Raw genomic sequence first — 72,089 nt, 5'->3', positions numbered from 1 at the left:
TACATGCTTTGGAAAGAGAATCAACTTTCTTTGGGGCCCTTTATATCTATGTTTATTGGCAATTTTGGATTGTAAGTTTCTCCAGCACAATGTCCAGGATATATAAGAGGAAAACAAAACCCAACAGGATGCTCTCCTGTGTTGCTCAAGTCCCAAGGTCTCCAGGCTCTCTCTTTTCTTCTTTTCACTTTTCAGAGTTTTCTTATGCTTTATTTTTAGTTGTATGAGGAAGAACTTGAGAGTAAGAGGCAATTCCATCTTGGCCAGAGATAGAAATTCTCCCATTATATATTTTAGAGTAAAATATAGAAATATCTTAAACATTTTATTTTTAAAAATTTATTTATTTAAATTCAAGTTAGTTAACATACAGTGTAGTATTGGTTATAGGAGTAGAACCCAGTGATTCATCACTTACATATAACAAGTGCTCATCCCAACGAGTGCCCTCCTTAATACCCATCACCTAGTTAGCCCATTACCCCACCCACCTCCCCTCCAACAACCCTCAATTTGTTCTCTGAATTTAAGAGACTCTCATGGTTTGCTTCCCTCTCTGTTTTTATCTTACTTTATAATAAGGTAATGGATTAAGTTTCTCCTGTATTCTCAGTGGAATTTTGTACAGCCATTCAAATCACATTAGCAAATAATACTTACTGACATGAGAAAAATACCATGGTAAAGAGTATCAGAATGCAAAATTCTATGTACGTACAATTATACCAATTACATAAGAGGGGTGTGTGTGTGTGTGTGTGTGTGTGTGTGTGTGTGTGTGTGAAAGTATTCCCATGTTTGTGTATGCAAGTAGATGAAAGAAATAAGGCTGAAATTTTTACAAAAATGGTAGCAGTGGATACCTTTGCGGATTGGGATTATGCGTAATTTTTATTTCCTGCTTTATACCTTTCTGTTTCCAAATGTTCTACAATGGACATGTCTTACTTTCATAATCAGGGGAAAAAATAAAATACTGATTAAATTAGATGCTCCATTCTTGACAAAACCATTTTGGTTCTATCAAGGAAAACCTGTTGCCAGTGACAGAACTAAGAAGTGAGTTTAACCCAATTAACAATGTTTAAATCTATAGAATTTCAGCAAAGAGGTGTGTAGAAAAAGGTAAGCTACAGAGGGAATTTGGTAATAGCTTCCTAAATCTTGAACTGGAAGAGTATAAGTGCTTTTGAGATGTAAAAATGTTTTAGGCAGCTACCACCAAGACATTTTAAGAAAATTATTTGAATTCTCCTAGGCCATTTTCTCCTAATATTTTCGATATATTTCCTTAAGAATTTACTAATTCAGTATCATTACATGGAAATGCTAGAACACATCATGGGAAAACCTTAGACCCTGAGAGATCCTTTGTTTTATGCCCTTTCCTGCTTCCTTTTACCAGATAAGTCAAAGACCTCTAAGGCCAACCAGATATAAACTGTTTTGACTGAAGTCTCCAGAATCTTAGTTACATGAAAACCTGAAGCTCAGTTTATTCTCATAATTAGAGATAAATTATTTGATCAGCCCTAATTTCAAGTCAGCAGTAGAAAGCTCAGTTCTAGATCAACAGAAAAGATGCAGTCCAGTCCCACCCACTCCAGTTACTTTAGGTTTAAAGATTCTTTTTGGTACATAGTTCCATAAAATTTGGGTTTTATTATTAGTTCCTTGTTGCAAATCTGTCTTAGAAGTAGAAAAAATTTTACCCCTTGGGTAGATGTGTGTGGAGCTGCTAGTTCTTGATTGTGATAAAGAGGGACATGTGCTGTTCATTATCTCTCCCCCACTCTTTTCTTCCTCTCTTCTGTACCTTCTCCACCTGATCAAGGGGTTGGTATTTGAGAAGGGAGGCAACTGTAAAATCGAGGCTCCACATGCTAATGGTACTAAATTTGCTTCTTCTTTTGTTATAGTTCTTGTTGCTTCTCTTTGAGATGCTGTACAGACAGACAGACAAAATTATAGACTGTGTGTTTTCTTTGTGATGTGTACATGCTGAATGATGGTGACTTCTTTTAGGATGTTCTGGGAATAAGCAATATGTGCGCCTAAGACTGTGTTATGCTTTAGTTCTAGGGCACAAAAGACCCTGAGGGGTGGCATTTTATTTTCACTTGGTGCCACTATCAGTGATATTGAAAATATTCCCTTGTGCTGCCTGCCCCCTTATTCAAATGGCTTGCTTTCTGATCCACATCTCCCTTTTAACTTCCCAGATTCCCCTTCATATTATCTTGAAGCCTGTGATTTTGGGTTTAGTATTTATATGCATATGTGGCAGGGAGTTATGAGGGATGACTTCCATTTTCTCTTCACCTAGATACCCTGTACCATAAATCTTCTTATCAGCCCCATATGATAGTTTTGTGAATCTCTGGGTGAGAAGTAAACCTTTTTATATCTCAAAAATCATGGGAAATTCTGTGGGGGGGGGAACACAAATTTTGGGAAGGAAAAAGCCAAATCCTTCCCACTCACCTTGAGGACAGTGATGAAAAGTATAGCAACTTCTCATTAGCTCTGTTCTCTCCAAGTAGGTCACCTCAAAAAGGAGTGGCATGATATAGTCAAAGGGCTGAAAAGGAAAAAAAAAAAACATACAATCTAGAACAGTCTACCCAGCAAGATTATCATTCAGAATTAGAGGAGAGATAAACAGTTTCCCAGACCAAAAAAAAAAAAAAAAAAAAAAAAAACTTTAAAGGAGAATTTCACCATTATACCAGGCTTACAAGAAATGTTAAAGGGATTTCTTTAAGTGGAAAAGAACAGGCCATAATTAGAAATAAGAAAGTTATGAATAAAAATATGTAAAATATGACAACATATGCATAAAACATGGAGGAGTGAGTAAAAAAAAATCTTTTAGAACATATTTGAAATTAAATGACTTCTAACTTAATACAGACTGCTATATACTCAAGATCTTATGTGTGAACCTCATGATAATCACAAACTCACAACCTGTAACAGATAAACAAAAAATAAAGAGAAACAAAGCCAAGCATAACACTACAAAGTCATCAATCACAAGGAAAGAGAAGAAAAGAAGAAAAAGGAAACAGAGAACTAAAAAAACCCCAAAAACCAAAAAACAAAAACAAACAAACAAAAACAGAAAATAATGAAGAAATGTCAACAAGTACATAATTATCAGTAATTCTTTAAATGTAAATAGTCGAAATGTTCCAATAAAAAGGCATAGGGTTGCAGAAATGGGTTACAAAAAAATAACACAGGACTTATCTATATGCTGTTTGGAAGAGACTCGCTTCAGACCCTAAAGACAGAGAACCTGAAATTGAAGGGATGGAAAAAGATATTCTATGAAAATGGGAATGAAAAGAAAGCCAGAGTAGTAATACTTATATCAGACAAAAGACACTTTCATTTTTTTCTCTTCCAAAGTTTCATTTATTCTTTTTTTCAAAATTTCATTTGAATTCAAGTTAATTAACACGTAGTATAGTATTGATTTCAGGAGTAGAATTTAGTGATTCATCACTTATATATAACACCCAGTGCTCATCCCAACAAATACCCTCCTTAATGCCCATCATCCATTTAGCCCATCCTCCCCACCTCCCTTCCAGAAACCCTCAGTTTGTTCTCTACAGTTAAGAGTCTCTTATGGTTTGCCTCTCTCTCTGTTTTTATCTTATTTTTCCTTCCCTTCCTCTATGTTCATCTGGTTTGTTTCCTAAATTTCACATATGAGTGAAATCATATGGTATCTGTCTTTCTCTGGAGACAAAAGAGACATTTAAAATAATATTGTAACAAAGATAAAGAGGACATTACATAAGGTTAAGGGGGCCAATCTAAGAAGAGAATATAACAATTGTAAATACCTATACATTCAACATCAGAGCATCAAAATACATAAAACAAATAAAAACAGACATAAAAACAGAAATTGATAGTAATTCAATAATAGCAGGGGACATTGGTATGCCACTTCTATCAATGGATGGATCATCCAAGCAAAAAGTAAATAGGAAACAATGTCTTTAAATGACACATTAGACCAGACAGCCTTGACAGATACGTATAGAACATTTCATCCAAAACAACAGAATATACGTTCTTTTCAAGTGCATGTGAAAAATTCTTTAAGATGCAATAAAACAAGTCTCATTAAATTTAAGAAGATTGAAATGATATCATGCATCTTTTCTGACCACAATGGTATGAAACTAGAAATCAATTACAATTTTAAAAAGTGGAAAAAAAAGAAAACCATTTGGAGACTAAACAATAAACAGAAACAGAAGCCAAAAAGGACATAAAAATAAATGGAGACAAATGAAAATGAAAACACAATGGTCCAAAATCTTTATGATGCATAAAAAAAAAAATCTAAGTTGGAAAATTATAGCAATGAAGGTCTACCTCAAGAAACAAACAAAAAATTTCAAATAAACTATCTAAACTTATACCTAAAGGAATGAAAAAAGAACAAATGAAAACACAAGTTTAATAGAAGGAAGAAAATAATAAAGACAGCAAATATAATGAAGTAGAGGCTGAAACAAAATCGAAAAAATTGATGAAACGAAGATCTAGTTCTTTGAAAAGATCTACAAAACTGATAGTGCTTAACTGATAGCTAAATTCATCAGGAAAAATGGAGAGAGAATATAAATAAATAAAATCAGAGATGAAAGAGAAGTAAACCCAACACCACAGAAACACAAAAGCTTATAACAGAACACTATGAAAAATTATATGTTAGAATAATGGACAACATAAGAGACTTAGGTGAATTCCTATTACATGAAACCTTCCAAAATTTAATCAGGAAGGATGGAAAATCTGATCAAATTACCAGTAAAGAAATTGAATTGGTAGAGAGGGGGTAGGCCAACATGGCAGAGAAGTAGGGGGATCCCTACTTCCCGTGTCTCTCAAACAAAGAAGTGCTGAAGCCAAAGAATTTTGGCTTCCTCCTAAGAGTCTGGGAGGAAAAGAGACTAAATCTACCAGGAAGAAAATGGGACAACTTGTGAAATGATATGTGGGTGATTGCAAATTGGGGGTGATAGGTATGGAGGGGAGGGATCCCCTTCTATGGAGAGACAAAGGGAAGAGAAAGAGCAGCTGGGGAAGTGTAGCACTGTATCTGGACAAGAGAAAAACCTCAGACTGGGACTGAGAGGGATCCTATCTCTAACTGTGGGGCTTTCTTCAGACTGGGGCTGCCTCCTTGTTTGCACACCTGGGGAGGAGGGGAGCCAGCCCTGGGTTCAGTGTTAGAACAGGGGTGCAGTCTGCAACAGGAAAAAGCAGTCCTCTCCCTGGAGGGCTGTGTGATAACAAAGCCTGCCTGCATCTGCCACCCCTGGGCTCAGTGGCTGGGTGGAGGGTGCAGTCCACAGTAGGAGAAAGCACCCCGCCCCCCACGAGTGCTGTGGGAAAAGACAAAGCCTGCCTGCTTTGGCCACCCCAGTGCTTGGCAGTGAGGTCAGTGGCTCAGTCCACAGCAGGAAAAGGTGGTCCTCCCAGAAGTGCAGGGGCACAGACAAAGCCAGTCAGGACCACATATCGAGCCATGCAGAGAGGCGCTTGCCCAGTGCCAGAGTGCACAGAGCAGGACTTTGAATCCTGGACGAGCGCTGGGCCAGGGGAGTTGGTGGAGCGAGAAGGTCCGCCCCATCTGCACCCGCGACACAATGAGGACGACTCAAAAGGAGTCCACCAGGTCATGGAGAAAAGACTGGGGGATTGCCATTTCCCACCTCCACCACCACCACCAAGGCAGGACCTCAGGGATCAGTCCTGGGGCCCCTAGTGGAGGTGGGACCAGACTACACCAAACCACGGCCCTCCGTGCCAGGTAACTGCATATCTGCTGGAGCCAGATAGATGCTGTGCAACCAGACAGCTCCATCATCCAGACCAGTGATGCTGCATAGCCTGGATTAATTCCAAGACAATTCTTGTTATTTAGATATAGTCTCCCTTCCTATCTCTTCCCTACTCTAGGCTGGTACTCTGGTTGTTGATTTGTTTAAGCAGACATATTTAATCCATTCCCTTGATACATGTTTTACATCTCCTTCTGTACTGTCTTTTCTCTCTCTCTGGAATAATCAAGGCATATAGTTTCTCCATCTGGGTAACTTTATCTTTTTTTTTTTCCCCCCCCAGCCACCTTCTTTATTTTCCTTTCTCTATCTCTGGATTAAGACATTTAGTCTCTCTGCCTGGTCAATGTTTATTTTCTTTTTGTCCCTGCCCCTGTTATTTCTCTCTGTGTATGTGCTCTTCCATCAGCACCACTTCCACTCTGTTCTTTACTTTGTAGCTGGTGTTTCTGTTTTTTTGCTTTTGGACTGTGTGTGTGTGTGTGTGTGTGTGTGTGTGTGTGTTGTTTGTTTGTTTTATTTCTATGTGTGTTTGCATGTCTTTGTTTCCTGTTTGTTTTCCTACATCAAAGAACAAGTGAAAGCACACCTTGTGGAGGGTACAAAACATCACTATGAGTAGAGAAATAAAATAAACAAAGTCACAACAACAGAGAGCAAGTAATATTCTCCAAAAAACACGTCCTGAAGGGCCAGATCCTGGACAGTGTATGAGGCCCTTTAATATAGCAGTGCTTGCAGGTGCAGAGCACATAACAAACTTTTTAAACTCATAAGTGACAGAAAACTAGCCAAAATGATGAAATGGAAGAATTCCCCTCAAAAGAAATTCCAGAAAGAAGTGACAGCTAAAGAATTGACCAAAAGACATATAAGCAATAGAACTGAACAAGAATTTAGGATAATAGTCATAACATTAATTGCTGGGCTTGAAAAAGGCATAGAAGACAGCAGAGAATCTATTACTGCAGAGATCAAGGAACTAAAAAAATAGTCATGATGAATTTAAAAATGCTATAAATGAGGTTCAAAATAAAATGGAGGTGCCACAATGCAGATTGAAGAGGCAGATGGGAGAATAGGTGAAGTGGAAGATAAAATTATGGAAAACGAGGAAGCTGAGAAAAAGAGAGAAAAAAAAAATCCAGGAGTATGAGGGGAGAATTGGAGAACTAAGTGATGCAATCAAGCGGAACGGTATCTGTATCATATAAATTGCAGAAGAAGAGAGAGAGAAAGGGGCAGAAGGTACACTTGAACAAATCATAGCTGAGAACGTACCCAATCTGGGGCAGGAAAACAGACATTGAAACCAAAAGGCACAGAGAACTCCCTTAGGACGTAACGTGAATCAATCTTCTGCACAACATACCACAGTGAAACTGGCAAAATACAAGGATAAAGAGAGAATTCTGAAAGCAGCTAGGGATAAACGGGCCCTAACATACAAATGTAGACACAAAAGGGTGGTAGCAGACAGATCTACTGAAACTTGGCAGGCCAGAAAGGAAAGGCAGGAAATCTTCAATGTGATGAACAGGAAAAAAAAATGCAGCCAAGGATCCTTTAGCCAGCAAGTCTGTCATTCAGAATAGAAGGAGAGAGAAAGGTTTTCCCAAACAAAGAAAAACTGAAGGAATTCATCACCACTAAACCAGCCCAACAAGAGATCCTAAGGGGGATTCTATGAGAGAAATGTTGCAAGGGCCATAAAGTACCAGAGACATCACTACAAGCATGAAACCTAAAGACAACACAATGACTCTAAACCCATATCTTTCAATAATAACACTGAATGTAAATGGAGTAAATGCTCCAACCAAAAGACATAGGGTATCAGAATGGATAAAAAAAACAAGACCCATCTATTTGCTCTCCACAGGAGACTCATTTCGTACCTGAGGACACTTTCAGACTGAAAGTGAGAGGATGCAGAACTATCTATCATGCTACTGGAAGTCAAAAGAAAGCTGGAGTAGCCATACTTATATCAGACAAATTAGACATTAAGTTTTTTTAACTTTTATTTATTATTGAGAGACAGAGAGACACAGAGCGTGAGCAGGGGAGGGGTATAGAGAGAGGGAGACACACAATCTGAGGCAGGCTCCAGGCTCTGAGGTGTCAGCCCAGAGCCCGACATGGGGCTCAAACTCACAAACTACAAAATCATGACCTTAGATGAAGTAGGTCACCTAACCTACTGAACGACCCAGGCACCCCTAGACAAACTAGACTTTAAATTAAAGGCTGTAACAAGAGATGAAGAAGGGCATTATGTAATAATTACAGGGTCTATCCATCAGGAAGAGCTAATAATTATAAATGTCTATGTACCGACTACAGGAGCACCCAAATTTTTAAAACAATTAATCACAAACATAAGCAATCTTAACAATAAGAATGTGGTAATTGCAAGGGATTTTAATACTCCACCTATAGCAATGGCCAGATCATCTAGTCACAGAATCAGTAAAGAAACAATGGCCCTGAATGATACCTTGGGCCAGATGGACTTGACAGATATATTTAGAACTCTACATCCCAAAGTAGCAGAATATACTTTCTTCTCGAGGGCACATGGAACATTCTCCAAGATAGACCACATACTGGGTCACAAAACAGCCCTTAATAAGTATAAAATAACTGAGATCACACCATGCACACTTTCCAACCACGATGTGATGAAACTTGAAGTCAACCACAGGAAAAATCTGGAAAACCTCCAAAAGCATGGAGGTTAAAGAACACCCTACCAAAGAACGAATGGGTCAACCAGGCAATTATAGAATAAATTAAAAGATATATGAAAAAAATTTAAATGAAAATACAACAATCCAAACACTTCGGGATGCAGCAAAGGTAGTCCTAAAAGGAAAATACATTCCCATCCAGGCCTATCTGAAGAAACAAAGAAAATCCCAAATACAAAATCTAACAGCACACCTAAAGGAAATAGAAGCAGAACAGCAAAGACACCCCAAACCCAGCAGAAGAAGAGAAATAATAAATATTAGAGCAGAAATAAACAATATAGAATCTAAAAAATTGTAGAGTAGATCAATGAATCCCAGAGTTGGTTTTTTGAAAAAATAAACAAACTTGATAAACCTCTAGCCAGGCTTCTCAAAAAGAAAAGGGAGAGGACCCAAACAGATAAAATCATGAATGAAAATGGAATTATTACAACCAATCCCTCAGAAATACAAGCAATTATCAGGGGATACTAGGCAAAATTATATGCCAACAAACTGGACAACCTGGAATAAATGGACAAATTCCTAAGCACCCACACACTTCCAAAACTCAAACAGGAAGAAATAGAAACTTGAACAGACCCATAACCAGCGAAGACATTGAATCAGTTCTCAGAAATCTCCCAACAAATAAGAGTCCTAGACCAGATGGCTTCCCAGGGGAATTCTACCAGACATGTACAGCAGAGATAATACCTATCCTTCTCAAGCTGTTCCAAAAAATAGAAAGGGAAGGAAAACTTCCATACTCATTCTATGAAGCCAGCATTACTTGGATTCCCAAACCAGACAGAGACCCAGGAAAAAAAGAGAACCACAGGTCAATATCCCTGATGAATGTGGATGCAAAAATTCTCAACAAGATACTTGCAAATCGAATTCAACAGCATATAAAAAGAATTATTCACCATGATCAAGTGGGATTCATTTCTGGGCTGCAGGACTGGTTCAATATTCACGAATCAATCAATGTGATACATCACATTAACAAAAGACATGATAGGAACCCTATGATCCTGTCAATAGACGCAGAAAAAGCATTTGACAAAATACAACAAACTTTCTTTAAAAAAAAACAAAAAAAACCTCGAGACAGTCAGGACGGAAGGAACATACTTAAACCTCATAGAAGCCATTTATGAAACGCCCACAGCTAATATCATCCTCAATGGGGAAAAACTGAGAGCTTTCCCCCTGAGATCAGGAACACGACAGGGATGTCCACCCTCACCACTGTTTATTTAACATTGTCTTGGAAGTCCTAGCATCAGCAATCCGGCAACAAAAGGAAATCAAAGGCATCAAAATGGGCACAGATGAAGTAAAACGTTCACTTTTCAAAGACTACATGATACTCTACATGGAAAACCCAACAGATTCAACCAACAGTCTGCTAGCACTGATGCATGAATTTAGCAAAGACGCAGGGTACAAAATTAACGTACAGAAATCGGTTGCATTTTTATACACCAATAATGAAGCGACAAAAGAGAAATAAAGAAACTAATCCCATTCACAACTGCACCAACAACCATAAAATACCTAGGAATAAACCTAACCAAAGATGCAAAAATCTGTTTGCTGAAAAGTATAGAAAGCTTTTGAAGGAAATAAAGAAGATACAAAGAAATGGAAAAAACATTCCATGCTCACGGGTTGGAACAATATATATTGTTAAAATGTCAATACTACCCAAAGCAATCTACACATTCAATGCAGTCCCAATCAAAATTGCACCAGCATTATTCTCAAAGCTAGAACGAACGATCCTAAAATTTGTATGGAACCACAAAACACCCCAAAAAGCCAAAGTAATATCGAAGGAGAAGACCAAAGCAGGAGACATCACAATCCCAGACTTTCGCCTCTACTACAAAACTGTAGTCATCAAGACAGTATGGTATTGGCACAAAAACAGACACATAGACCAATGGAATAGAATAGAGACCCCAGAATTTGACCCACAAAAGTATGGCCAACAAATCTTTGACAAAGCAGGAAAGAATATCCAATGGGAAAAAAAAAAAACAGTCTCTTTAACAAATGGTGCTGGGAGAACTGGACAGCAACATGCAGAAGAATGAAACTAGACCACTTTCTTACACCATACACAAAAATAAACTCAAAATGCATGAAGGACCCGAATGTGAGACAGGAAACCATCAAAACCCTAGAGGAGAAGGCAGGAGAAAAACCTCTCTGACCTCAGCCGCAGCAATTTCTTACTCGACACATCTTCAAAGGCAAGGGAATTGAAAGCAAAAATGAACTATTGAGACCTCATCAAGACAAAAAGCTTCTGCACTGAAAGGAAACAATCAACAAAACTAAAAGGCAACCGACGGGATGGGAAAAGATATTTGCAAATGACGTATCAGATAAAGGGCTAGTGTCCAAAATCTATAAAGAACTCACCAAACTCCACACCTGAAAAACAAATAATCCAGTGAAGAAATGGGCAGAAAACATGAATAGACACTTTTGCAAAGAAGACATCCAGACGGCCAACAGGCACATGAAAAGATGCTCAATGTCACTCATCATCAGGGAATACAAATAAAACTACAATGAGATACCTTCTCATGTTGGTCAGAGTGGCTAAAATGAACACATCAGGAGACAATAGATTCTGGCGAGGATATGGAGAAACAGGAACCCTCTTGCACTGCTGGTGGGGATGCAAACTGGTGCAGCCACTCTGGAAAACAGTGTGGCGGTTCCTGAAAAAATTAAAAATCGATCTATCCTATGACCCAGCAATAGCACTGCTAGGAATCTACCCAAGAGATACAGGAGTGTTGATGCATAGGGTCACTTGTACCCCAATGTTTATAGCAGCACTTTCAACAATAGCCAAATAATGGAAAGAGCCTAAATGCCCATCAACTGATGAATGGATAAAAAGTTGTGGTTTATATATACAATGGAATACTACTTGGCAATGAGAAAGAATGAAATCCTGACTTTTGCAGCAATGTGGATGGAACTGGAGGGTATTATGCTGAGTGAAATAAGCCGGGCAGAGAAAAACAGATACCATATATTTTCACTCATATGTGGATCTGAGAAATGTAATAAAAGACCATGGGGGAAGGGGAAGAAATAAAAGTTACAGAGACGGAGGGAGGCAAAGCCATAAGAGACTCTCAAGGCCTGAGAACAAACTAAGTGTAGATGGGAGGTGGGGGAGAGGGGAAAGTGGGTGATGGGCAGGGAGGAGGGCACTTGTTGGGATGAGCACTGGGTGTTTTATGGATACCAATTTGACAACAAATTATAATTTTTTTTAAAAAAGAAATTGAATTGGTAATCAAAAACAAACTAAAACAAAAACAGAAGTCAACGGCCACATGCATGCACAAGTGAATTCTACCAAACATTTAAGGAAGAGTTAATACCTCTTTTCCTAAAACTATAGTTAATGCATATTCTTCTAAAAATAGGAGAAGAAAGAAAGCATCCAAATACATTCTATAAGGCTAGCATTACCCTGATATCACAACCAGACAAAGACACTAAAAGAAAAGAAAACAAACAAAACAAAACAAAACTCTACAGGCTAATATCCCTGATAAACATACATGTAAGATCCTCAAGAAAATATTAGCAAACCACATTTAATAACACATTAAGAGGATCACTCACCAAAACCAAGTGGGATTTAATCTGGAGATGCAAGGATGGTTCAATATTCACAAATCAATTAACATACACCACATCAACAAAACAAAGGATTAAAACATATAATCATTTCAATAGATACAGAACAAGCATTTGAAAAAACTCAGCATCTGTTCATGATAAACCTAACAACAAAGTGGGTTTAGAGGGAACATACTTAACATAATAAAGGCTACATATGAAAAATCCACAGTTAACACGATACTCAATTGTGAAAAACTGAGTTTCCCCTCTAAGTCAGGAAAAATACAAGGATTTATATATGTATATGTATGTATATGTATATATCTCTCACACACACATATATATATACATATCTCACATATATGTATATATGTGAGTGATGGTTTCCAGAGGAGTGAGGTTGGGAGAATGGCAAAATGGATGAAAGGAAGTGGGAGATACAGGCTTCTAGTAATGGAAAGAGTAAGTCATGGCAATAAAAGGTAAAGCATAGGGAATATAGTCAATGGTATTGTAATAGTGTTGTATGCTGACTGATGGTAGTTACGTTTGTGGTTAATATAACATAATGTATAGACTTGTTGAATTGTTGTTCTACATTTGAAACTAAGGAAATATTGTGTTTCAGCTATATTTCCATAAAAGATTAATTAATTAAAAATTTTTAACAGCCAGGTGAGGAAGGAAGTCAAGCATTCCAGGAAGAAAGCTTATGTAATGATAATAAAAGAGACCATGAGACTTTCTGAGGCATCAATTTTATTTAACTTTTATTGATAACCCAGCAAAATTATATACCATTATTTCTCTTCATACGGGGAAGTTGAGCTCCATCACAGCATAGATTTTCAAACAGTCTGAATGCAGCATACTGATGTGCAAAGAAAAATAAATCCCTTCAACCTCTGGGGTGATCAGGAGAGATGTGGAAAAACTGCAGTCTCCAAATCTATAGCCATGTGCAGCCATTGTGGTACCATTTCCTTATACTTTACCCTACTATGTTGCACAAACATCATTATTTTTTATGTGTTCACAATGTAAAAAAAAAGATTGGTAATCCTTGGCTTAAAAACTTAAGTGTTTTGAGTAATAGGTATAGCCAAAATTACAATTCAGGAGTTCTGGCTCTGTAACTAGGACTTTCTCCCTACTAATATACTGTTTATTTGGGAATATTTTTGCTCAGGACTCTAGAACTTCCTATTCCTTCCAAGTGAGTATATTTTCTTCTCACTATTTGACAGTATGGAAGACATGAGAACTGCAAGAAAATTTAGAGGTCACATAGTCTCATCTTTTCCTGAGCATGTCATAAAAGAGGCCCAGAAATTACCTTTTAATAATTATTTTATGAAGTTTATTGATTTTTTAGAAACATAAAGAAGTTCAGCAAAGAAACCTGATGATAAATATTACTGAAAAAACTGTTTTAAGACCTTTTAAAATTGCAGTTTTATATTTACAATTTTTATTCAATTGTTATATTCACATCTTAGAAGATGTGATGTTTCTCTAGTTTCCTTAAAAAATTAAGTCAACCACTGTTGACTGTAAAGGGAAGTTAAATCAGCATAGTCAACGTTTATTATAAAGCTGATCTGTTTAACTTTCCTTACATTAGAGAATCTTGGAGCCTACTTGGCCTACTATTAAGGAAACACTAAATTTGTTTTAGAATAATATAAAGGATTCATTAATTTGTAAGAAGACCAATTTTGTTTTCAGATTACCCAGAATATGTGGACCCACCAGAAATACTACAAAGGAAAGTTATTTTCATCCACTATTACTACTTGGAAAGTAATAACAAAAATTATATGAGGAAAATTTCCATACCATGTATCTTGAAAGTTCACAGAACCATGAAATTTTCTCAGGAGGCCACAATCCTGATATAACTTTTTGAGTGATTGTTTTGTGTTGTTGAAGAAGATTAATACTCGTTTTACTCACATGCCAAACTGGGCTATGTATTATTAATCAAATGTTGACTGTGCTTTCCTGCCTCAGGCCATACTGCCACCATTCTCTCAGCCCCAAAATAAGACTCTTTCTTCATCTCTATCCATACAAAGATATTTATCTATCCTTTAAGATTTATGTCCACATTCCTTATCATGAATGCTTTCTTAACCACATGCATAAAGATTAAAGACCATTACCTCCAATAAATGCCTGCCACATTTTATATCTTTTATTAAACACATTATATTTTTAACAAATATTTTATTTGGTATTTTCTGAAAACATGGCCTTATTTTATCAGTATGTTTCATTTCTCCCTTATTAGATAGTTATTTGTGTACCAGATCATCTACACTCTACCCTCAACAGCACAGCCTACCCCATGCCTACTTCTAGGACAAAGTAAGTGTTCAATAAATTTTTGTTAAATTTAGGTTGAACTAGATTTCCACATGATAGAGTTGCTTTCATTGTCAAGACCAGATCCAGAACACTCTAGATCTTGAAGATTTTTCTCAAGTTTATCAGTATGATAGGAACTTGAAAGCAATGTTCCAAATTGGTTATCATTGTAGAGGGATATTTACCTTTTAAATATACTCTGTAATATAATCTTGAAAACTCTACTTTTTTTTTTCTACACCTTCAGTCAAGAAGTAAACATTCCCCTGTCACTCTATTTATCTAGGTACTATTAATCAATAAATTATTAAGTGAAAAAAGTGCCTTAGACATCAAATGAATTGGAGTTTGTGCAATAAGGTAAAAGGAGCACTAAGCTTGGACTCAAAAGGCCTCAGAGTGTCACTCTACTGATAATTCACTTGCCTAATTCAATATGGATTTTGGGGGTGCAATTTATTTCTATGTTAAAAAAACATAATTCTTACAATCTGTACCTTGTAGACTACTGAAACTACATTGATTTATTCATTCATGTATAAAATACTTATTAAGTGTTTGTTTTGTGTCAGCACTTGTAAGAACAGGGAAAATTAAGCAGTGAGTATGACCAAAGAAGCCCCTGTTCTCATGGACTTTACATTCTAATTTGGGAAAAAGATAATAAACCAGAAAACAATAAGCAAGAAAATATAAGATGGCAATGAATTATATCAATGAAATAAATTAATATCATGAAAGGGAAAGTGACCAGGGGTTAACATTAATTAAGACTGATTGCCCAGAAAATTCCTAACTGAAGGGGCATTTGAACTGAGACATGATTGGAAAGAAGGAGCAAGTAATGCAAAGAGCTGACATCAGAATGTTTCAGAGAGAAGGAAAAGAACATGCCAAGAGCATTAGGTGAGAATAAGTTTGGCAAATTTTAGGTACAAAATTATGGTCCTTCTACCTGGAGCAGAGTAACAGAGACAGTGGTAGAAAATGAGGACAGAGAGATAAGAATAATCCAGATTACTTAAGGCCTTGTATGCCAAAAGTAAATAGCTTTAAATTATTCTAGGTATCATGGGACGTGAATAGAGGGTGTTAAGCTGGGGACTGATGAAATATTATTTATATTTTTCAAGATTACCTTGACTGTGGAGAAAGAATTAATTGTAACTGGCAGCACATTGTCCTAAGTAGATGATAACTAGCAATAAGGTATTCACTTGTCACTCTGAAAAACATGTTTAATCAATACAGTTTTATCAAACAAAAATTTTAAGATATAGATGAGCTAAAGAGAAAAGCAAGGAAATCCTCAAATGTCAGAAATAAATAAGGATCTCAAAACCATAGTGGTAAATACATACTATGAGTTATTGTAATAGCCTAGGAGGTTAAGGTCTAGGTGCCAAAATGGCCTTGAATTTCAAATATTTCAATTTGAAACAATTGAATATTTCAATTTGAAATATTTCAATTTCAAACAATTGAAACTAAAGTTATTTGCATAATACTGGGACACTGAAAAACTGCTATCTTTATGAAAAGCAGACTGGAAAACCCCATCGACACTGGTCAAGGAATCAACCAGGAAGCTATCATCTGGTCACTACTGCGAAAGCCAAACAAAAGCTCCTGTAAGAAATAACCACCACCATCCCACCCCCCGTGCTATGATTGTATAAAAGATCAATATTTAAATTACTTTTATGGCTTTGGAAAGCCAAGAAAGGAGTTACTATGAAAACTGACCTACGACCAGAGAAATCACTGGGACCATGGCAGAAACAAACATAGAATAATTCTGTTTGGACTCTTTAACAATCCAAGGCTCCCTGGATATGCATAGTAAATAAGTAAGTAAGTAAGTAAGTAAATAAGTAAATAAATAAGCAAGCATGAACAATGTAGCTCACATTTAAAATATTAAAATTCCATAAACTATCAACAATGAGAATGAATACACACACACACACACACACACACACACACACACACAAATTAATGACGAACATTTGAGATAATAGATATTCTGAAAGGAACTCTGAAATAAGTATTTTTAATGTTTATTTTATTTTTGAGAGAGAGGGAGTGTGTAGAGGAGGGGCAGAGACAGATAGAGATACAGAATCCAAAGCAGCTCTGAGCAGTCTGCACAGAGCCCAACGCAGGGCTCAAACTCACGAGCTGTGAGATCATGACTTGAGCCGAAGTCAGACGCTTAACTAACTGAGCCACCCAGGTTCCCCAATGAGTATCTTTTAATTGGATTTTTGGAGTACAATCTCAGCCTTACCATTCTTTTTTTTTTTCTGGGAAAATGCTTTTTTTTTTTTTAAATTTCAGGTTTTTCCTTAAATTCCAGTTAGTTAACATATAGTGTAATATTAGTTTCAGGAGTAGAATTTAGTGAATCATTACTTAAAAATAACACCCAGTGCTAAGTATGTTTAAAATTATAAAAGGATTCAAGAGGGAATGTTCTCCATAATGAAATAGGATACTATGGAAAAAAAGAAGAATAGTTCAAAAAGAAGAAAATAGAAATTTTAGCAATGGCACTCAATAAAATTAAATTTAATAGAGTTCTCTTCAAGATGGTTACATAGGAAGAACCTGAACTCACCTCCTCCATAGACACATCAATTCTACACCTATTTATAGAGCAATTCTCCCTGAAGAACTGAGGGCTGCCTGAACAACTTCTACACAGCAAAAGATAGAGATGCCACATAAAAAAGGCAAGAGAGAGAGAGGCATGGTAATGAAAGTCACCCCCATCCCTGATACTAAAAATGTGTGAGCAGATTTGTCTTCCCTGGAGCACAGGAAAAAAGCTGATGTTTAAACTAGCAATCACTATGTAAGGGAACCAGCCCTAGAAACTTTCCAAGTGGTGGGGGAACTAATAAAACTCTCTGCAACTCAGAGGGCCCAGTGAACACCATGACTTATGCTTACGTTCCACTTTGATAGTGCAAACAGCACCAGGATGTGAGTTCCCTAGCTAGCTTAGTGCCTCAGTGATCCCTAGGCCCCTAGCCCATACCACCCTCACCCATCCCAGCAAGGTGGCCCCAGTGCAGCACACCTGGACACCCCTGGGCAATGCTCACTATAGCTCCAGGCATTGCACCAAAGTGACACAGCCATAATGTAACTCAAAACACTCCAGGTCTGTTCCACTTCAGATTCAGATGGTTTTCTATGGCACTCCTGGCAGAGATTATTCCAGGACCTCCTGGTTCACGGCTGCTTTGTTTCTAACCACTGCTACCTGTCCCTTGTGTGGAGTGCCCCAGGACACCCTGGTTTGCATCCGTATCAACTTCACTTCCCCACGTAGGGAACCTCCTACATGGAGAACCTCAGGACACAATATCCTGAGACCCACATTGGTTCCAGTCACACTACCATGGTGCCTATAGAGAGCCCTGGAACATCCCACCTTGCATCCATTTCAACTTCAGCTATCCTGCCAGGATGCCATCTGTATGGAGGGCCCAGAGAATGCTTGGCTTGCACCCATTTCAGCTTTAGCTGTACTACCATTGTTCTCTCAGTGTAGAGAGACTAATGACCATGCCCAGCCTGAATCCACTTCAGCTTCAGCTGTCCCACAAGGGCAGCCTCTACACAGAGAACCTCAGGACCACACAGCCCACATGTAATTCAGTTCCACCATACCAGACCCAATACAGAGTTCCCTGAAATCTCCAGCCAACACAAGCCACTTCTCTGGTTAGCCAGCCAAAGTCACCAGGCACACATAGTCTAAACAGCAGATGACCATACACAACATCAGTCCTTCAAGTTTAGGAGAAATTCAGCCTAATTAATAGAAACAAACAAAAAAAAAATCAAGAAGACTAAGACAGAAGATGCTCCAAACAAAAGAAAAAGACAAAACCTAAGAAAAATAAGTAAATGGAGATAAGAAAAAGGCCTGATAAAGTGTTTGAAGTATGATTGTAAAGATGCTTAATGAACTGGAGAGAAGAGAGAAAGAACTGAGTGAGAATTTCAACAAAAATATATACGGGGCACCTGGGTGGTTCAGTCGGTTAAGTGTCTGACTTCCGCTCGGGTAATGATCTCACAGTTCGTGGTTCAAGCCCCGCGTCAGGTTCTGTGTTGACAGCTCAGAGCCTGGAGCCTGCTTTGGATTCTGTCTCCCTCTTTCTCTCTGCCCCTCCTCCACTCATGTTCTGTTTCTCTGTCTCTCAGCAATGAATAAACATTAAAAAAAAACTTAAAAATATATAATACACAAAAATCAGAGTTGAAGAATACAATAACTAAAATGAAAAATACACTAAAGGGAATCAACAGTAGATTAGTAGATGTAGTAGAACAGATAAGTGATCTGGAAAATAGAGTAATGGAAAGCATCCAAGCAAAACAGCAAAAAAGAAAAAGAATTTAATACAATGAAGATAGGTTAAGAGATCTGAGGGACAACATCAAGCCAAAAAACATTTGCATTATAGCAGTCCCAGAAGGAAAAGAGAAAAAGAAAGATACAGAAAAGTTATCTGAAGACATAATAGTTGAAAACTTACATAACCTGTGGAAAGAAACAGATATCCAGATTCAGGAATTATAGGGAGTTTCAAATAAGACGAACCAAAAGAGGTCCATATCACAACAGATAATAATTCAAATGTAAAAGGTAAAAGATAAAAGAAGAATTTTAAAAAGCAGCAAGGGAGAATCAAATACAAAGGAGACCCCGTAAGTCTAATAGCCAATTGTTTAGCAGAAATTATTCAGGCCAGAAGGGAGTGTCATGATCTATTCAAAGGGCTGAAAGGAGAACACCAACAATGAAGAACACTCTACGTAGTAAGATTATTTATAATAGAAGGAACGATAAAGAGTATTTCAGACAAACAAAAGTTTATAAGGTCATCACCACAAGACAAGCCTTACAGAAAATGCTAAAAGGGGCCATTTAAGTGGAAAGGAAAAAGCAATAATTAGAAATAAAAAATATGAATAAAGATGTAAAAGATAACATATACATAAAATGTGGAGGGGGGAGTAAATAAAAAGTTCTTATAGAATATATTTGAATTTAGTAGCCATCAACATAATATAGACTGCCATATACTTAAGGTGTTATATATGAACCTCGTGGTAACCACAAACCCAAAAGCTATAATAGATACACAAAAAAAAAAAAAAAAAAAAATAAGGAGAAAGCCAAGAATAACACTACAGAATGTCATTAATCACATGGAAAAACAGCAAGCAAAGAAGAAAGAAACAGAGAAGAACTACAAAAGCAACACTTACACAAAATAAAATTGACTTTAAAAGAAAGATTGTAACAAAAGATACAGATTAATGATAAAGGGGTCAATCCTACAGGAGGATATAAAAATTGTAAATATGCATCCAACATTGGAGGAGCTAAATAGATAAATAAAAAATTAACATACATTAGGGAGAAATTGACAGTAATAAATAGTATGTGACTCTTACACCCCATTTGCATAAGTGGATAAATCATCCAGCCTGAAAATCAACAAGGAAACAGTGACTGTGATTGACACATTATATCTGATGAATTTAGCAGATATATACAGAATATTTCATCCAAAAACAACAGAATACACGGTCTCATTAGTATACATGAAAAATTCTCCAAGATAGATTGTTAGGCCACAAAAGGAGTTTCAATAAATTTAAGAGGTTTTAAATTATATCATCCACTTTTACTGACCACAAGAGTATAAAACTTAAAATCAATCCTAAGAAAAACATTGAAAAAAACACAAACATTTGGAGGCTAAAAAATATGCCACTAAAAAGATAATGGGTCAATGAAAAAGTTGAAAAATAAAAAATAATAATGACAAAAACAAAAATAAAACAATTAAAATTCTTTGAGATTCAGGGAAATCAGTGCTAAGAGGGAAAATTGTAATGACAAAAGACTACCTCAAGAAAATAGAAAAATTCCAAATAAATAATGTAACCTTACACCTAAAGGAACTAGAAAACAAAGAATAAGCAAAGCCCAAGGTTTTTAGAATAAATTAAATAATAAAGATCAGAGCAGAAACAAATAAAATAGAAACAAACAAACAAAACAATGGAAAAAGTCAATGAAACCAAGGGCAGGTTATTTGAAAACATCTACAAAATTGATAAATCTATAGGCATACTCATCAAGAAAAAGAGAATACTCAAATAAAATCAGACACAAAAGAAGAAAAGAGATAACACTACAGTAATAAAAAGTATTATAAAACATTACTATGAAAAATTATATACCAACAAGTTAGACAACCTATAAGAAATGGATAATTTCTTATAAGCATACAATCTTTCAAAACTGAATCAAGAAAATATATATAATCCGGACAGAGCAATTATTAATTACAAAATTGAATTGGAAATCAAAAACCTCCTAACAAACAAAAATACACAACCAGAAGGATTCACAGATGAATTCTACCAAATATTTAAAGCATTAATACCAATTATTTTGAAACTATTCCAAAAATCAAAAAGAAAAGAAAGCTTCTGAATACATTTTATGAGCCCAATATACCCCTATGCCAGAACCAGAAAAAAGATACCACAAAAACAAAAACAAAACAAAAATGATAGGCCAATATCCCTGATGAACATATGCCAAAATACTCAACAAAATACTAGCATATATGCATCCCTAAGTTTAGCAGTATTATTTACACTAGGCAAGATATGGAATCTGCCCAAATGTTCATTGATTAATGAGTGGATAAAGAACATTTGGTATGTGTGTGTGTGTTTATGTATACATATATATATATATATATATATATGTATATACATATATATGTATGTATACATACACACACATTTATATACAATGGAATATTATTCAGCCATAAAAAGTAACAAAATCTTGCCATTTTCAACAACATGGATGCTAGACACTATAATGCTAAGGAAAATAAGTCAGTCAGAAAGATAAATACCACATGATTTCACTCATGTGGAAATTAAAGGAAAAAAAATAAGCAAAGGGAAAAAGAGAAAGACAGCAAGACAAATCAAGAAACAGACTCTTGATTATAGGGAACAAACTGATGTTTACCAGAAGGGAGGTGGGTGAGAGGATGGGTTAAATTGTTGATAGTAATTAAGGAGTGCACTTGTCATGATGAGCACTGAGTGATGTATAGAATTGTTGAATCACTATATTGTATAACTGAAACAAACATAACACTGTATGTTAACTAACAGGAATTAAAAACTTAAAAACCTAAAAAATTATTAGCAAAACCACATTCAGCAATACATTAAAAGGATAAAAAAAATATATGGAAAGGATCATTCGGCATGATAAAGTGGGATTTATTCTAAGGAAGCATGGATGGTTCAATATTTTAAAAATTATCAATGTAGGACTGCCTGGGTAGCTCAGCTGGTTAAAAATTTATCAATGTAATACATATTAATGAATAAAGGATAAGAATCATGGAATTAACCAATGTAGAAAAAGCATTTGACACAATTTGACATCTGTTCAAGATTAAAAATTCTCAATAAGATAAATTTTGAGGAAACATACCTCAACATAATAAAAGCAATATATGATAAAACCACAGCTGACATCCTACTCAATGATGGAGAACTGAGAGCTTTTTCTCTAAGATCATGAACAAGACAAGGATATCCACACTCACTCCTTTTATTCAAAATAGAACTGGAAGACCTACCCACATCAAACAGAAAAAGAAATAAAAGGCATCCAGATTGGTAAGGGAGAAGTTAAACTGTCACTATTTGCACATGACATAATACTATACATAGAAAATCCTAAAAAACCCACCAAAAAAAAAAACCATTAACTAATAGACAAAATCAGTAAAGTTAGGGGATACAAAATACACAGAAATCAGTTGCATTTTTATACACAGATAACATAGTGGCAAAAAGAGAAATTGGAAAACAATTCTCTTTACAATTGTAACAAAATAATAGAATACCAAGAATAAGTGTACCAAGGAGATGAAACATTTGTGCTCTGAAAATTATAAAATATTGTTGAAAGAAATTAAAGATTTCACAACAAATGGAAATATATTACATGCTCATGGATTGGAAGAATTAATATTGTTAAAATATCCAGGAGTATCTGGGTGGCTCAGTTGGGTGAGCATCCGACTCTTGGTTTCAGCTCAGGTCATGATCCCAGGGTCATGGGATAGAACCCCATGTCAAGCTCTGCACTGAGCATGGAGCCTGCTTGAGATTCTCTCTCTCCTCCCCCTCTATCCCTCTTCCCTGCTCATGCTCTTTGTCTTTAAAAAAATAAAAAAATAAAAAAGTATATAAAATGTCCATATGACCCAGAGCAATCTACATATTCAATGCAATCTCTATGAAAATTACAATGTTTTTTGTTTTTTATAGAACTAAAACTAATAATATTACAATCTGTATAGAACTATAAAAGACCCTGAATAGTAGTCAAAGCAATTTTGAAAAGAAGAGCAAACTGTAGGTATACCAATCCCAGATTTCAAGATACACTACAAATTTGTAGTAATCAAAACAATATGATACGGGCAGAAAAATAGACAAATAGATCAATAGAACAGAATAGAGAGCGCAGAAATAAACCCATGCTTATTTGATAAATAAATCTCCCACAAAGGAGGCAAGAATATATAGGAAAAATAATCTCTTCAATAAATGGTGCTGAGAAAACCAGACATTTACATGCAAAAGAATGAAAGTGGACCACTTTTTACATCATACACAAAAATAAACTCCAAATGGATTAAAGACCTAACTGTAAGGCCTGAAACTGTAAGACACCTAGAAGAAAATATGGGCAGTAAGGTCTTCAAGATTGGCCTTAGCAACAAAACATTTATGGATTTATCTCTTTAGATAAGAGAAACAAAAGTAAAAATAAATCATTGGGACTATAAAAAATTAAAATCTTTTTGTACCTCAAAGGAAACCATCAACAAAATGAAAAGGTAGCCTACTGAATGGGAGAAGATGTGTGAAAATGATACAGGAGTGCTGATTCATAGGGGCACAAGTACCCCAATGTTTATAGCAGCACTCTCAACAATAGCCAAATTATGGAAAGAGCCTAAATGTCCATCAAGTGACGGATGGATAAAGAAGATGTGGTTTATATATACAATGGAATACTACTTGACAATGACAAAGAACAAAATCCTGACTTTTGCAACAACATGGATGGAACTGGAGGGTATTATGCTAAGTGAAATAAGTCAGTCAGAGAAAGATACCATATGTTTTCATTCATATGTGGATCTTGAGAAACTTAACAGAAGACCATGGGGGAGGGGAAGGGGAAAAAAGTTACAGAGAGGGAGAGAGGCAAACCATAAGAGACTCTTAAATACAGAGAACAAACTGAGGGTTGATGGGGGGAGGGGGAGAGAGGAAAGTGGGTGATGGGCATTGAGAAGGGCACTTGTTGGGATGAGCACTGGGTGTTGTATGGAAGTCAATTTAACAATAAATATTTTAAAAAATTATATATGTGATAAAGATTCATATCTAAAATATATAAAGAGCTTATACATTAACCAAAAAACTCAAATAATCCAATTAAAAAATGGGCATAGGACTTGAATAGAATTACTTTTTCCAAAGAAGATATACAGATGGCCAACAGAAACATGAAAAGATGCTTAACATCACTAATCATCATGAAAATGCAAATCAAAATCACAACGAGTGATTTACCTTACACCTATCAGAATGCTAGAATCAAAACTGGAAAAAATACTAACTGTTGTGAGGATGTGGAGAAAAAATAACCCTCTTGCACAGTTGGTGAAAATGTAAATTGGTAGAAACATTGTGGAAAACAGTGGATGTTTCTCAAAAAAATTAAAAATATAATTACCATATGATTCAGTGATTCCACCACTGATTATTTACCCAAAGAAAATAACACTTATTTCAAAAGATACATGCACTCCTTTATTTACAGCATCATTATTATTTATTTTAATTTGAGAGAGACAGAGAGTGCATGGGAGTGGGGGGGGGGCAGGAGAGACAGAGGGAGAGAGAGAGAGAATGCTTAAGCAGGCTCCACACTCAGTGTGGAGTCTGACACAGGGCTGGATCCCACAACCCTGGTATCATGACCTGAGCTGAAATCAAGAGTCAGATGATTAACTGACTGAGTCACCTAGGCACCTCTGCAGCATTATTTGCAGGAAACATATAAAAACAACCCATGTCCATAGAAGAATGGATAAATAAGATGTGTTATATAGATAGATATAGATATATAGATATGGATAGATGATAGATATAGATGATATATATATATATATATATATATATATATATATATATATATATTTTTTTTTTTTTTTTCAGCTGAGATCATGATCTCTGGGTTCATGGGATTGAGCCCTGCTTTGGGCTCTGCACTGAAAGCCCAGAGCTTGCTTAGGATTCTCTCTCTTCCTCTTTCTGACCCTCCCCCTCATGTGTGTGCATTCTCTCTCTCTCAAAATAAATAAACTGAAAAATGTAAATAAATTTTAAAAAGCATAAAATGATGAATAGGTGAAAACTTTAAAATATATTTTTTCATATATTATTTTATATTTATTTTTATTTATATAAATTATGTATATATATTATATTTTTATATATACCACATCATACATAAATGTATGTATACACACACACTGGAATATCATTCAGTCATAAGAATAGCATATTGCCATTTATTTGCAACAACAACATGGGTGAAGCAAAAGGGTATTACGCTATGCAAAATAGAAGTTTGATACATTTAGAGAGAAAATTAGTGACTTGAAAGACAGAGATTGTGGAAATAACACAGACAGCAATAAAAAGATATTAAAAATGGAAAATAGAAAATAGTTTGAGATGAAGAAAATACAATTAGATAGTCCAACATATGTATTACATACTGAATGTGTCCTCTCAAACGTCACATATTGAAGCCCTACCCCCTGACGTGATAGTATTTGGAGGTGAACCTTTTTTGAGAAGTGATTAATAGCTTAGATCATGAGGGTAGGAACCTCATCATGGAATTAATGCCCTTGTAAGATCTCCCTCTCTCTCTGTCTGTCTTGCACTAGGAAATGCCATGTGACCACACAGTGAGAAGAGAGCCATCTGTAAGCCAGGAAAAGGAATTTCATCAGAATCCGACTATGCTATCATCCTGACTTTGGATTTCTAGACTCCAGAACTGTGATAAAAAGAATGTCTGTTGTTTAAGCCGCACATTCAATGGTATTTTTTTTTATTGCAACCCAAGCAGACAAAGACCCACATCTAAAGGCAACTTAAGGAGAGAATAGAAACAAAGAGAGAGAAATTTCCAAAGTCGAAGAAAGGTATGTGTCTTCAAATTAAAAGATCATACTGTCATGAATGAAATAAATACAAATATATATAAACCTAGACCTATTGTGGTGTACCTGCAGAACAACAATGACAAAGAAAATATTAAAAGCAGAGAATTACAATTTATCTACAAAAAAAGAAATTAGGCTGATGGTATATCTATCATTAATAATAATTGACTTTAGTATGCAATAGAATACTATTTTCAAAGCCCTAAAGGAAAATAATTATCAACCTAAAGCTCTACATCCAGCTAAATTATCATTTAAGTGTGAGAGTTAAATAACTACATTTTCAGGCAGAAAATATAAGAGATTTTACCATTTAAAGAACTTTGTTTAAACAGGCATTGAAGGCTATCCTTCAATAAGAAAGACATTGAATTCAGAAGGAAATAATGGGATATAAGATCGATGAGGAACAAGTACATTTGCAATATATGGGTAAATCTAAATAAGAATCAACATTTAACAAATCAAAAAATATAAAATGACTACCAAAGGTTAAAACAAAGTGAAACTGAAATACTACACATGTAAAATAAAATTGAAGATGGGAGTGGGTAAATAGGGTTAAAATTTTCAAAAGACCTTTTCAATTAATCATGAGGATATTAGAAATATTTTTTAACACTTATTCATTTTTGAGAGACATAGCATGAGCGGGGGAGGGGCAGAGAGAGAGGGAGACACAGAATCCGAAGCAGGCTCCAGGCTCTGAGCTGTCAGCACAGAGCCCAACATAGGGCTCGAACTCACAAACGGTGAGATCAGACCTGAGTCTAAGTCAGATGCTTAACTGACTAAGCCACCCAGGCGGCCCAGCACTACTAGAAGTGTATACAAAGGACACAGGAGTGCTGATTCATAGGGGTACTTGTACTCCAATGTTTATAGCTGGGTATTTGAGCTGCTTCCATAATTTGGCTATTGTAAATAAAGCTGCTATAAACATAGAGGTGCATGTATCCTTTTGACTTAGTTTTTTTGGTATTTTGGGTAGACACCCAGTACTGGGATTATTGGATCATATGAGTTTTATTTTTAACACTTTGAGGAACCTCGATAATGTTTTCCACAGTGCCTACACCAGTTTCATTCCCACCAACAATGCATGAGGCTTCCTTTTTCTCCACATCCTCACCAACACTTGTTTCTTGTGGGTTTTTGTTTGTTTGTTTAGCCATTTTGACAGGTGTAAGGTGATATCTCACCATAGTTTTGATTTGTATTTCCCTGATGTTGAGCATCTTTTCCTGTGTCTGTTGGCCATCTTGATGTATTCTTTGAAGAAATATCTGTTATATTCTGCCTATTTTTTAATTGAATATTTTTATGGGTGTTGAGTTTTATAAGTTCTTTATATATTTTAGATACTAACTCTTTATTGTATATACCCTTTTACAAATACCTTCTCCCATTTAGCTAGTTGTCTTTGAAGTCTGTTGTTTAATTCACTTGAAGAAGCTTTTTATTTTGATGTATTTCCAATAGTTTATTTTTGCTTTTATTTCCTTTGCCTTAAGAGATGTATCTAGGAAAATTGCTGTGGCTGATTTCAGAGAAATAACAGCCTGTGCTTTCTTGTAGAATTATTTTTTAGGTTTTTATTTTAATTTTGGTTAGTAAACATACAATGTTACATTACTCTCAGATGTACAATATAGTGTTTAAACAGTCTCATATATCACTCTGTGTTCATCATAACAAGTGCACACCTTAATCTCCATCACCTATTTAACTCATCCCCCATCCCCTTCCTCTGGTAACCATAAGTTTGTTCTCTACCATTAAGAGTCTGTTTCTTTATTTGTTTTGCTCTCTTTTTTTCCCCTTTGCTCCTGTGTTTTGTTTCTGAAATTCCACATATGAGTGAAATCATATGGTAATTTTCTTTCTCTGACTTCTTTCGCTTAGCATTATACTCTGTAGAGCCATCCATGTAATTACAAATGGCAAGATTTCATTATTTTTTATGTCGTCTTTTGCCATTCATCTGTCTATGGACAGTTGGGCTGCTTTCACAATTTTGCTCTTGTAAATAATGTCACAATTATTATAGGGGTGCATGTATCCCTTTGTGGATCATGGGGTTGTTTTTTGTTTGTTTTTGTATTTTTTAGGTAAATACCCAGTACTATGTTTAGTGGATTGTTTGGTAGTTCTATTTTTAACATTTAGGGGAAACTCCACACTGCTTTCCATAGCAGCTACATCAGTTTGCGTTTCCATCAACTGTGCATGATGCTTCCTTATTCAAATCCTCACCAACATTTGTTTCTTGTTTTTTGGGTTTTAGCCATTCTGGCAGGTGTGAGGTGATATCTCATTGTAATGTTTATTTGCATTGCCCTGATCATGAGCGATGTTGAGCATCTTTTCATGTGTCTGTTAGCCAACTGTCTGTCTTCTTTGGTAACATGTCTATTCATGTCTTTTACCCGTTTTTAAATTGGATTAATCATTTTTTGGGTGTTGAGTTTTATCAGTTCTTCATATATTTTGGATACTAACCCTTTATTAGATATGTCATTTGCAAATATCTCCACCTATTTCATAGGTTGCCTTTTAGTTTTGTTGACTGTCTCCTTGGCTGTAAAGAAGTTTTTTATTTTGATATTATTCCAATATTTTTCTTTACTTTTATTTCCCTTGCATCAGAAGACATATCTAGAAAACAGATGTTAATGCCAATGTCAGATAAATTAGAGTCTATGCTCTAATCTAGAATTTTTGTGGTTTCAAGTCTTACTTTTAGATCTTTTTTTAATGTTTGTTTATATTTGAGAGAGAGACAGAGCACAAGTGGAGGAAGGGCAGAGAGAGACAGAGACAGAATCGGAAGCAGGCTCCAGACTTTGAGCTGTCAGCACAGAGCCCGACACAGGGCTTGGACTTACAAGTCGTGAGATCATGACCTGAGCTGAAGTCGGATGCTTAACCAACTGAGCCACCCAGGCTACATGTAGATGTTTAAACAATGTTGCATTTATTTTTGTGTATGGTGAATGAAAGTGGTCCAGTTTCATGCTTTTGCATATAGTTCATCAGTATTCCAACACAATAGGTTGGAAAGACATTTTTCCTATTGGATATTCTTTCCTGATTTGTCATAGACTAATTGACCATAAAATTGCGGGCTCATTTCTGGGTTTTCTCTTCTGCTCTCTTGGTTTATGTGTCTATTTTTGTGCCAGTACCATATTGTTTTGATTATTACAGCTTTGTAATATAACTTGAGGTATGGAAGTTTGATACCTTCAGCTTTGCTTTCCTTTTTCAAAGTTGCTTTAGCTTTTCAGGATCTTTTGTGGTCCCATATAAATTTTAGGGTTTTTTTCTACTTCTATGGAAAACGTTATTGGTATTTTGATAGAAATTGCATTAAATCTGTAGTTTTCTAAAAAAGAAAAAAAAAGAAAAAAGGGGGGTGCACTTGGTGACTCAGTTGGATAAGCAGCTGACTTCAGCTCAGGTCATGATCTAATGATTCGTGAGTTTAAGCCCCACTGTTGGGCTTGTGCTGTCACCACGACCCCGCTTCAGATCCTTTATCCCCCTCTCTCTTTGCCCCTCCCCACTTGCTCATGTGCCCCCTCTCTCTCTCTCTCAAAAATAAACATTTTTTTTTAATCTGTAGATTGCTTTGGTAGAATAGATATTTTAACAATACTTGTTCTTCCATCCCATGAGCATATAATGTCTATTTGCGTCATCCTGAATTTCTTTTTATCAATGCTTAATAGTTTTCAGAGTACAGTTTTATCACCTCTTTGGTTATTACTGGATATTTTATTCCTTTTGGTGCAATTGTAAATGGGATTCTTTTCTTAATTTCACTTTATGCTGCTTCATTATTAGTGTATAGGTATGCAACAAGTTTGTGCACATTGATTTTGTATCCTGTGACCTTACTGAATATATTTATCAGTTGTAGAATTTTTTGGTTGGTTTTTTAGGGTTTGTATATACAGTATCATGTCATCTAAAACTAGTAAAAGCTTTACTTCTTCTTTACCAATTTGGATGCCCTTTAATTATTTTTGTTTTCTGAATTGATCTGTCTAGGATTTCCAGTACTATGTTGAATAAAAGTGGTGAGAGTGGACATCCTTCTCTTAATTTTGATCTTAGGGTAAAAGCTCTCATTTTTCCCCATTGAGTATGATGTTTGCTGTGGGTTTTTCACATATGACCTTTATTATGTTCAGGTATGTTCCCTCTAAACCACATCTGTTGAGAGCTTTATAATGAATTGGTGTTGGACTTTGTCAAGTACTTTCTCTGCACTTATTGAAATGATCATTTGGTTTTTATCCTTTCTCTTATTGTTGTGATACATCATTTCAATTGACTTGTGAATACTGAACTACCCTTGCATTCTGGGAATAAACCCCACTTGATTGTGGAGAATGACTTTTTTAATGTATTGTTATATTCTGTTTGCTAGTATTTTGTTGAGGATTTTTGCCTGTATATTCACCAGAGATATTGGCCTGTAGTTCTGTTTTTAAGTAGTGTCTTTATCTGTTTTTGGTATCAGGGTGAAAACTAGCCTCATAGAACAAAATTTGGGTTTTCCTTATTCTACTGTTTTTGAACAATTTGAAAAGAATTGGTACAAACTCTTCTTTAAATGTTCGGTAGAATTCACCCATGTAGCCATCTGGTCCTGGACTTTTGTTTGTTGGAGTTTTTTTATTACTGACTCAGTGTTGGGAGTTTTTTTGATTACTGACTCAGTGTTGGGAGTTTTTTTGATTACTGGATCAATCTCCTTCCTCAATATTTTCACATTTTCTATTTCTTCCTGGTTCAGTTTGGTAGATTGTGTGTTTCTAGAAATTTATCCATTTCTTGTAGGATATCTAAATTAGTGGCATGTAGGTTTTTATAATATTCATTTACAATTGTTTATATTTCTGTGGTGCTGGTTGTTATATCTCTTCTTTCATTGGTGATTTTCTTTATTTGAGTCATTTTTCTTTTCTTTCTTTCTTTCTTTCTTTTTTTTTTTTTTTTTTTTGATGCGTTTGGCTAGAAACTTATCAATTTTGTTGATCTTTTCAAAGAACCAGATCCTGGTTTCATCAATAATTTCTGTATTTTTTAGCTTCTTGTCATTTATTTCTGCTCTAATTTTTATTATTTCTTTCTTTCAGCTGGTTTGAGTTTTGTTTATGTTTTTTCCTAGCTCTTTTAGGTATAATATTAGGTTATTAGAAATTTTTCTTGCTTCTTGAGGTAGACCTGTATTGCTATAAATTTACCTCTTAGAACATTTTTGCTGCATTCCAAAGGTTTTAGATCATTGTCCTTTCATCTCTTTTGGTTTCCATGTACTTTTTGACTTTTTTCTTTGATTTCTTAGTTGACCCATTCATTGTTTATTAGCATTTTACTTAACTTTTATGTATTTGTGGCCTTTCCAGATTTTTTTCTTGTGGTTAGGTTCCCATTTCATAGCATTGTGATCAGAAAAGTTGCACTTCAATATTTTTGAATTTTCTGAAACTTGTTTTGTTGGCCAATAATGTGATCTATACTGGAGAATATTCCATGTGCACTTGAAAAGAATGCGTATTCTGCTGTTTTACGATGGAATGTTCTGAATAAATCTGTTAAATCTGGTCCAATCTGTCAAAGCCTCTGTTTCCTTGTTGATTTTCTGTTTGGATGACTTGGCCTGTATGTCAGTGTGGTGTTAATGTCCCATATTATTATTGTATTACAACTGATTAGTTCCTTTATGTTTTTTATTCACAGTTTATGTATTTATGTGCTCAATGTTAGGTACATAAATATTTACAATTGTTACATCCTCCTTTTGAATTGTCCCTTTTATTGTTGCATAGTGACCTTCCATCTCTTTTTAAAATTTGTTCTATTTTTTTATTTTTTACAGACTTTGTTTCAAAATCTATTTTTCTTGATATAACTATTTCTATTCCATGTTTCTTTTGACTTCCATTTGCATGATAAATATTTCTCCATCCCCTCAAATTCAAAGTGCAGGTGTCTTTAGGTCTGAAATGAAACTCTTGTAGGCAGTGTATGGATGGGTCTTGTATTATTATACACTATAACATGGGTGTCGTTTGATTGAAGCGTTTGGTCCATTTACAATCAAAGTAATTATTGATAGATATGTATTTGTTGCCATATTGTTACTTATTTTGTGGTCACTTTTGTAGCTTTTTTTCTGATTATTTCTTCTCTTTCTCTCTTTCATGGTTTTTTGGTTTTCCTTAGTGATATACTTGGGCTCCTTACCCCCCTTTTTTTTTGCATATCTGTTACTGTTTTTTTTTTATTTGTGGTTAATTTATTTTATTATATAACATCTGCATGTAGCAGTCTATATTAAGCAGAGGGTCGCTTAATGTTGAATTCATTCTTTACTCCTCTCCCCTCCACATTTCAGATATTTGGTATATTTTATATCATTTTGTGTGTGGGGGGGTTACTGATTTTCATAGATATACTTAATTTTTTTTTTGCTCTTGTGTTTCCTATTTTCTTTACTCTTACGGTTTTTGTTTTCCACTCACAGAATCCCCCTTAACATTTCTTGTATGGCGGTTTTAGTGGTCATGAATTCTTTTCACTTTTGTTTGTCTGGGAAACTCTTTATCTCTGTGTATTCTGAATGATAGCCTTGCAGGATAAAGAATTCTTGGCTGTGTTTTTCCCTTTTTTCCACTTTGAATACTTCATACCCCTTTCTTCTGGCTTAAAAAGTTTCTGCTAAAAGATCAGCTCATAGTCTTATGGGGGTTCCTTTGTATGCAACTGTCTTCTCTTTAAACCTTCTTTTTTTTTTTTCTTTATCAATTCTTTTTGCCATTTTATATACAATGCATTTTGGTGTGGACCTCCTTGGATTGAATTTGTTGCGGTATATCAGTGCATCTTAAATCTGAATCTCTGCTTCTTTCCCCAGATTCAGTAAGTTTTCAGCCATTATTTCTTCAAATACTTTTTTTTGCTCCTCCTCTTTCTTCTCTTTCTGGGACACCTATAATGTGAATGTTACTACATTTGATGGAGACGATGAGTTCTCTCAGTCTATTCTCATTATGCCACATTTGTTTGTCTCTCACATGTTCAGCTTAATTAGTTTCCATGACTCTATCCCCCAGGTTACTGACTCTTCCCTCTGCTTCCCATAGCCTACTATTTATTCCAACGGTTGTATTTTAAATTTCATTTATTGAGTTCTTCATCTCTGCCATATTATTTTTTATCTTTGTCAAAAATCTCACTGATGTCCTTTACTCTTTTCTGAAATTCAGTGAATATCTCTTTGATCATTACTTTAAATTCTGTATTAGGTATATTACATCTTTCTCTTTTGCTTAGATCTCCTGCTGTGATTTTGTCCTGTTCTTTCATTTGGAACATCTTTCTTTGTTTCTTCATTTTGTCTGCCTCTCTGTATCTGTTTCTCTGTGTTAGGAAAGTCAGCTACATCTGCTTTCGAAAGTAGTGGCTTTACGAAGAAGACATCCTATAGTATTCTGTGGTGTAGTTTCCCCCATTCACCAGAACCTGTCACTTCAAGCACTTTTTGATTGAAGCACTAAATCCATGTATAATTCAGAGTAATTATTGATAGATATATATTTATTGCCACTTTACCAGTTTTGTGGTTGTTTTATAGTTTTTCTCTGATCATTTCTTCTCTTGCTCCTTTCATGGTTTGTTGCCTTTCTTTAGTGATATACTTGGATTCCTTTGTCTTTTGCTTTGCATATCTATTACTGGTTTTTGATTTGTGGTTACCATTAGATTTGTATATAACATCTTCCGCATATAACAGTCTATGTTAAGATTTGTATATAATATCTTCTGCATATAACAGTCTACATTAAGTTTATGGTTGCTTGAGTTTGAACCCATTCTTTACCCCTCTACCCCAATGCCCACGTTTTAGGTAGATCATGTCATATTTTACATCCTTTTGTCTTATGAATCCCTTGACTTATTATTACAGAAATGCTTATTTTTACTTCTTTTGTATTTTTTATTTTTCGTCTCTTTAATATTTCTTGTAGGGCTGGTTTAGTGGTCATAAACTCCTTCAGGTTTTGTTTGTTGGAGAAACTTTACATCTCCTTCTATTCTGAATGACAGCCTTGCTGGATAGAGTTTTCTTGGTGGCATATTTTTCCCTTGCAACACTTTGAATCTATCATGGCACTCTCTATCATGCCTGCAAAGTTTCTGCTGAAATATGCACTGATAGCCTTATGGGGTTTCTCTTGTACGTGTCTTCTTTTCTCTTGACGACTTAACATTTTTTTTTCGTCACTACATTTTGCCACGTTAACTACTATGTGTCTTGGTGTGGACCACCTTGGGTTGATTTTGTTGGGGGCCCTCTGTGCCCCCTGTATCTGGATATCTGTTTCCTTCCCCAGATTTGGGAAGTTTTCAGCTATTATTTCTTCAAATACATTTTCTGCCCCCTTCTCTCTTCTTCTTCTGGGATCCCTATAATGTGAATGTTATTATGCTTGATGGAGTCACTGAGTTCCCTAAGACTATTCTCAATTTGCATAATTTTTCTTTCTCTCATTTGCTTAGCTTGGTTACTTTCCATTGCTCTGTCTTCCAGGTCATCAGTTCGTTCCTCTGCTTCATGTATCCTGCTATTTATTCCATCAAGTGTATTTTCAATTTCATTTATTGTGTTCTTCATCTCAGATTGGTTCTTTTTTATCTCCTTGTTAAGGGTCTCACTGGTGTCCTCCAATCTTTTCTCAAGTCCAGTGAGTATCTTTATAGTCATTATTTTAAATTCTCTATGAGGCATATTACTTACACCCATTTCACTTAGGTCTCTTGCTGTGATTTGGTCCTGTTCTTTCATTTGGGACCTATTTCTGTGTCTAACTCCCTGTGTCTGTTCTGTGTGTTAGGGAAGTCAGCTACATCTCTTGCTCTTGACAGTAATGGCCTTATGAAGAAGAGGTCCTATAGTGCCCTGTAGTGCAGCGTCCCCTGTTCCCCTGGGTCTGGCGCTTCAGGGAGTGTCCCTTATGTGTGTTGCAGCTGCTCTGGTGTTGAGTCCTGGCCTCTTTTTACCTCAGTCCAGTCATCTGCAGAGGCTCTCTTTGCCTATTTTGGGCCATGTTGTGTCCCCCAAAGTGATGGAGTGTTTTAACAAGTGTGTGCTGACTGGTCTGCTTGCAAAATGAGACCTGCCACCACTACGACTGCGGTCCCACAAAACACGTGGGTTGGGAGAGGAGGTGTGGTGGGGTTTGTGCTGGTCTGCTGGGAGAGGGGGCCTGAAGTGCTGGGACTGAGGCAAGGGTGACTGAGAAGGGAATATCCACAGGCGCACAGGGAGCAGTGCCTGCTGTAAGCAAGGAGGTAGCAAGTATAGCACTGTTCTCTGCAGGTGACTCTGTGTTTTTGCTGGGGGCAGGGATGAAAATGGTGCATGCCAGCTCCTTTGTTCCTGTGCAGTCTCCCCATGATCCCTGCGTCTCCAGATCATGCTCTGGTTGAGTAAATCACTCTCCCTCCCATCTGCCCAGTTCTGTGCTGTAGCTCTGCAGGCTGTTCATGGTGCTGTCTCTGTAGGGTCAGGACTCCACTTCCTAATGCCCTCTGGGCTCTCTCAGACCTAAGCCCAGCTGATTTTTTAAATTCCAGTCTTTAAGTCTTGCTGCTTGTGAGAACTGATGAAATCTGTCCCCTCTTTCTTTCAAAAGCAAATATTATGGGGATTCACTTTCCCTTTGTGGGCTCCCAGGTGTGAAAATCTGTTTTTCACCCCTCTCCAAGCCACCAGCTGCCACCTCACTTTAGACAACCATGTTCTCTTTCACTCCCAAATTACATCTTCACCCTTCTTACCTTCTTCGATGTGGCTTCTTCTCTGCCTTTAGGTGTGGAGTTTGTTCTGCCAGTCTTTGGGTCATTTTCTAGGTTAGTTCTAGCGATGTGAGTGTTTCTAGTTGTGTCCATGGGACGAGGCAAGCTTAGGGTTCTCCTATTCTACCATCTTCCCAGCTTCTTTCTTATGGTTAACACTTTTACTATGATTCCCCTAGGGTTTTGCCTTGGCCTCCAGTGCATGTTTTGATCTGGTCATTCTATCTTGTAAGCCACCTTCCTGTCTAAGACCCTTCCTACAATCCTCCCCCATAGCTGTACAAGAAGTCACCTGAACAACAAAACGGAGGCATATACCTCATGGTAACAGAGAGTAGGGTGTCTTTTGTTTTGTTTTGTTTTGTTTTAATAAATAAAGCTATTATACATACTAAGTCTAATTTGTTATCCAGTGTTTTTCTAACATCCTTTTGCCTTTTCCTCTGTTAACATCTCTCCTTTGGATGCGCTTCTCTGAAGACAATTGAAAATATGAACCGTACTGGAAAACAGAATAGAGGTTCCTCAAAACATAAGAATAAAATATTAATAAACAGTAATTCCACTATTAGTTATTTACCCAAAGAAAATTAAAACAGTAATTCAAAAAAAATGCATAACTATGTTTACTATAGCATTATTTACAATAGCCAAGACATTGAAGCAACCCAAGTGTCCATTCATAGATTAATGGATAAAGAAGATGTAGCATGTGTGTGCGTGTGTGTGTATGTATATACATATAGAGAATATTAGTCAGAAAAGGGAAAGAGATCTTGCCAGTTGTGACAACATTCATGGACCTAGAAGTTATTATGCTAAGTGAAATAAGTCAGACAAAGACACAAATACTATATGATTTCACTTATATGTGGAATCAGCAAAACAAAACAAATGAACAAATGCACAAATATGTCCCTCTTAAATACAGGGACAACCTGATGTTGCCAGATGGGGTGCCATGGGGAATGGGTGAAATAGTTGATGGGAATTAAGAGGTGCAAACTTCCAATTATAAAATAAATAAGTCATAGAGATAAGTATAGCATTGGGAATGTAGTTAATAAGGTAATAACATTGTATGATGACAAATGGTGACTGCACTTATTATGGTAAGCACTGAGTAATGTATAGAATTATTGAACCAATATGTTATACACTTGTAACTAAAATAGCATTGTATGTTAATTAAACTTTAATTTTAAAAAGGAGCTGAAAAAATAAAAGTAGATAAATAAGGATCTGGACTGGGATTCAAATAATCTGGATTAAATTTCTTGCTCTTCAACTAATGACTAAGAAAGAATATTCAACCATTGAAACTCTGTAAAATGGACAAACTTTTTCCATCTTCTTTATCTGTTTTGAAGTCCAAAGAAAAAATTAAAATGAAAATGCCTGTCTACTATAAAGATCTATACAAAGGATAATATTATCATATTAATTGTATATTTCCTTTTACAACAATATATGGTTACTTTTAATAAATCACATGTAATTAATAAATAATGTAAATAAGTTTAAAAATAATTTTTGTTTAAGAACTAATTCTATCTTGATGGAAGAAAAATAATTGACTAGAAAGTTTGTGTCATTTCTCCTTTATCAGTATCTGCAGGAAGCCAGGGCTGGTTATGTAATGTCTCACCCCATATACCTTGTACTCTGAGAATTTCAAGCCATGTTGTTCAGGAAAAGATTATCAATTGAAGTTATACACAATTTATCTACTCTCCTAAAGATAGACATTCTACACTCATTCCATTTCCTCTATCCTCACACTTAGTTCTAATTTCAATGGTAAGTGAAAGATACTATTTATTCATCTTTGTGCCTGAAAACACATCACTTACCTTTTAAGCCCTAGAATACATGTGAAAGCTCATTCAAATGAAATTGGAAAGAACAACTGCACTGGAGAGAAATGTTTTTTAGGGTTTTGCTATCTTTCATTATCTCTACCAGACAATAGTTGCCACAGTAGCAATAGAGACAAGAACCACTGAATATAAAGAAACTTCAACATTATTTCAATTTATCCAGTCCTTAAAGGGGGTAGTTCTGATAATATTTGAGATCATTTCTTCTCTCAAAGTTAAAAAGAAGAAATGATGTCTCTCAACAATCAGAGGACTACTCTGGGTTCTATATATTTATTAGATGTTTAGAAATATTTACATAACTTTCTCAAGTTCTTCATGAGAGGCCAAAATCTTAGAAGCAGTAGAGTATAGTGGTTAGTAGATTGAGCTTTAAAGCCAGATGTATGGGCTCTTGTTTCTACCATTTATGAGTGAATGACCTTGGGCAATTTACTTAACTTTTCTGTGTCTCATTTTCCTTATCTGTAAAATGGATATGAAGACTAAATAAGATTTTCCATGTAAAATGTTTAAAATAATGCCTGAGACTTAGCAAGTTAATGATAATAATAACAATAATAACATATTTATAATAATTATTATTATAATTATTATATCATCATCATTATACCATCTAGCATAGCATAAATCAGGACTACTCTTTTATTTTTAAAATTTTCTCAACATTTCCCCATCACTGTCAAATTCATACCACCAAAAATAATGCCCTTCTTATTAGATGTATTTGAAGTACCTGACTGATTGACTGACTCACTATACCCACTTCTAAGAAGTTCAGTTGAATAATCCTAAACGAGTTTGCCCATTTATCATGTGAACTTTCTTTCTCTTTTCCTCTCTTCCTCTCTCTTCCCCCCCTCCCTTTCTTTCTCCCTCCAGTCCCCATGACAAAAGGTACTTTTAGGGACACAAACCTTGAAGTGATTAAACAATTGTGGGTTGTCTGAATGAGTCTAATCTAATCACCTCTATCCTTAAAAGTGGGAGAACCTTCTTCAGTCAAAAAGCAATGTGATTTAAAAATGGTCAGAGAGATACAATATTGTTAGCTTTGTATATGGGATAAAGGGCATATAGTTGGTCTCTATAAACCTAAGAAGGCAAGGAAATGGAATCTCCCTCAGAGCCTCCAGAAAGGAACCATAGCCCTTGATTTTGACCTGGTGAGACCCATGTCCAACTTCCAATCTACAGAAATTTTCAGTTGCAATGAAAGGTTTTTTTCCTCTCTGAAATCTTGATCTTTCCATCTCTAACCTGGAATACAAATTTAATTTCTACCTCAAGATAATGAATTCCTATTCTTAAAGAAAGAGGCAAAATTTTATTTTACCTTATCCTTCCTACCCTTATTTATGTTTAGTCTTATAATTCTCAATCCATTACTATACCATGTCAACTTTGGCATTTTCATACATAATTGTTCCCTTGGAGACAGTCTCCATTTGGATCTCAAAGGTCTGCTTGGCTAGAATATCACTTTTGGTTTTGACTTTAGTAAATGCCTCCAGTAATATATTTAGAACTTGTCTGTTCCAACTTTGCTCTCCCTCTGGTAGAATTTTCAGCTTAACTAAAAAATAGACACACAGGTAGCAGAATAGTTACAAGATTTTGCAAGTCATATTTCTTGCTGTTACACAGGGTCAAAAAGTCTGTGTACCCCTTTCAAACAACGTTACTATCTCTTTTTATTAAAATCAGTTGAAAGGATTATGGAATAGGAAATTTATCTTCTTCAGTATCTTCCTGGAAGCCAATGGAATTTTTTCCCCACCAGCAGGGCTAGCTGCAAATTTAACTGCTGAAAAGATAGCTCTGAACTAAGCAAATCATAGGGAGATTTTGAACTGCAAGCAGAGCATCTATTACCCTGCCGTCTTCCAATCCCTTCCTTCAAACCCTTCTCTTCCTTTCAAAATCCTCTCATTATCCCCTTATTTCTTCTTCTCTCTCATTTCTTTTCATTTTTTTTTTCTTTTTCTTCTATCTTGGGAATTAAAGCCACTTGCTTTTGTCTAAGTGAAAGCTTATAATCACCAACTACTGGTTAGAGGTTCAAGTACAGGTTGTGACTTTGAGCGTTTGCATGCTTGATTATTATCTGTATCTATGAAGTGATTATTTTCCTCTTTGGTAGCATGGTTCAGATTGTTTCCTGAAAAAGTTAACTGCTGTTTATCAAGTCTACTTTTTCATAGAATGTACTTTTAAGAGATTTTAAAGCTATATTTACTAAAATTTTAATTTATTAAACCCCTTCAGGAGAGGAATTTTGGTCAACTCATCAAGTGCCTGGCCCACAGTAGGAATTTAGTGAGTATATTTTGAACAAATATTTGTTGAATTGGCCGCTTGACACAGAAAAAAAGTTCTCTTTCTCTGCATGTGTAAATGTCAACTGGCTATTGAAATAGCTATTTAACTAGATTCCTTGCTTTTCTTCCCTTACCCTCTTATCCATCCCACATTTGTTGCTAGGTTGATTTTCCTGAGGTTGAGGTCTCTATTTATGCCGAAACATTTTTATATGTCTCATATGACTATCAATTTCCCATAGAATGATGTTCAAAGATATTAGTCTCACATTCAGATCTCCCACTTCTCAAATTTGACCTCATCCTAACTAGCTGAGTTCATTTTCTACAACTCCCTTCACAACCAAAATAAATTATCTGTCATTCACAAAACATACTGGGCATTTTACTGTCTCTGTCCTATTAGAATTTTATTTCCCTTCCTGCTTCACATTTTGCAACCCTTACCCTCGTTTCAAGTCCCTACTTATAAATGGCTGTCTCTTTTAAGCCTTCTTTATCAGTGGCATATATGTTCCCACCCCAGAAGTGCCATCTCTTACTTCTGAAGTCCCAGATCACTTATCTTAATGTTTTTTGTTACTTTGCACTTTTTTTGGTGTTCTAATTATTTGTGTACATGTTGCATTCCTCCTACTAGGCTCTGAGCTTCATAACCATGATAGAAAATATTAATGCTTACTGAATGTTTATAGGTCAGGATTACTGAGAGATAATAAGTAGTAAGTAGTAAAGGCTGAACAAATGTAAGCTATCATTAATATTATTATTGTTGTTTGTCATTTTTAAATAAATACCCTCAAATTTACCAACTTTTCTTTCAAAAATATTCACCTTCAGAAGTAATAATCCAGTTGTGTGTTCATCATTCAAAAATTCTGTTTCTTTTCTTTTAGGGAATTGTCTTCTTTTGAAAATACAGGTAGACAAACATCAGTAGACAAACATCAGAGAGCCATTCTGCTTGTTTGAATCCTGGCCCTGCCACTTCATAGTTGTAAGACCTTGGGCAAGTCAACCCCTCCATGTTTCAATTTACTTATCTATAAAATGAAGATAACAGTGATACCTACTTCATTGGGTCATTATGATTATATAAGTTAAGATGAATAAATGCTTGTAACAATGCCTGTAACATGGTAAATATTATAGAACTTTTATTATTATTATTATTATAGCAATGTTATGAAACAGGCACTCTGACAGACATGGTTTCATTTAATCCTCAGAACAACTTTGTGAGATAAAGTTATTTTTTCTGTTTTGCAGATGGAGAGGCCTAAATTAGAGAAAGTTAAATATTCTTCTAAGGCCTCACAGCTGGTAAAAGCCAGAGCAGGATTCAAATTCAGGTGTATGTGCTGTACCCTAGAAAGCTAAGCAATCATTGATATTACTGTAATAAAGAGTTAAGAACCTTTGTAAATGTATACAAGGAGGCAATCATCCAGAAGGTATGATTTGAAATAGGTCTTGCCATAAAATCCCTCCATTTACTTCACTACTACAAGGATTTTAATACCACTGCTATTATTTCATTCTATGGGTTAAGCATAGAAATCTCTAGATTCTATGAAGGAATAGCACTTTCGCATTAATCAGTTTATCACATTCATTAATACTAATGAGAATGCTTGAAAGCAGGAATCCCCATAGGGAAGCCATTTTCTATAGGCCAATGCTGATACAATGCACCAATTCAGAGAACCTGATTTAACCTGCATTCTCCATCTCAATTTGGAAGCAGTAAATTTGAGGTAACTGAGACATGCCCTGGGTTATAATCCCAGCTTTGTCACTTCCTAGCTGTATGACTTTGGGCAATCACTGAGCCTATTTCCTTACCTGTAAAATGAAGATAACTATTTCTACTTTAGAAAGTTGTAATGGTTAAATGACTTGATGCACATAAGAGCTTAGTGCAGTTCTTGGCACCTGTCAAGTAATTAAACATTAGCTGTTTTATTCTAGCTTCTGTTGGCTCCACTGCAGGACAAGCCCAGGACTCCTGTCCCAATAAAAGGAGCTTCATATGCTACTCAACTATGACAAAAAAAATAATAATAATAAGCATAGGCATAACTCTAACATTTCTATGCTTTTCAGTTTGAAATAAAGTGTACATGAATATTTTTGAGACCTATAGAATTCTGATAAATTGATTATTATCCTCAATTTACATGTTAAAAAACCAAGGTCCTTTGAAAAATTTTAGTGATTTTTCCAAGGTCACATGTTCATTGAGTAACAGAGAAGACAAGATCTAGGTCTCTTGGCTGATGCTATTTCTTCTGAACAAAATAACTCTAAGGAACATGGATAGAACCTCAAAGTTATTTAATTCCTGTGTTTGCTGCCTTTGTTCTCATGTACTTTTTCATTTTCTGCCAGTAGCCCTTTGTTTTTGTTTTCTTTAAAAACATCACCTTGTATTTTCTAAGGAAAAACATGAGTGACAATTTTGCTGGTAACTTTCTTTTTTTTTATGTTAAACATAATGTATAGCCACAAATATGGTTTAATTCATTGGTATCCTTTCATCAGTTTCAATTCCTGGAGAGATAGCATGAACACCATATGTACAAAAGTATTTCTCAGTAATGTGGAAATAGGAAGACTATCCAAGAAGAAATGGCTTGTGATTTTTAGTAGATAAAATTGAGTAGCAGAAAATGACTAAGAAATAATGTTTTTCCTTTGCTTGGTGTTTTTTTTCTGTTTCACCTGTTTTAATTTTCTTTCCTTCATTCTTTTGACTGTACAAACACCAGAGGAGGAAGAAAATCAGTCAAAACCTCAAATTTCCTGATTTTTGTCATTTAAGGCACTATCTTAAATTCCTTGATTATTATCTACACTTTATACAGATGTTCAGTTGTCCTATTAGTAGCATCTGGGCCTTGTTGCATGGTTTTCCTTTTTAGCACATGGAATCATATTACAATGAGACAGAGGTCACAGCTTAATCCTTTTCTGCCTTTATTTATTTTAGTTTTAATTTTTTTTGGAGTTGAGGTCAAGGATGGTGATAAGTAATGCACAAGGGAACTGTCAAAGATATTTTTCAAATGGTCAATTATCCAGAGGGAATGAAGTTGAGAGTACATACTAAAATCATTTTCTTTCCCCAACTAGTAATGTATCAATGGAATTAAAGCAAGTAGATGTTGGCCTTCACAAGTCCATGCCAGATGAACTTCATGACTGTCATTCCATTTCACTGTGTCTCACTTTAATGTACTATCCAACATTGATCAAGCATTTGGAAGCATCCTGTAGCAGTGCTATATAATCCAGCTCTGTGATTTCCTGTCTGATTCTTTCAGTTTCTATTTGCCTCATTTGACTTTCATGTGGGGTGGCAGAGGTCACTCACCCTAGGAGCTGTGACCAGTCCCTCCAGCTCCCATTTGTTGCTGTTAGTTTACCCTGGTGCCTGTGCCCACCACAAGACCTGCAAGATGTGTTCCTGCTCACCAACACAGATATGATAATTGATTTTCAGGAGCCCATTTTTCAATTCTGTTTAGGAGGTCACCTACCTGCTTTGCTACTCATTGTTAAAGGGAATTTAATTAACACATCATAAGTGTGAAAAACTATCCAATGTTCTATATAGATAGCAGTTGTCTTGATGTATCTGGACTATATAGTCTGGCTACTCAGAGATGCCCAAGAACAACTCATCCAAGTTGTTTCTTTTTATTCTCCTGTCTCTTTCTTTCATTTTCTTTTATTTACCAGCCTAATGGAAAATGGTTCAATTTCTGCATCTGAGAGCCATACATTAATATGACCAAAGGGACAAAAGACTGAGTTCCTATTTAAAGCAAAAAACAAACTCTAAAAACAATTTAATGAACACCATATTATTACCACATCATGGACTAAACAGTGTGTGTCTGAACATTGGACAACATTTTTTCATGCTGTTTGTTGCCAGAAGCATTTCATAAATCTGTAGCTTTTCCTGATTCCCAAGGTTCTCTAAAAAGAATTAAGGTGGTATACATTAGTAATGTGCCCAATTGGACTTTCAAATAATATGTATTGGGAAAACATTCCCCAATTAAATATATACTCTGTCTATCCATATCTGAGATTCTCAATACTCCCTTATTTGACATTGTTCAAACAACAGTCTGTGTCTGAACCTATGTTAGGGTGAATGAAATAATGTTTCTTAAAAGGGAATTAAACAAATAAATTGAGACTCACCGAGTTCCCTGAAGCAAACACACAATATTTTGATAGTTTCTGTCTGGCAAAATCTGGCATCACATTGTACTAGAGAGTAGTAGATGGACTGTGAATCAGCTTATGGAGAAAACTGTATTTATTTCATTTGCTTTATATATTTGCAAAGCCTTTATCTGAATTATTTTGTCAACAAAATTTGAGTAAAAAAAAGACACTGGTTGTATATTCACCTCAATTTTAGGATTCATTTTCTACAGGTTGCAAGCTAAAAAAGATTATTAGGATTAGATTCCATCTTACCTACTTAGAAACAATAGAATTAGAAGCAGAAGCTAGGTTTTTGCCCTAGTCCTCTCAGTTTCCAGCTGTATGACCATGGGGCAAGGAAATGTGAGTGTTGCTGCAGCCAACTGCTTCAGTTGAAGAAATAAGACTGACTGTTTTCCCTTCAGATAAAAAAGGTTTTAAAATTTTTATTTCTTTCGTTTTTCTACTAAACCATTAGCAAGTAAGTTTTAAAAATAATGACTCTTCACACATAAATATTTCAGTATATATTTCCAAAAAAATACAGTATCTTATATAACAATAGAACAGTTATGAAACCCAGGAATATAATATTGATACAATTCTAGTATCCTATGTATAGTCCATATTAAAATTTTGCTAATTATAGGGAGGATAACTTTTAAAAGGACCTAAATAGAAGGTAAGAGTAGCATGATTAAGTCAGGGGAAGAAGTAATAATGTAATAAGGATTATGTGAATCTGTAAGGCTCCAGTTTCTTTCAAGTTACTGTCATTTAAAATACTTCCTATAGCTGAATCTCCTACATAAAAGAGACAGAAGGACAAAGAGCCTACAGAGATATAGCATAGAAACAGCACTATGAAAAATATCAGGGGCAAGTAGAAGAGAGTGATTTATCATCTCAGTGTGGCCAAGAGAGGCAGGGATAAAGGGAAGACCTCCCAAGGAACAAAGCAACTGGCACATTCCTTTTCTAACCACCTCCTAAGCATGAATACAGGGCCACCTGCAGGGACTGGAACCAAACCAACAGTCACTACCTAATTTGCTTATATCAAGCAGCCCCTGGTATTTCACTGAATCTTCCCTTCCCAGTCACCCTTGCCTCAGTCCCAGCACTTCAGGCCCCCTCTCCCAGCAGACCAGCACAAACCCCACCACACCTCCTCTCCCAACCCACGTGTTTTGTGGGACCGCAGTCGTAGTGGTGGCAGGTCTCATTTTGCAAGCAGACCAGTCAGCACACACTTGTTAAAACACTCCATCACTTTGGGGGACACAACATGGCCCAAAATAGGCAAAGAGAGCCTCTGCAGATGACTGGACTGAGGTAAAAAGAGGCCAGGACTCAACACCAGAGCAGCTGCAACACACATAAGGGACACTCCCTGAAGCGCCAGACCCAGGGGAACAGGGGACGCTGTACTACAGGGCACTATAGGACCTCTTCTTCATAAGGCCATTACTGTCAAGAGCAAGAGATGTAGCTGACTTCCCTAACACACAGAACAGACACAGGGAGTTAGACACAGAAATAGGTCCCAAATGAAAGAACAGGACCAAATCACAGCAAGAGACCTAAGTGAAATGGGTGTAAGTAATATGCCTCATAGAGAATTTAAAATAATGACTATAAAGATACTCACTGGACTTGAGAAAAGATTGGAGGACACCAGTGAGACCCTTAACAAGGAGATAAAAAAGAACCAATCTGAGATGAAGAACACAATAAATGAAATTGAAAATACACTTGATGGAATAAATAGCAGGATACATGAAGCAGAGGAACGAACTGATGACCTGGAAGACAGAGCAATGGAAAGTAACCAAGCTAAGCAAATGAGAGAAAGAAAAATTATGCAAATTGAGAATAGTCTTAGGGAACTCAGTGACTCCATCAAGCATAATAACATTCACATTATAGGGATCCCAGAAGAAGAAGAGAGAAGGGGGCAGAAAATTTATTTGAAGAAATAATAGCTGAAAACTTCCCAAATCTGGGGAAGGAAACAGATATCCAGATACAGGGGGCACAGAGGGCCCCCAACAAAATCAACCCAAGGTGGTCCACACCAAGACACATAGTAGTTAACGTGGCAAAATGTAGTGACGAAAAAAAAATGTTAAGTCGTCAAGAGAAAAGAAGACACGTACAAGAGAAACCCCATAAGGCTATCAGTGCATATTTCAGCAGAAACTTTGCAGGCATGATAGAGAGTGCCATGATAGATTCAAAGTGTTGCAAGGGAAAAATATGCCACCAAGAAAACTCTATCCAGCAAGGCTGTCATTCAGAATAGAAGGAGATGTAAAGTTTCTCCAACAAACAAAACCTGAAGGAGTTTATGACCACTAAACCAGCCCTACAAGAAATATTAAAGAGACGAAAAATAAAAAATACAAAAGAAGTAAAAATAAGCATTTCTGTAATAATAAGTCAAGGGATTCATAAGACAAAAGGATGTAAAATATGACATGATCTACCTAAAACGTGGGCATTGGGGTAGAGGGGTAAAGAATGGGTTCAAACTCAAGCAACCATAAACTTAATATAGACTGTTATATGCGGAAGATGTTATATACAAATCTAATGGTAACCACAAATAAAAAACCAGTAATAGGTATGCAAAGCAAAAGACAAAGGAATCCAAGTATATCACTAAAGAAAGGCAACAAACCATGAAAGAGAGCAAGAGAAGAAATGATCAGAGAAAAACTATAAAACAACCACAAAACTGGTAAAGTGGCAACAAATATATATCTATCAATAATTACTCTGAATTATACATGGATTAAGTGCTTCAATCAAAAGACATAGGGTAACAGAGTAGATAAAAAGACAAGTCCCATCTATATGCTTCCTACAAGACACTGATTTTAGACCTTAAGTCACCTGCAGATTAAAAGTGAGAAGGTGGGGAAATATTTATCATGCAAATGGATTTGAAAAGAAACCTGGAATAGCAATGCTTGTATCAGAAAAAAATATATACTTTAAAAGAAAGAGTTTAACAAGAGACAAAGAAGGACCTATATAACACTAAAGAGGTCAATCCAACCAGAAGATATATCAATTATAATTATTTATGTACCCAAAATGGAGACACCGAAATACATCAAACATTAATAACAAACCTAAAAGTAGCCATAGATAGTAATAACATAATAGTAAGGGATGTTAACACCCACATACATCAATGGACAGATTATCTAAATAATCAATAAGGATACAGTGGCTTTGAATGACACACTGGAGCAGATGGATTTAACAAATATATTCAGAATATCCCCTCCTAAAACAGCAGCATACACATTCTTTTAAAGTACACATGAAACATTCTCCAGAATAGATCACATATTAGCCATCAAAACAACTGTTAACAAATTCAAGAAGATCAAAGTCATACTTTGCATCTTTTCTGACTACAATGCTTTGAAACTGGGAATTAACCACAAAAACAAATCTGGAATAACCAAAAACACATGGAGATTAAATAACATGCTACTAAACAAAGAATGGGTCAACCAGGAAATAAAAGAAGAAATTAAAAGTATATGGAAACAAACTAAAATGAAAACACAATCGTCCAAAACCTTTGGGATAGAGCAAAAGCAGTCATAATAGGGACGTATATAGCAATACAGGCCTACCTTAGGATGCAAGAAAAATCTCAAATAAACAACCTAACTTTACACCTGAAAGAACTAGAAAAAAATAAGAAACATGGTCTAAAACTGGAAGAATGAAGGAAATAAAAAGATTTGAGCAGATATAAGTAATATAGAAACAAAAAAATAAAACAGGTTGATGAAACCAGGAGCTGGTTCTTTGAAAAAGTCAATAACATTGATAGACTTCTGGACCGACTTCTCAAAAAGAAAAGAGAAAGTATACAAATTAAAAAGAAACACACACAAATGAGAGAGAAGAAATTACCACCACCAACAAAGAAATACAAACAATTATAAGAGAGTATTATGAAAAACTATATGCAAACAAATTGACCAACCTAAAAGGAATTGATAAATTCCTGGAAACATATAACCCACCAAGACTGAAGCAGGAAGTAATAGAAAATTTGAACAGACCAATTACCAGCAAGGAAACTGAATAAGTAATCAAAACAACTACCAACAAACAGAAGTCCAGGATCTGACAGCTTCACAGGTGAATTCTCCCAAATATTTAAAGAGTTAATACCTATTTTTCTCAATCTATTCTAAAAAATAGAAGAGGAAGGATAACTTCCCAATTTATTCTAGGAGGCCAGCATCACCCTGACACCAAAACCAGATAAAGACGTGACAAAAAAGATAACTACAGGCCAATATCTCTGATGATCATACAGGCAAAATCCTCAACAAAATACTAACAAATGTAATGGAATGGAAGCATACACTAAGTAAACCATACACTATGATCATGGGTGATTTATTCCTGGGATGCAAGGGTGGTTCCATATTTACAAACCATCAACATGATACATCACATCAGTAAGACAAGGGATAAAAAGCTTATGATCAATTCAATAGATGCAGAAAAATCGTTTGACAAAGTACAATATCCATTCATGATAAAAACCCTCAACAAAGTAGGTATAGAGGGAACATACCTCAACATTATAATGGCCATATATGAAAAAAACAACAGCAAACATCATACTCAATGGAGGAAAACAGAGAATTTCCCCTAAGATCAGAAACAAGACAAGATTGTCCATTCTCACCACTTTTATTCAACATAATACTGGAAATCCTAGCCACAGTAATCAGAAAACAAAAATAAAAGGCATCCAAATCAGTAAGAAAGAAGTAAAACTTTCACTATTTGCAGATGGCATGATCTATTTACAGAAAACCCAAAAGACTGCACCAAAACAACCAGAACTAATAAATGAATTCAGTAAAGTCACAGGATACAAAATCAATGTATAAACATCAGTTGCATTTCTGTATACTAATAATAGTAAGCAACAGAAAGAGAAATCAAGAAAATAACCCCACTTATGATTGTAAAAAAATAATAAAATATCTGGAATAAACTTAACCAAAATGATGAAAGACATGCACTGTGAAAATTATAAAACCTTGATGAAAGAAACTGTAAACAACATAAAGAAATGGAAAGATGTGTACTCATGGGTTGAAAGAACAAATATTGTTAAGATACCTTTACTACCCAAAGAAATCTGCAGGTTTAATGCAATCCCTATCAAAATACCTAAAGCATTTTTTTATGGAACTAGAACAAGCAATCCTAAAATGTGTATGGGACAACAAAAGACCCTGAATATCCAAAGATATCTTTAAAAAGAGAAACAAAACTGGAGATATCACAATTCCAGACTTCAAATTATATTACAAAGCTATAATCATCAAAACAGCATAGTACTGGCACAAAAATAGACACATAGGTAAATGGAGCAGAATAAAAAACCCAGAAATGTACCCATAATATATGGTCAATTCGTCTTTGAAAAAGGAGGGATCAATACACAATAGGAAAAAGTCTCTTCAACAAATGGTGTTGGGAAAACTGGAGAGATATGTACAAAAAAAAAAAAAAATGAAACCAGACTGCTTTCTTTAATCATACAGAAAAACAAAATGACAATGGAGTAAATATCTAAATGTCAGTCTTGAAACCATGAAAATACTGGAGTGCACAGGCGGTTATGCCTTGGCCATAGCAACATTTTTGTAGATATGTGTTCTGAGGCAAGGGAAATAAAAGCAAAAATAAACTATTGGGACTACATCATAATAAAAACTTCTGCACAACAAAGGAAAACAATCAACAAAACTAAGAGACAGACTACAGAATGGGAGAAGACATTTGCAAATGTCATATCTGATAAAGGGTTAGTATCCAAAATCTATAAAGAGCTTATAAAACTCAACATCCCCCCCCCCCGCCAAAAAAACAACTCAGTTAAGAACGGGCAAAAGACTAAACAGACATTTTCCTGAAGAAGACATCCAGATGGACAAAAGAAACATGAAAAGATGCTCAACATCACTCATCATCAGGGAAATACAAATCAAAACCACAATGGGATACCACCTCACACTGTTAGAATGGTTAAAATCAACAACACAGGAAGCAACAGATGATGGTGAAGATGTGGAGAAAGGGGAACCCTCTTGCGCTGCTGGTGGGAAGGAAACTGGTGCAGCCATGCTGGAAAATAGTATGTATGTTCCTCAAAAAGCTAAATTAGAAGTACCCTATGACTCAGTATCTACAGTTGGAGGGAATGTGAACTGGTGTAGCTTCTCTGGAAAACAGTATGGAGGTTCCTCAAAAACTTAAAAACAGAATTACTCTATTACCCAGTAATTCCATTATAGGTATTTACCCAAAGGATACAAAAATACTGTTTTGAAGGGACACATGTGCCCAGATGTTTATAGCAGCATTATCAACAATAGCCAAATTACAGAAAGAGCCCAAATATCCATCGACTGATGAGTAGTTAAAGATGGTGTGTGTGTGTGTGTGTGTGTGTGTGTGTGTGTGTGTGTGTGTGTCTACAAGCATTGTACTGGCACAGAATGGAATATTACTCAGCCATCAAAAAGAATGAAATCTTACCATTTGCAATGACATGGATGGAGCTAGAATGTATTATGCTAAATGAAAAAAGTCAGAGAAAGAAATACCATATGATTTCACTCATATGTGGAATTTAAGAAACAAAACAGATGAACATAGAGGAAGGAAAAAATAGAGAGAGGGAGGCACACCATAAGACTCTTAACTATAGAAAACAAACAGCGTTCATGGAGGGGAGTTGGATGGGGGATGGGCTAAACGGATGATGGGTATTAAGGAGGGCACTTGCTGTGTTGTGCATGGAGTGTTATGCATAAGTGACAAATAACTAAATTCTACTCATGAAACTAATATCACACTATATGTTAACAAATTAAAATTTAAATAAAATTTTGAAACAGAAGAATATAAAATAAAAATTTCAAGGTCATTTAATACAAGGTAAGTCTGAGAAACTGTTACAGTAAGAAGAACCTAATGATCCATGAGGACTAAATGTAATGTTTCCTAGATGGGATTCTGGAACAGACCAAGAACATTAGGTATAAAATAAGGAAATCTTGATAAATTATGAACGTTTTGATAATTATGCTTCATTATTTCTTTATTAATTGTGACAAATATAGTAACGTAAGATCAATAATAGAAAAATCTGGGTTTGAAACATATGGGGTATGTGGGGCACATGGCACTATCTTAACAAATTTTCTGTAAATGTAAAACTATTCTGGAATAAACCTTTTATTAAATATTAAAAAATAAACTATTGGAACTAAATTAAAATAAGAAGCTTCTGCACAGCAAAGGAACAACCAACAAAGATCAAAGGCAACCTACTGTATAGGAGAACATATTTAAAAATGATATATCCAATAAATGGTTAGTCTCCAAAATAAAGAATTGATACAACTCAATACCCCCCAAAATAAATAATCCAATTAAAAAGGGCAGGAGTGCCTGGGTGGCTCAGTCAGTTAAGCATTTGACTTCAGCTCAGGTCATGGTCTCGTGGTTCATGAGTTCAAGTCCTGCATCGGGCTTGTGCTGACAGTGCAGATCCTGCTTGGTATCCTCTGTCTCCCTCTCTCTGCCCCTCCCCTGCTCATATTCATTCTCTCTCTCTCTCTCTTTCTCTCTCTCTCAAAAATAAATAAGACATTTTTAAAAATGGGCAGAAGACATGAATAGACATTTCTCCAAAGAAGACCTACAGATGACCAACAGACATATAAAAAGATGCTCAATATTACTCATCATCAGGGAAATGCCAACCCAAACTACAATGACATATCACCTTACACCTGTCAGAATAGCTGAAAATAAAACAGAGGAAACAACTAGTGTTGTTGAAGATGTGAAGAAAAAGGAACCCTCATGCACTGTTGGTGGGACTGCAAACAGATGCATCCACTGTGGAGAACAGTATGAAGTTTCCTCTAAAAGTTAAAAATAGAACTATCCTACAATCTAATAATCGCACTACTGGATTTCAACCCCAAGATAGAAAAACAAAAACAAAAAGAAAAAAAAACAAAAAAACCCCACTAATTCAAAGGGATACATGCACCCCTATATTTGTTGCAGTTATTTACCATAGTCAGATTATGGAAGCTGCCTAAGTGTTCATTGATAGATGAATGGGTAAAGAAGATACAGTGTTTGTGTGAGTGCACACACAGACACACACACACACACACACACACACACACACACACACACACACATATATATATGGAATAAATGAGAATGAAACCTTGCCATTTGCAATGACGTGGATTGAGCTACAGAATATAAGTGGAATATAAGTGTAAGTGGATAAGTTAGAGTAATACAAATACCATAGAATTTCACTCATGTGGAATGTAAGAAAGAAAAATGAGGAAAGGGGAAAAACAAGAGAAAAACCAAGAAACAGACTCTTAATTATAGAGAGCAAACTGATGGTTACCAGAGAATAGGTGGTCAGGGATGTGTAAAATAGTTGATGGGCATTAAAGAGTACACTTATTATGAAGAGCACTGAGCAAGGCACACAATTGTTTAAGCACCGTATTGTACACCTGAAATTACCATAACATTGCATGTTAACTAGACTGGAATCAAAATTTAAAACACTTGTTATAAATGAATGCATTAATGAATGAAGGAAAATAAAATGCTTCCTATAGTATGAATGCCATAGACAGTTGTTTCTCTTTACCCTTTTCTATATTTTCCATCTTCCCCATAAGCTGGAGTGAGATTCTGTAGCAAACAAAAGTGACTACTGCTAATAAAGCAAAGGCATCAGATAAAACCATTATTGTTGAGAACTCGAAGTTATGTATTTTTGTTTTTCTTTAAAAGGTAACTTTATTTTTATTTTTTAATTTATATTTTAGTTAATATATAGTGCAATATTGGTTTCAGAAGTAGAATTCAGTGATCATCACTTACATACGACACCCAGTGCTCAGCACAATTGCTCTTCTTAACACACATCACCCATCTAGTCTATCTCTCATCCACCTCCCTCCATCAACCTTTAGTTTGTTCCCTATTGTTAAGTATTTTGTGGTTTGTTTCCATTTCTACTCTTTTTCCCCCTTCCCATATGTTCACCTGTTTTGTTTCTTAAATTATACATATGATTGAAATCTTGTATTTGTCTTTCTCTGATTAACTCATTTCGCTTAGCATAATACATTCTAGCTCTTTCCATGTTGTTGCAAGATTTTTTTTTGATGGTTGAGTAATATGTATAGGTATGTGTGTGTGTGTATGTATATATTCATCATATATATATATTGATATTTTATATCAGTATTTCATCATATATATATATATATATATATACATAATGAAATATTACGTTTCATTATATATTTATTTTCATTACATTTCATTATATATATGTATATATACATATATATACACACATACATACACACACTCATATACATGACATCAACATCTTCTTTATTCATTCATCAGTTGATGGACATTTGGGCTCTCTCCATTGTTTTGCTATTGTTGATGCTACTATAAACGTTGGGGTGCATGGACCCCTTAGAATCTGTATTTCTGTACCCTTTGGGTTAATACCTAATAGTGCAACTGATGGATCATCAGGTAGTTCCATTTTTATTTTTTTGAGGAACCTCCATACCGTTCAGAGTGGATGCACCAGTTTGCATTCCGAACAACAGTGCAAGAGGGTTCCCCTTTCTCCACATCCTCGCCAAAACCTGTTGTTTGTGTTGTTAATTTTAGCCATTCTGATAGGTGTGAGGTGGTATCTCATCATGGTTTTGATTTGTATTTCCCTGATGGTAAGTGACGTTGAGTATCTTTTAATTTATCTGGTAGCCATTTGGATGTGTTTTTTGGAAAATACTCTATTTATGTCTTCTGCCCTTAACTAGGTTGTTTGATTTTGGGTGTTGAGTTTTATAAGTTCTTTATCAATTTTGGATGCTAACTCTTTATCAGATCTGTCATTTGCAAATCTCTTCTCTCATTCCATAGTCTGCCTTTAGTTTTGATGAGTGTTTCCTTTACTGTGCAGAAGCTTTTTATTTTGATGAAGTACCAATAGTTCACATTCGCTTTGTTTCCTTTGTCTTCAGTGCTGTGTATAGTAAGAAGTCGCTCTGGCCAAAGCCGAAGGTTGCTGCCTGTGTTCTTCTCTAGGATTTTGATGATTTCCTGTCTCACATTTAGGCCTTTAATCCATTTTGAATTTATTTTTGTGTATGGTGTAAGAAAGTGGTCCAGTTACTTTTAATTGTAGTTAACCAATCACATAACATTGAAATTGCCATTTGAGGTTAATGCTCTAAACTTTGAAAATAAATTTTTAAATGTTTATTTACTTATTTTGAGAGAGAGAGAGAGAGAGAGAGAGAGAGCAGGAGAGAGAGAATCCAAAGTAGACCACACTGTCAACACAGAGCCAAATGTGGGGCTTGATCCCAGGAACTGTGAGATCATGACTTGAACCAAAATCAAGAATTGGATACTTAACCAACTGAGCCACTCAAGTGTGCCTTTAAAATCAATTTTAAATTTTGCAGCACCTGGCTTGCTCAGTCAGTAGGGCATGCTACTCTTAATTTCAGGATTGTGAGTTCAAACCTCACATTGGGTGTAGAGCCTACTCAAAATATTTTTTTAATTTAAAAATTTAGAAAATCAATTTTAAAGTTAACCAGATTAGTATTAAGAATTCACTGAAACAGAACAATTTAAAAGCACATGAAAATAAATGAAGAATACAGATTCCTTTTGGGATTAACAACAAATACTAAATACTTGAACTCCAAAGTACACTTTTGCTTTTTCAATCACTTCCATTTTTTAATCCAATGTGGAGGATATGTATAATCTAAATTCTGATATTAGCTAAGATAGGAACTCAAATAATGCCAGTAAATGTCCAATGTTTTTGCGCAATGCACTGATGTGCCATCAGGGGCTGATGTTAATCACTGACTCAGATATCCTATAAATGTAACTGAGTAGAAAGGAAAATGAGTGTGATGATTATCTAGGCACTAACCATGCCTCCTAAAACTGTCCAGTCTCTGAGGGTCAATACTGTCTGGATTCTGCCCCAAAGACTAGTATTGATGGGATTGTGACAAGGGGACTGCCAAACAAACCTACATCTTTAGGCATTTTTCATGTTGGGAGAGTCTCTGAAAGATCTGTGGGAATACCTGTAAACCAAAGAGGAAAAATAAAATCATAGCCTGGAGGCACATGTCCTTATGGGAGTAGTCATCTCTAGTACCTTCTGAAGTGGATTGTGAAGCCAATATTGCCTGTGTACAAATCCCAGCTCCACACTTTACTCTTTAATGTTGAAAAATTAGTTAATATCTTTGTGTCCAAGTTTCCTTGTCTACAAAATGGGAATAGCATATTCTTATATCATAAGGTCATTAAGATAATTAAAAAATAATATTTATAAAATTATCAGTGCCTGGTATAGAGAAAAAAAACTGTGTGAGTTCTTCTTAAGCAAATAATAGATGCTTTTGGAACTGAACTCTTTAAAGTAAATATTTATGTGACAGCTGTTGGAAATATGATGGAAATATATTAGAGGATGCCAAGTAAGAGTATGAAGCATGTTAGTTAGTAAAAGGTGTCATCTGCTTTCTGTGTTAGCTCCTTCACCAATCAATGTTGTGGTCCCCACCTCACACTAAGGCTTGCCTATGCCACTGACTGGATGACAATAAAAACAAAACCAGGATAAAGAGCAAAGCTGTTGGGGACAGAAAAGAATAGATAAAATAGATGAACAGAAAATTCATCAGCCAAGGAGAGTCTAGAGTAGATGCCATTAGGCAATTCAAGAAGTTTGTTCTTAAAGCACCAAGCAGACTTTTCATTCATTTCCTACTTCTCCCCCTGAACAGCCTGTCATCCCCAAATCTGCTCCAACCCTTTACTGTTGCCCTTCTTGCTACATGAATTATCCTCCCTTTCTTCTAGCACCCATGCTCCAAAGTTCATGTTTTTCACAAAGCCCTCTTAAAGTCTTAGATTCCTCAAAGTCACACCAACAATATAATAAAGAGGTAAAAACACTGAAGTGAGACAGAGAGTTTATACCCTTGCATCTTCGATTTTCTAGCTGCTCAATCTTGGAAGAGTTACTAATCTCTCTGAAGTTCAGTGTCTATAATTAAGTAGGAATAAATACCTGTTTGATCAGGCTCTTATAGGGATTAAATGAGATAATGTATACATAATGCTTAGTATAAATACACAATAAATGGTAGTCCTATATTTTTTTTGGTAGTCCTATATTTTTATTACAATCTATCCATCCCTTCTCTAAAATCATGGTATTTTTAAATTGTTGGGGCTGAACATTTTGAACTTTGTTTTAATTATTTATGAAATAATTTATCTCCCCTACTATGAGCCCACGATGAAAATGATCATTTATGGATGAGTCAAAATTTTCTATATGCAATTGCTAGGAATCCAACTAAAACTGGTTTTAGTAATAAATGGAGTTTATTTATAACTTAAGGCTCTAGGAAGATTAAGGGGTTCAAAAATATCACAATGTGTTGGTCTCTATTTTTCTTTCTGTGTATGGGTGTCTAAGTGGTGGTAGGGGGTAGCTTTTAGCAGTTCTATTCCTATATCTAACCAGCTGTAAGTTCAATGGAAAGAAATGGTCTCTTTCCAATAGTCCCAGCAAACATTGTGGAGTTAAGTCTTAGACCAACTTAACCAATTCCTAAACCAAAAATCTATGGTTCAGGGGACACTGATTCTTATTGGGCAGATCTGGGTTGTGTGACAACCCTACCTGCTTCAGGGAGATGTCCACCCTACTGGACTCACAAAGATGTTTCCCCAGGGGAAAATCAATATATGTGACTATAAAAAGAAGGAATGGATGATGGGAAAGAAGAATAATATCAATTTTTCAACCACACGCTCCCTTATAAATGTGGAAGACATCCTAGCCAATATCCCTAATCTCATACAATCAATTTCATTCTAAGTGGCCTTCAAGTCTATATACACACTCAAGACAACATTCTGTATAAACCATGGATGGAAATATCTTAAATCAACTATCTTTAATATCAGATCACATTCACTTTCTTCAGCTCTCACTTACAGCCAAAATGGAGTAAGAGGGACAAGATTTAGCCTCCTGCTTGAAACAGCCAAGAAAGACAGACAAGCCTATATAAAATAACAGTTTTTAAGAGACTATATGTCAGGCAACAAAGGACAATGATATCTGAGAGATGAGAAGTAGATGAGATTAGCCCTATGATTAGCCTAGGTTAATGCTATCTTGAGAGAGTTTCCAGGCCACAGAACAAGGAAAGGGAACTCAGGGAGAGAAAACCCCCTGTGGTTAATAAAAATTAAAAGAAAAAGCTGAATGTACAGGGAAACGAAGTTTGCTAAAGTTCACAAAATAAAATATCAGAGAAGAGAGAGCTACAGAGAAAGAACTTTGGAAAGTTGCAGAGGGTATTTAGCAGAGTATTCATCAGCAAATGCATTTCAGGAAACTACTGAAGAAATAATTATCTGATAGGATTTAAAAAACCCAGTATTTACACAGGATTAGAATTAGTGCCAATGCTACCAGTCTGATTGGAAAACCTCATAGTGTGTAGACAAACAGGTACTCACAAAGCATTTGCCTCATTGGTGGGGAATAATGACTCTTGAGTCTAGACTCTGTGCTAAATGCTGTTCTCATCCTGCCTAATCAATATTACAATAAAGACCTGAAAAAATCAAACCCTTAACTGTAGCCCAGAAGAAAGTTCAAGAATAGCGGTGCCTGGGTGGCTCAGTCAGTCAAGTGTCCAACTCTTGATTTCAGCTCATGGTTCATGAGATCAAGCTCTATGTTAGGCTCCACACTGACAGCACAGAGCCTACTTGGGATTCTCTCTCTCCCTGTCTGACCCTCCCCTGCTCACATGTGCACACACTCTCTCTCAAAATAAATAAATAAAAGATAAAAAAAGCTGAAGACTATTTATATTAATACAAAAATATCTAGCTTCAAAAAAATGTAAAATTCACATTTGACATCCAATCAAAAACTACCAGACATGAGAAGAAGCAAGGAAATATATGCCATGATAAATATCAATCCAAAGTGATTCAAAAGTACACAGATGTTAGCATTAGAAGAAGAAAGTATTTTTAAAAATTACTGTAACTATATTCCATATGTTTAAAAAGCTAAGTAGGGACATGAAGAAAACAGACTCAAGTCAAATTTCTAAAAATTAAAACTGCAATGCTTGAGATTTAAAATTCACTGGAGGCAATTATAGCAAACTATAAAATTACACATTTCAGAAGAAAAAGTTAGTGATTTTGAAGACAGCAATACAAACTATTCAAAATGAAACAGAAATAGAAATTTTAAAGGTTTAAAAGGACATCAGTAAGCTCTGGAACTACTTCAAGAGACCTAATATATGTGTTATTGAAGTACCCAAAATAGGGGAGTCAGAAAAATTTTTGAAGAAATAATGGCTGAAAAGTTTTTAACGTTGATGAAAACTATAAACCCACAGATCTAAAAAGTTCAACAACCCCTATGGGCAAGAAACAGGAAGAAAAATAAACTATACCAAAGCATATCTTAATCAAATGGCTAAAAAACAAAACAAAACAGCAATAAAGAGAAAATCTTAAATTCAGCCAGATAAAAAAAGACACATTACATAGGGAAGAACAAAGAAAAGGGTGAGAGTACTTTTTTCATCAGTAACAATGCAAGTAGGAAGACAGAAGACCAACATTTTTAAAGTATTGAAAGAAAAAAAACTTTTCATGTTATAATACCACGTTATCATTAATCAAACAAAAACTGGAACTGTTAATATCATACAAGCTTTGTTGGGAGGGGAAACATAAAAATTTCTTTTTTTACAGTGTTTGCCTGTATATGTCACTAGGAAAATGACCATTTTGATTCCATGCAGAAGTTAATACAGTTTTAACAAATGGCTCTCTGAAGACAAATAAAATGAATAAGTCCTGATTTGTCTTTGAGTATATGCTCCTTTTATAGCCAATTTCAAGCTACGTGAAGTTAAACAGCTCACAAATTTTCTGAAAATTTGACAATAGGCTCTTTTGTGCCAGTCCCAGCCAGATTTAGCATACCACTGATTCCATACTATCCATGCTATTAAAATGTGGACATATAGTTATCTTATTCCTGCCAAGTGATTCTGTTTTGAACCATATATAGAACTGTTGAATTTAAACTCTGAAAAATTAAAGAGCATACATATGATTTTAGAGTTATAAATTGATATGTTCTAACTTTGAAATAGGATTTCTAGCATCATTCTACACCTCTTCTTCCTTATTGAATAATTTAGTCTTTCTTTTGGACTCAAGAATCTAGGCACCTGCTGCATAAATTAATAGAAATCTGGTACATTAACATTCACCATGGTAATTGAATATACTTGCAGAAGATGAGAGGACAGGGCTTTTGGGATGCTCGAAGTGATTCTATTTGTTAAATTCTTAAAAGAATGGTTAGTGTAACTCTCATGGATGTTATCAACTTTCAGGTCATATCAATTCATCTATCTTTTCTAACAGGCTGGAACTAATGCATAACACTGTTGGAGAGCAAATTAAGATTTTTCAATATGATTTTTAAAGTAAATATTGATAGATACTGATTTTTAAATTATTTCATTATTATCTTTATTTTTTAGTGTGTGTGGCAGAGAAAGAGTAGAGATGCTGCTGGATTTGATTTTTGCTTTTTTCAAATTATCAGTAGATAGGTGCTAGGTGCTTTCATACATGTAATATTATGTATGAAATAGGGCGGTTATAATAAATAGATAATGGTGGGATTCTAGGCACCATACCTTAAAAGTCAGAGAACTAAGTTCTCATAAGTGTTACTTTTAAGTGACCGCACATACCTATGCACTTGCAGCCAATTTCTCTGCCCTATCAGGCATAAGGCCAGCCTTAACTATAGGACTCAACATACAATCCTTCCCTCAACCTACCTCTAATCTCCAAACAGTGAATTTTTAAACTATCATCTAATATGACCAGAAATTAAAACTATCCTGTCTCATCTGTAAACTAATAGGGGAGGGAAGATAGATCTTAATTTGAATATGCAAGTTTTCTATTTAGTGTGTTAGAGTTCAGATCAGTGTTTACTAGCTGACTGAAGTCCAAAAGTATAAACTGTTAGAAATATGCCACCTTTACTCCTCAGTTCAGAAGGATCCCTAAGTTCCTGATTCACACAGATTGTGCTGTACACAGCCTATGAGGTGGAATCTTAGTTGATCACATTAATTCTATGGTCTTTAAAAAGAAGCAGTCCTGCTGTTTCATGGTGCATGGCAGCTCAGCCTCTGTGTTTATAGTTCAGGACATGAAGAGTAGGGCTTTAGAGCTGAGGGTTGGTGGGAAAAGCAGGGAGATAGAGACAGAAAAAGATAGAGAATGCGAAATGGTGGCAAAAGCCTGGGACCCAGAATCAGTACTCTTGGGATTTCCTCTTAGCCGTGCCTCTAATTTCTGGTGACTTTGGACAAGTCTTTTTTTCCCCTTTAATTTCCATTTGTATCATCTAACCAATGAAGGTATTGGACTGATGAATTCTAAAGACCTTTCTAGCCCCAAGATTCAATGACTTTAGAGACCCCTTTAACTCCCCTGACAAGAATCATTGTTTTCAATATCTTAAAGAAAGTGATAAGAACTCATAACCTCTTATAGCTATATGGTCTAGTTCAGCTTACAAATTGATACATATATATGTTTTTATCTTAGCAATAGCCTTCTGAGATAGGTAGAGTGTGTATGTTTATCTTCAGCAAACACATGAAATAACTGAGGCTCAGAGGTTTGCTAACACTTATTGGTCACTTACTCTTGTCAATGTGTTAAAAATCATGTTACATGGATCATTATCTTTAGTCCTCTATGACCTTTTGCAGAATTTTGTGGTAGGCAATACAATTATTAACATTTTACACATGAAGACACTGAGGCACAAAGACCTTCAATGACTTGCCCATGGTTGCTTAGGTAGCAAGTCTGGTTTCAGAGCCTTGCACTTAACAATTATATATTGCCTCTTTTGTAAGAGCACAAATGGAGTCTTGCCTTTGGGAATAGGAGATAAGGAAAGGAGAAGAAACACCCAGAATTAGGGAAAGGGTGGGTGGGTTATAAACCTGCTTTAAGGCAGACAGAATCTTGGCAAAATTGTGAATACACTTTGCCTATGTAAACTCCTGACATCTCCCTCTCCCAGCACCAATAAAGGTTCATTTCCAGGGGCGCCTGGGTGGCTCAGTCAGTTGAACATCCTACTGTTGGTTTCAGTTCAAGTCATGATGTCATAGCTCGTGGGTTTGAGCCCCATGTCTGGGTCTGTGCTAGCAGAGCAGAGGTTGCTTGGGATTCTATCTGCCCCTCCCCTGCTTATGTTGTCTCTGTCTCTTTCAAAATAAATAAATAAACTTAATTTTTTTTCCTAAAAAAAAGACTCATTTCCATAGGCTCTATGGCCTAAAGCTCAAGGAGGTAGCAAAGCAGTTTCTACAACAGGGTTTCTCAATCCTCATTGGCTAGGTGGGACTCTTTCAGCAGCCTCACCTCGGATAATTAGATTCAATTGGTAAAATGTAGATTCAATTTTAAGCTTTCCAGGTGATTCTAATAACCAGTCATGGTTCAGAACAAATGTTCTCAATCTTGGCTGCACATTTAAATCATCTACAGAGCTTTAAAGTGCAACCAAAACTGGTGAGTCGGTGGCTCATTCAGTTAAGTGTCTGACTTCAGCTTGGATCATGATCTCACAGTTGATGAGTTCGAGCACCATGTTGAGCTCTGTGCTGACAGTTCAGAGTCTGGAGGCCACTTCAAATTCTGTGTCTCCCTCTCTCTGCCCACTCCCCACCCGTGCTGTGTCTCTCAAAAATGAATAAATGTCAAAAAAAAAAGTAAAGTTACCCACCTCCAGAAATTCTGAAGTAATTGATATGAAATGTGACACTGATTTGGGGATTTTTATAAGCTCCTAAGTGATATCAACTTTGAGACAGAGTAGAAAATCACACATGTAGAGTCAGAAGGCCTGAGGTCTGTTATAGACTCTATCACTTAATAGCTTGAGACAGTAACTTAATCTCACTGACAGTCGTTTCATCTTGAAAATAGAGAAAATAATACTTTTATGTTTATTATGAGAATTAAATGAGATATGCCTAATTGGCCAAGATCTGGCATGTAGTAAGAGCTAAAACCAACTATAATGAGAAGATACTATGCAGGATAAAAAGGATCTGATAAACTAAATCCTACTAAAGCAACGGTCCTCAAACTTTAGCATGCATCAGAATCACCTGTAGGCTTGTTAAAACACAGATTATCTCTCTCTATCCATTTTTTAGGTCTGGGATGAGACCAACAATTTGCATTTGTAACAAGTTTCCAGGAGATGCTGCTGCTGGTGATTTTAGCATTACACTTTGAATAATACTGTTTGAGCTTTAGCACTTTAAGTTTCCCCCCTGAAAAATTATTGACATTTTAATACACCCCAAGGATATTATTAAGGTGGAACGTAAGATAGTTCATAGACAGTGGGAAGATATTCTGGGACAGGAAATATCTTTGTAGGAAGATGACTATTCCATTTATTTATTTTTTTTATTTTTATTTTTTAAGAGAGACTGTGAGTGGGGAAGGGACAGAGGGAGAGAGAATCTTAAGCAGGCTCCACTCTAAGCATGGAGTCAGATGGTGGGCTTAATCCCACCACCCTGGGATCATGACCTGAGCACAAATCAAGAGTCACTTAAATGACTGAGCCACCCAGGTGCCCCTATTCCATTTAATATTAAGGTGAGTTTTTGTCAGCTGCTCTGTGCTGTTTTCCAAAGCAGTGGACAGATCAGAGGCTGCTCTGAATGGAATTTTTGTAACAGAATAGAGGGAGCTTTGGGAGATTTTTTTTTCCTTTCCAGCACTATATTATGAACTGCCCTTTCCACTCCTTCCACTCCAATTTGGAAAAGATGTGATTAAAGTGGAATGTATTTATAGAAGGATTTAATTTATGTATAAACATATGTTGAGGCTTGTAAAACACATCAAGATGGCTGGGATCTGATTATTTCCTACTGAAAAATGTTAGAGAAATGAAGATATTTTCCTGTGTGACTGGAGAGGTGATGACAAATAGACCGAGGCTGGAAATTTTGTGCTCCCCTCCAGACAGCTACTGAAGTCATCATTTCTGGAAGGAATGATACTCTGAGCCCAATGAGGAGGTTGGTAATGCTTGTCTACAGCATATTCTTACTAATTCTCCTTTTAATGCCTCTGCCAGGTACTCCACTCACATTGCCAGCTCTGGCTTCCCAATTCACCAACACTATTTCCGGGCAGTGAGCATTATTCATGTTAAACTTCACCCCAGTCAAAATCTATTTTGACTTGATTTCTATCTCTCTGATATCTGGCTAGGGATAGGCAGTTGACTTGCTGAATTTCGATACAGGAATTCATACTGGATGTGTGAATGGTTGATTCTGTTTAATGGGATATTTCAAATAATTTGCATGACAAGAAGCATGCAAACAAATGAGTCAAATCGTGGAAAACAGACATTTTGGCTAACAGCAGACAATTTTGTTTTTTAATTTGTTTTTGTTTTTAATATGTGTGTGACTTGGTAGGGATGGGGGACTTTGAACCATTTCACATATCATATCCTCTCCATCTTCAGGAGCTGATGATTTGCTCCCTAGATGGTATTTGGGCAATAAGTGCCAATATTGTCAAATAGAGAAAGTGGGGAGACTCCTAGAAGCTAGCCCACAAGTGGTTAGGTTTGACCTTGGAGATATCACTCAATATCTTCACCTCTAGATATTCATCTATAAAATGAGGTTAATAATATTCTGCCCTGTGTTGCTCTGTATGTAGGGTTGTGAAAATGAATCTTCAGGGCACATGTGAAAGCATCCTATAAATTAGTAGATGTTAGATAAATTCAAGTTTTTGAATAATTGAACAATTATGATGGTGAAAATAAATCCTTTCCATATGGGTTTCAACAAACAGCATATCAACATATTGGGGGGAACAGAGACACAAATTGAATTTAGTAAATTTTTTCACTCCAAAAAAGTTGTACTATTGAAAAGTGCTCTTTTAGGGGCACCTGGGTGGCTCACTTGGTTAAGTGTCCAACCCTTGGTTTCAGCTCAGGTCATGATCTCATAGTTCATGAGTTCGATCCCCACGTCAGGCTCTGCACTGACAGCACGGAGCCTGGTTGGGATTATCTCTCCCTCTCTCTCTTCCCTGCTCTCTCTCTCTCTCTCTCAAAAATAAATAAATTAATTAATTAAAAAACTATTTTAAAAAAAGCTTTCTTTTGATACAAATTAATTTTAATGTTACCATTCCTCATATCTTAGAGCCAAGAAAACTCACTGATTTGATATGGATATAGCATATTTACTAGGCATGTCCTTCTCTGGGTCTCAATGTCCCTATCTGTTCCACGAGGGAATAGGAGGCCTGGACTTTCATGGATAGCATGGTTTTCTGGGTATTCATAGGGAGGAAAGAAGCAGAGGTGAAGCTGGATGGCCCCACATCCTCCTTTCTCCTCCAGAAGAGTAGCCCTAGGGCCAGAGAAGAAAAAGCAACCCTTTGTAGGGGTCTGTACTCTGGAGGCAACTTTAAGAACCCCTAGTAGCCCCCTGCTGCTCCCTCCTGGTAAACCACTTTCAGTGAAAGATTTGCAAGTAGTAAAGACACTGTAGGTTAGTGAAATTCTGGTCCACAATGGCTCTTAGCTCTAGGCAATAAGTATGAAGTAACTGCTCATTTGAAATGATCCAGGATCACTTATTTTTAAATCATTCTACTAGGTAAAAGCAGCAGCTAACTTACTGGAGAGACTTACTGTATTTATCCTGGTATCTGCAATTCTCAGCCTCCAACTCCCAGTACTGAATTAAATGAGCAGGGACTATTCATGCAGAGAATGCTGAAGATGATGAAACTCTGTGTTCAACCCCATATCCTCAGAAAAGCAGTGACTCCTAGCTAGTCAGATTCAGCTTCCATGGTAATCCAGCACAACTTGCTCCAGGAGAAAAACAAACAAACAACAACAACAACAACAACAACAACAACAACAACAACAAAAACCAAAGGGCTGCAAAGAGGGGGTGATCATCTCTGCATAAGGTAAGCATCAAGAGTTGTTTTATTGTTGGAGCACCAGGGTGGCTCAGTTGGTTAAGAATCTGACTCTTGATTTTGCCTCAGGTCATGATCTCATGGTTGAGGAGTTCCAGCCTCTCATCAGGATCTGCTCTGATATTGCAGAACCTGCTTGGAATTCTCTCTCTCCTAACCCCCTCTCTCTGCCCCTACCCTGCTCTCTCACTCTCGCTCGCTCTCTCTCAAGTAAATAAACTTAAAAATTTTTTAAAAAGAGTTTTCTATTGTTGTACTGGTACTTAATTTAGGGGACAGGGTTGGGCAAGCAGGTAACAGAGGGCATGATTCTAAAATGTTGATCTCCACATAAGCAAGAAGAAGGATGCTCCAGACAAGGATAACCTTATAGATGTATTCTAATTTCCCACTTAAAAAGTAAATCTCTTGTAAGCCTTGCAATTATGCCTGAAATTCTACTTTTCAGTGCTTGTCTTAAGCATTGCCCTCTTCCTAAGGCCTTAAAATGGGAAGCAGTGTATCCAGTGATTAAGAGCCAACATTCTAGTTGGGACTCGGCCATTTACTAACACTTCTTCCTAGGCAAATTGCATTATTTCTCTAAGTTCAGTTTCCACATCTGTAAAATATGGTAAAGAATGGTACCTTCCTTGATAGGGCTGTTATGATGACTAAAAAGATAACATTAAGTGCTTAGCACAATGTTTGGCATGTAGGAAATGTTTTTTTTCTTTTTAAATGGTAGCTATGATTATTACCCAAAATCCAAATTCTCTTTCAGGATATTTCCCCAAATCTCCATGAGTGTTTGGCAGATGCATGCTTTTCAGAGACAGTTTGGCAGAGTATAAACACCATGGACTTTGTATTCAAACAGACTGGGGATTAAATCCAGGTTCTCTCATCACAGCTCTGAGACTATGACTAAGCCACTTCAACTCTCTGAGCCTCAGGCCCAGCCTATTGAAAAATGGGGATAACATTTCACTTTATGGGACCATTGTGAGAATTACAAATGATGTTTTTGACATGCCTGGTACACAGTAAGCATTCAATGTATTGATTCCTTCTCAGAAAAGCAATGGGCTCTGACACATGATGAGAAGGAGGGTACTGAAAATAGGGTGATAGATGTAGAAAGGAAAGCTGGGACACTGGAGATGAATTTATGCCTTGTGGGCTTGATTTGGGATTTGAGTACTCTACTATCAAGATAATGAAAAGATGCAAGGACCTAGTGTCATAAAAATGTTAGTATACCATAATAAAAAAGAGGTTACATGGTGTAACCATATATGAGATAAGGTGTCAATGCACAGGACAGGGCATTTAAATTGTTTCCCATGCTCACTGCAACCTTCTGAGAACTTCCTTATTCTCAGATGACCATCCCACCCTGGCAGCATACAATGGGCTTTTCAGTTGGCTATAAGACAGTCTAGCATGAGAATTTTACTTAGGAGTGGGTCTAGTGGAATGATGAATGGCTGAGCCCATCAGATCCTCTCTTGAATTTGATGTTGAGGGAGGGAGATTAGGGCCATGAAAAATAGAAAAAAAGATTGGTTATAGCAATAATGGGTGCTGATTGGATCAGTAGAAGCAGAATAAGTTGATACTGGTGATCATTATATCACCACAATGCTGTAAGATTAGACGCAAGAGAAATAGCAATTTCTGAGGGGAACTTTTATTAGAGGTATTGATAATCTATATCTTTTGCCACACTGCTAGAGCTATTGCTCTATCCTGAATATGTAATTATTCCAGTTATCTGAGGCCTGGATGTGTGGTTATCAAAACAGTGCCCTGATCTCTGTATTTCTCTATATATCTTTATAATAAATCTTCTCTAACAGACATGATCTGAGATTATCTGGGTTGCTTGCAAGTGGAAAGAACTTAGAATATTTTGTTGTGAATTTCAGCCTTGCCACTTATTTTTTCATCTGTAAATTGGAAGTTGTGAGGATAAAAATAGTTAATACAATTTGTTGAGGCTTGGTTTGTGACCTAACATGTGATCTATTCTGTAGAATATTCAATGTGCACTTAAAAAGAATGTGCATTCTGCCTTTCTAGGATGGAATGTTTTCAATGTATTTGTTATATCCATCTGGTTCACGTGTCAGTCAAAGCCATCGTTTCCTTGATTTTCTGTTTGGATGATCTATCCATTGATGTAAGTGGAGTGTTAAAGTCCCCTACTATTATCGTATTAGTATTGATGACTTTGTGTCTGTTATTAACTGCTTTATGTATTTGGGTTCTCCCATGTTAGGCAAATAAATATTTATAATTGTTATATCTTCTTGTTGGAATGTTTCCTCTATGATTATAAAATACTGTCCTTATTTGCCTCTTGTTATGGTCTTTGTTTTAAAGTCTATTTTCTAATATAAGTATTGCTACCCTGGTTTTCCTTTCATATCCTTTCATATCATTTGCATGATAAATGCTTTACCATCTTTTCACTTTCAATCTGCATGTGTCCTTAGGTCTGAAATGAGTTTCATGTAGATATCATAGGGTTGGATCTGTCTGTTTTCATCCACTGTGTCACCCCATCTCTTTTAATTAGATCATTTAGTCCATTTACATTCATAGTAATTATTGATAGGTATGTCCTTATTGCTCTTTTGTTACTTATTTTATGGTTGTTTTTGTAGTGCTTCTCTGTTCCTTTCTTTTCTTGCCTCGTTCTGTCCTGGTTTGCTGGTTTTCTTTAGTGATAAACTTGGATTTCTTCCTCTTAGTTTTTTACATATCTATTACTATTTTTTTTATTTGTGGTTACCACTCAGTTTATATATAACATGCATATAGCAGTCTATATTAAGTTCATGGTCACTTAAGTTTGAACACCTTACTTAGTTCCTCCCCTCACCCCACATTTTAGGTATATGGTGTCATACTTTACATTCCTTTATTTTGTTAATGCCTTGGCTGATTTTTGTAGGTATACTTAATTTTACTGGTTTGGTGCTTCCTAATTTTAATTCTACTTAGTCTTTCCTTTGCACCAAAAAGTTTCCTTTAAGGAGGTATTTAGGTAGCTTGGAAAGATGGCAGTGTAGGAGGACACTCAGATCTCTGATACCATGTTTACAAGTAGATACCATCCACATCCAAGTCAATAAACCAACTCATCATCATGTGCAGTGCTCAGCCTCACATCCCCAGCTGCCACAGTACTTCTGGGGATCCTGTACTGAATTAGTGACCCATTGCACATTTTTGTTATACTGCCACACCACTCCCAAGTTCCCCTTCAGGCATGCCCCTAAGAGCTGGCTTGCCTGGGTCCCACCAGCACCACAGAGAGCAAGAACACCCCACAATAGGCAGAAAGTCAGTGCACAATACTGCACTGAAAGTAAAAGTGACTCAAATACAACAGCAAGGCATAAACAACACATAGGATTCTCTCCTGAAGTGCCCAGTTCTAGTGAACAGGGAACACCAACTGCAGGGCTCTCTAGGCCATCTTCATAAAGTCGGTACATTCAAGAGCAGAAGACATAGCTGACTTTCTTAACAGAAAGATACAGAAAGATAAAATGAGAAACAGAGAAATTTATTCCAAAGGAAAGAAAAGGACAAGGTCACATCCAGAGATCTAAGCAAAACAGATGTAAGTATGCCTGAGAGAGAATTCAAAGCACTGATCATATGGATACTCACTGGACTTGAGAAAAGAGTGCAAGACATAAGTGAGAAACATAACACAGAGATAAGGAATAACATAGCAGAGAGAAAGGGCTCAATAAACAAAATGAGAAACACGCTTGATGGAATGGACAGAAAGCTGGGAGACACAGAGGAATGACTAAATGACCTAGAAGACATAGTAATGAAAGTAATCAAGCTGAACAAAAGAGAATAAAATAATCATACAAAATGAGTACAGACTTAGTGAACTCAGTGACTCCATGAAACATAATAACATTTATATTATAGGAATCCTGGAAGAAGATAGTGAAAGGGGGCAGAAAATTGATTTGAAGATATAATAGCTGAAAACTTCCCTAATTGGGGGAAGGAAACAGATATCCAGGTCCAGGAGGCACAGAAAACTCCCATCAAAATAAACAAAAGCAAAGTGACACCCAGACATATTGAAATTAAATTGGCGAGTGCCTGGGTGGCTCAGTTGGTTAGGCATCCAATTCTTGATTTTGGCTCCGGTCATGATCTCACAGTTCATGGGTTCAAGCCCTATGGGATCCTTGGGATCCTCTCTCTGCCCCTTGTCTGCTTGTGCTCTTTCTCTCTCAAAATAAAAAAACTAAAAAAAAAAGAAATTAAGTTGGCAAAATATGATGGTAAAGAAAAAAAATATTAAAAGCAGCAAGACAAAAGAAGTCAGTAACTTACAAGGTAAAACCCATAAGGTTAGCAGGAGATTTTTCAAAAGAAACATTGCAAGCCAGAACAGAGTGGTATGATACATACAAAGTACTGCATGGGAAAAATCTGCAGCCCAAAATACTCTATCCAGCAAGGCTATCATTCAGAGTAGAAGGAGATAAAGAGTTTCTCTGACAAACAAAAACTACAGGAGTTCATGACAACTACACCAGCCAGGCAAGAAATATTAAAGGGTACATTTTGAGCAGAAGGAAGAAACGAAAAGTGACAGTATAAAGGTGGAAACACAAAATCAGTAAAAATTAATATTTCTGTAAGAATTAGGGAACTCACTAAAAAACCTAATGTAAAATATAACAACATATACCTAAAGTGTGGTCAGAAGAAGAACAAAGAATGGGCTTAAATGTGAACAATCATCAACTTAATAGACTGCTCTATGTAGAAGAGGTTGTATACAAACCTAATAATAATCATATACTGAAAACCACTAATAAATATACAAATAAAGCAAAAGAAATCCAAATGTATCACTAAAGAAAATCAGCAAACCATGAAAGAAAGACAAGAAAGAATGAGAGAAAATCTTTACAAACAACCACAAACCAAGAAATAAAATAGCAATAAATACATATATAGCAATAATTGCTTTGAATGTAAGTGGAATAAACATTTCAAGCAAAAGACGCACGGTGTCAAAGGAAAGCCAGGATAACAATACATATATCAGAGAAAACAGACTTTAAAACAAAGAATGTAACAAGAGACAAAGAAGGACACCAGTTAATAAAGGGGACAATCCAACAAGAAGATATAACAATTGTAAATATATATGCAGCCAACAAAGAAGCACAAAAATACATAAAATAGTTAATAACAAACACAAAGAAACTGATAATAAGGCAATAACAGTAGGGGACTTAAATACCCCACTTACATCAAAGGGAAGATTATCTAAGAAAATCAATGATGAAACAATAGCTTTGAATGACACACTGTAACATATGTATTCAACAAATAGATGCAGAACATTCCATTCCAAAACAGAAGAATATACACTCTTTTCAAGTGCACATGGAACATTCTCCAGAATAGATCATATATATTAGTCCACAAAAGCAGCATCAACACATTCAAGAAGATAAAAGTCATACCATGAAAATTTTCTGACCACATTATGAAACTAGAAGTCAATCAAGAAAAAAATCAGGAAGGGACAAAAATAGGTGGAAATTAAACAACATGCTACTGAACAATGACTGGGTCAGCCAGGAAATAAAGGAAGAAATGAAAACTACATGGAAACAAATGAAATTGAAACACAACAGTCCAAAACCTCTGGAATGCAGAAAAAGCAGTTCTTACAGAAAAGTTTATAGTCATACAGGACTACCTCAAGTAGGAAGAAAAATCTCAAATAAACAACCTAACCTTAAACCTAAAGGAGCTAGAAAAACAACAACAAACCTAAAACTGGAAGAAAGAGGGAAAATAAAGATTACAGCAGACTAAATGATTTAGAATATAAAACAGATTAGATCAATGAAACCAGAATCAGTCTTTAAAAATAGTCAATAAAATTGATAAACCTCTAGTCAGACTTATCAGTAAAAAAGAGAAAGTATTCAAATAAATAAAATCACAAATCAGAGAGGAGAGATAACAAGTAAAACCACACAAATACCATTATGAGAATATTATTAAAAGCTATCTGCCAAAAAATTGTACAACATAGAAGAAATTTATAAATTCCTAGAAACATACAAAGTACCAAACTGAACAAGAAAAAATAGAAAATTTGAATACACTGATAACCAGCAAAGAAATTTAATCAGTAATCAAACAACTCCCAACAAACAAAAGTCCAGGATCAGTTGGTTCATAGGCAAATTCTACCAAACACTTAAAGAAGAGTTAATACCTATTCTTCTCAAACATTCCAAAAAACAGAAAAGGAAGGAAAATGTCAAGCTTATTCAATGAGGCCAGCATTATCCTCATACCAAAACTGGATAAAGATAGAACTTAAAAAAGAGAACTACAGGCC

The sequence above is a fragment of the Panthera pardus genome, unplaced genomic scaffold (genome assembly GCF_024362965.1).
Source record: "Panthera pardus isolate Hobbes unplaced genomic scaffold, ASM2436296v1 HiC_scaffold_27, whole genome shotgun sequence".
NCBI classification, from domain to species: domain Eukaryota; kingdom Metazoa; phylum Chordata; class Mammalia; order Carnivora; family Felidae; genus Panthera; species Panthera pardus.
Note: the sequence above shows the minus strand (reverse complement) of the source record.